This window comes from Cryptomeria japonica, chromosome 8 (assembly GCF_030272615.1).
Source record: "Cryptomeria japonica chromosome 8, Sugi_1.0, whole genome shotgun sequence".
NCBI lineage: Eukaryota > Viridiplantae > Streptophyta > Pinopsida > Cupressales > Cupressaceae > Cryptomeria > Cryptomeria japonica.
The window spans coordinates 402,230,254-402,302,342 of NC_081412.1; the positions used below are offsets into that span (position 1 = coordinate 402,230,254).

The 72,089-nt window shown below is 35.8% G+C and overlaps 1 protein-coding gene across 1 annotated transcript; it reads right to left on the minus strand.

Moving 5' to 3' along the window:
• Positions 1 to 15,344: 15,344 nt before the first annotated feature.
• LOC131079455 (26S proteasome non-ATPase regulatory subunit 7 homolog A) lies at positions 15,345 to 31,600 on the minus strand. Its single transcript, XM_058017416.2, has 10 exons — positions 31,182 to 31,600; positions 29,410 to 29,502; positions 29,199 to 29,280; positions 28,964 to 29,060; positions 28,781 to 28,856; positions 24,291 to 24,349; positions 24,075 to 24,197; positions 16,084 to 16,141; positions 15,863 to 15,948; positions 15,345 to 15,777 (listed from the first exon to the last, which is right to left on the minus strand). Exons 1-10 carry the CDS (start codon positions 31,366 to 31,368, stop codon positions 15,706 to 15,708), a joined length of 933 nt encoding a protein of 310 aa, XP_057873399.1. The 5' UTR covers positions 31,369 to 31,600; the 3' UTR covers positions 15,345 to 15,705.
• Positions 31,601 to 72,089: the final 40,489 nt, after the last annotated feature.

Sequence of the window (72,089 nt, forward strand, 5' to 3'; positions counted from 1 at the left end):
TGGTAGTTGATTGTAGTTCCCTTGATTCACCCCTATAGGTAGATTATATCTGATCCCTCCTGGGGTTTGATTCAACTCATGGTTCACACTAATTGCTAGCGCAGAGACTTTTGCCAAAGTGTCCCTTTGATCTTGGGGAACACTCTTCTTAATAAACATAGTAGTCCAAAGGTCGATAGCTCTTGGATATGAGTCGATGGCTACATTAGGCGCTACCTGTTAAGGATCTTGTAGCCTCTTGAATGCCCTTTGGAAGCTAGTATTAAAAGTTGTTAATGGCTCATTTGGCGACTTCTTAAGAGAAGAGAACTGATGGTATAGTGTTCTGGGATCTATGTACACTCAAAATTGATTGATGAAAGCCTTCTCCAAGATGTCCCAGCCTGTGATAGAATTTGCAGGTAAGGTTAGGTACCAATTGTATTTATTCTCCCCAAGTGAATATGGGAAGAGTCTACATAGTACATCTTAGTGTTCAATATGGTTACGAACAACCGCATCTCTGAATGCTTCAATATGTTCATCAGCCGTTTGTCCCCCCAAATAGTAAAATTTGCTGCAAAATTTATTTGGGTTTCTAGGTAGGTCATATATACCCCCTGGTATGGTTCCTAGTGGTGTGGTGTCTTGGTTAAATTAGTCCATTGAAGGTGGTGACGGTGGAGGTTGAGTCACAAAAGGTGCAGGGATAGGCTGAGGACTAGGAATCAGTTGATCTTCTACGTTGAGTATGGATGGTTGTACTGGTGAGGCTGTTGAGGGTTGTTTCTTAACTTTGTTCCTCTTTCTCCTAGTGGCAGTTCCTAACTCTACTAAGTCGGATGGTGAAGAACTAGTCCTAAGGACTCAGTGAAATCTCCCGGGAGAGAAAGATGATATATGATCCATCTTAGTACCTCAATTTTCTGGTTGAGGAGGTGGTTGTGGATTTTCTCGTGGGTACTCTTGAGGATTAATTTGTCTTTGTGCCTCTACTTCTATATGTATAGCCTTTTGTCTCTCATTGTCCAAGACTTGTCATGCTCATAACCAATCGTTATAATCTCTTGTACTGTCCCAAGCAAAATCGTATAGTTGGGTAAGAATGTCATCTTGCTCGTTGTTGAGGTTAGGTTGGGTAAAGGGCATCAATCCGTCTCCTGGAAGTACCATATGTGGTTAACCAGTGAGGGGACTAGTCTGGCCCTCCTTCTAGCACCAGTTTTTGTTGATGAATGTTTTTTGACACACCTGCCAACAGTCAGGTAGCCAATGTGAACACTCACCACCTCTCCTGAAAAGCAATAAATTTGGGAAAACTCACTACCCAAAGGTCTCTTTAGTCGAGTCACGATGGTGATGGGAAGCACAATGGTTGATGTGGTTGTACCTATAAAGGGGCCTGCTGCTTGAAACTAAATCTCGCTGGTCGTCAATGGTTGAACTTCCTTTTTTTGTATTTTATGATTTAAGATTATCTGGAAAATAAACTGTGAAGAGTAAAAGGGAACAAGAAAATAATAATAAAACCAACTTAATAACAAATTAATGAAGTACTCAATTAATTCCCTGCAATCCAAGAAATTATCAAATATTATCCAAGTTAGCATTCAACAACGAACCTCCAGAAAACCTGCAAAATCATCAATTTCACAGACGCGTGGAAATAAAATCATCAGCGATATGGCCTATCACAGTAATTCTCATACACCACTGATGTGTGCAATATGATTCATAAAGTGATAAGAAGAAAAGATCAAACCACGTTGCTAACTCCAAATAATAGACATTACCAGATTACACGAAACAATTTAGTAGAATATAGACGTAGATCAGGCAATCTACAAGCTGCTTCTCATATTAATCTCAATGAATGTGTAACAAAAAAAAAACTTAAATTCTTAACAATCTGCAAAATACTCTAAAAATATTTAAGTGGGCCACAAATCATCAATTTGGGGACCCTTACAAATAAATCCAACTTCTCAATTTATAGAAGTTTTATGCCCTATTGTCTAGGAAATAAATCTAACCTAAATTAAGAACTGAAACTAGGAGTCGCAGTTAACTTGCAAGTTTCTGCCTTGATACTCCAATTAACTACTACAAAATGGGAGCTGCATGAGCACTACGAAGACCATGCTGGATGAGCCACGTTTTCGTAGTCATGCAGAATTTTGCTCAAAATTGGAACCTGAGTTGGAGCTACAGCTTGAAAATACAAAATTGGGGTCATGCAAAAACTCTGCTATTTTGCGTAACTGTATGTTCATCCTTCACTTTTTAATAAAATCTCTATAATTATCCACTATGCATGTGACTGCTTGGACAGGAGGATCAGCTACGTGTTTAATTCTAAATTTATATTTCTTCAAAACTTCATCTGCATGCTTCTTTCCTTTCTCTAGCTCCCCTATTGTCTCTCCCACCTCTTGACACTAAGTGATCAAGTATGTGTACCTGTCCATGAGGGCAACATCAAGCTAGGCCGAAGGTCCTAAGTGTTGAGCCTCGATGCATCCCATTGATTCAAAACTTGTTGTTGCTCCATTATTCGAGTACTAGGTAATCCTAAACTGAAGGCTCCAAGCATATGTTTTACAAAATTCTCATATGACAAAATTTCTCTAAGGAGAGGGACCTGAATCTCTGCCATATCCTTCATATACTGCTAAAACATTTCAATCTTCAGCTCCAAAATGTACACATAGGACTGCAAGTTTTCACAAATTTCCCCTCCTAAAAGGCCTTCCTCCATTATTGTCTCTGCCCCTAACCGCAATACTTTATTCAAAATTCGGAACTGCTTATTAAAAATGCTTAGCTTTCGTTCCCATTGTGTAGCACAAGAAGCTAAAGCTCCACCTACATGTACTGCCCTCCAATATATCTTCATAGTATCCTACAAAAATAATCTAATCTTAGTTGCATTTACTTGGGTCCATGATTTGGCTGCAGCAGCCACTCGTCTCACCTCCACTAGTGCTTTCACTTCTCCCTCTGGCAGTGAGGAGGTCGAAGGCAAGTCATCGGCCCTACAAGAGTCTAGAGGTTTGCTCATTTCAATCAGGAGCTTCTTGTATTGCCCTAGTTGCGCTTTGAGCTCCATGTTTGAAGTATGCTCTTTTTCAACACACCCCCTGACAACACTTGTGGCTAGCTCTAAAGTATCTAGCTCTCCCCACTTGGTTTGTTTACCCAAATTTACCTAGGATATTTGATACTTGGGAGAAGCTTGTCCCTCAACTTGGAGTGGAATTGCCACATCTGCAATCACTTCACCGGAGTCCGTTTTTGATAAATGATAAAAGGTTTTTAGCTTCTTAGCCTTTGGTGGCTCCTCGGTGATTACTTATTGTAAGGTGACCTTGGGAAGCTCCGCTTTTCTCTTTTTCTTCTCAAAAGTGAACTCGAGCCATTGCAGTATATCTTCATCCTTGTCACCTTGATGTGACACTATGTCTGCAATTATAACATGGACCTCCACCTTCTCCTCTGCTTCATCTCTTTCCTTTGCCTCTGTTTGCTCGGGATCTTGAGGTGAGGTAACTTGGCAGGCTAGATTGGTTTGGAGAGCCTGTTGCTTATGTAACTCTCCCAAATTTCCACTGACCTCTTCATTAAATGTCATCTCTTCCTTGCCTGCCTTTGTTTCACCTTGCTCGACTGCTATATCCTTGAGGAGCTCCTCTTGATCTTGTGGGGTTGGAACTAGTCTTTCATTCAATAGGTCCTCTGCCTCATCCCCTTCTTTCTCGCCTTCTAGTGGTTGATGTTGCTCAAGATCCTCTTCTTCTTGATCCGAATCAAATTCAATGTTCCTAACTTTTATTCCTTAAGTGGTAGACCTAAAGCCTTGCACTCCAAGTTGCCCTGCAGGTATATTAAGTGATGGCGGTGCAGAGGCATTGGTACCTGGATCCTGTGTGGCATCTGTTGAAGGTGGTTGAGTAGGTATATCCTTAGTAATTTCTATTTCTTCTTCCTATTCTTGGGTACCCTCTCTTGCAGTCTGCCCTATAGTTGTCCTTGGTGGAAGGACTTTATCTAATGGTAATGTTCCTAATCCATTGGTCACTCCAAGTTCTGCAGCCTTTTTCAACAACTCGGACTCCTTCATCTTTTCTTGGAGTTTCTTCATTAAGAGATCAGTGTTTTCTTGAGGTTTCTCCCCCTCATCAGGATCGGTGGGTGTATTTTATCTCGAGCTTGACCTCATCTTTCGAGCATACTCCTTGTAACCCCTTGACTGGGGTACCCCTGAAGTGGACTCCTTTTGTTTTGCCTTTGAGGCACTGGGCCTTATGCTCTGGCTTAACCATTGTGTGGTCCTATTGATGACCACTTGAGAAACCTTTTCAATATTCACATCCTCATTTGCGGACCACCTTATTGGGGAGAGGGGCTTCTTATCAATTTATAATCCTTTATAAGCCACATCGAGTAGGTCTCCATCATCCCTGAGGTCTTTAAGGAGATTGGTCTCAATTTCAAAATCTCTTACCTGTGGCACAGATAACCTGTTATAGTTCTTCTCTTTGACCTCAAAACTGTCCTGGAGGTTGGCCCAAAAATTTTCCAGTTTCGGCTTGTGTCCCTCATATGCCTTAGGCATAGCTTGTTTGAGCTTCCCATAGGGATCATAAAATTCCCTAGCATAATCATACTCTTTCAAATTCAGATCTTGAAGCTCTGGCTATGCTAGCTTTGCAACCTATATCTTCGAACATGACAAGTATCCAATAGATACTGAAAAATCAATGCCTGTTTTATGTTTTGAAGATAAGAGAGCTTGCAGGCCCAATAGTTGCCTTACATATTCCAACAATATTACTTTGTCATTGTAGTATCTAGGAAGCAACATTGGGTTCCCTGTGAATCCGCTGACCCTAATGTAAGTAGAGCGTGGGTTCTGGATAAACCAACATGCCCACTCTCGGATAATAGCCATGGCCTTCGAGCTAATCCAGTATCTTGTGTCTCCTGTCAATTTAATTATTACTAGAAAAATGAAGGCATCATTAATTCTTTTGAGTCTGGTGGACTTCCTTCATTTATTTGCAGATGTTGTCAGAAAGGATCTGCGTCCAATCAAAATATTGTTTTCCAATTACAATAGTGGTCATAAACTGGAACATCCATGGATGGAAATGCCAACAATCAGGCTTGCCAAAGGCCCTGCTCAACATAATAATCAAGTCTCTTTGGGGCTCCCTGAAGTCGGCCCTTAGGATCTATGTTGCCTTGAGGCCTGTTTTCCTCTCTTCTTCTAGCCAGTTTTCATTCATGTGCCTTTTATTTGTTGCAACTTTGTCATTCCATGCCTTCAAGGCCTCCTCTTCAGTTGAGAGGAATATCTCTTCTCTGGTTGGGATACCAAACACGAATCCCAACATGTCGGGAGACAAGTCTATAACTGTCCTTTCCTGTGCGTCAGTATACTTTCTAGTGTCTGGGTTGTAGAACTAAGCAATTGTCATTATAATTCTAGTGCTTGCACTGATTGTGTAAAAATAGTTGTCTCCACTAAGCCTGATCTTTTGATTCTCCTGTGTAGGGCCTCTAGTTTGGGCTTATTTAACTGGGTTCTAATATCTTCAATTTCAATATGGCCAATCTCCGTGTCGGTAACCCATTTGATTTGATCATCCAACTTTGAAGAGTAGACTTGTCCTTGATAGTGGTACTTCATGGTAGCAAGAAGTTTGTCAATATCTTTGCTTCTTTTGCTAGAAGATGAGTCCATCTAAGTACCTGAACCTATGAGAAGAAAATGAGGATCAGTTCTTAACAAAAAAAACATAAAAGGTTACTTCAGTTCGCGACTTCGGGCTTCCGAAGTAGGGAGTTTTTTCATTTTAAAATAGAGTCTGGAACTCCAGGGTTCCGAGGCTCCGGGGTAGGTACTCATGAATGCAGTTTGGAACTCCAGGATTCCGGGGTTCCGAGTTGGGTAGATAGGCCTTGAATCCGAAACTCCGGAGTTCCGAGATAAGGAGTTTAATCTTATCTTGGGATCCCGTGGTGCCGAGCCGAATAACCAATAGGAGCTTAGCAAAATGATTTATACAAGGTAGACCTTGGAACTCCGAGGTTCTGAGGCAAGGAAATAATCCGAAACTCCGGGACTCCGGGATTCCGGGTTAATGATTAGCAAGTTTCAACAACATCCCCGAACTCTAGGGTTTCGGGGTTCCGAGGTAAGGAAGAGAAAACCACCCGGAACTCCGGGTTCCAGGGTAAGGAAACTATGGCACGCAGGACACGCGAAAAACAAAAAAAAAATGAAAAAGAAGAGAAAACAAAAACAACAAAAAAACGACAAGGAAAGAAAGTCTAACCTATAAACGACCAAAAGGGCAAGAAAATCACCTACCTGGTGGATCAAAATGCCCAAGAATGCGAAAGGAAGCTCACGGTTAGGAGGCAAGGAAGAAGGAGCTCTGAATGCACAAATGAATTTTAAAAGTTCATCTTTCCTATTTATACCCCCTCCCAAAACCTGTCTGTACGAGCGACTTAAATAGGACCTCGGGACTCCGAGGTCCCGAGGTTCCGAGCTCAACAAACAAAACACCAAACAAAACATCCTACCCTGGGACTCTAGGGGTCCGGGGTTCTAGGGTAGGAAGGCAAGCAAACCAAGATTCACTTCGAGACTCCAGGACTCCTGAGTTCTAAGGCGGCTCAAAAACACACATACCTTGGGACTCTGGGACTCTGAAGTTCCGAGATAAAGAACTCACACACATGCCTCGAGACTCCGGGGGTCCGGAGTTCCGAGGTAAAGGAACTAAAACACACACAAGACATACACCTCAAGACTCTGGAACTCCAAAGTACCGAGGTAAAGAACAAGCAAACAAAAGACACACCTCGGGACTCCAGTTCTAGAGTTCTGAGGCAAAGAACTCACACACAAAATACACAAGGAAACTAATGGGGAATGGATATGCAAGGCATAACAATTCTTTTAGGTATTCTTCTTGTATGGGTAAGACCTTCTCCAAAGTTTTTAAGAATTCTAGAAATTTGTTATCTATTTTGATGGTTATGTTTGATGAATCTAGTGTTCTTTAAGGTTTTTGGAAAGTTGAGGCGGCATTGGAGCCTCCTTTCTAATACATTCCTTAACAACAACCTTTGACATCTTCCATAATCATCAATGTTCTTCTCCAGAATGGTTAAAAGTTATCCTATGCCTACTTTATCCCAACATGAAATTGATTTTTCCAAGATCTTCAACTCTTCTTCCATGTTTTATTTCCTTTTCTCCTTGGTAGGACCCACCTTAGTGTGCTAAAAGCACCCTCATTGGCACGCTCAACCGTTATCTTCCCTAGAATTTCCATTTCCCTATAGTGTCTTTCCTCTCTCTCAATCATCTACCTTTGTCTCCTTTCTTCACCATTTGGACTGGTCATTGCCACTTTTCTTGCTAATGCAATTTTCTCCTTAATTTCTCTTGTATTCCTCTTATCTTCTTTCTGCATGGGTGTTTTTATTTTGGGGTCAAATTACTCCTTTATTGTTTCCCATGGTAGTCACATCTCTTCAAGAATCCCTTTCAAAATTCCTCCCCCTTTCCATTCCCAATCCCCTTGGTGCCTAACCCCCTCCCATAGGGTAGACGTCAAGAGGACAATATTGCATATTATCTTATTCTTTTCATCTTATTCTTTTCTCCTTTATCCACTATAATTTTGGATTTTGAAAATTCCCTATTGTCTTTAATAAGACCTAACTAGGGTCTTGGAAACAAAATTAATGTAGGACAAAATATTGGGGACACAAACTAAAGTTTTGAGCCCCAATGACTTTCTTAGTGTTGTAGTTTAAACCCCATACTCAATCCTATTAAGGGAACAAGGAATTAGATCTGGTTAGGAGACTAACTTCTTAATAGATTATAAAGAACACAATCATATATGGAACCAAAAAGAGTTTTTATTATTTACATAAATTTAGTACATCATATAATCCTTATATCACATTATATCTCTTTATACATTTATATCATATATATTCATTTCTATGTATTTATATATCTTGCTTCTAGTAACTACATCTTACAATATATTTATATCTAAGGGATGTTATGTGACCATACATAGTATCCCTAGTCTACACGATATCTTCTTAATCTTATGCTCTACAAGCTCGTGTTAAGGGAAAAGCATGAAGAACAACTGGATGGAAAGGGAATATGGGTAATACTTCCCATGTTAATCTAAAAGGAGAGCGAGTAAAGAAAATTCTACAATTTTAAACAAGAAACAATAAGAGCACATAATGACATAGTGTATGCCTTGAAAATGCTTTAAAAAAGAAACCCAACCTCCAAATCTTGAACAAGGTATTATCTAATAAACTCAATTACAACACAATTAAGCTCAAGCATTCACAAGAGGTCACACCAACATACAATTATGGAGATATTCTAACAACGTAACACTACCCACAATTACATATCACAATACCTCCAGCTTGAAGAGACTATATTTGGCCAACACCAAAACCACAAACCATAAGTGGTTCCCAAAACCATGTCTTGGAAACCATGACCTAAATAGGCATCCAAATAAATGCATGAAATTCAATGCCCAAAACAAGCAAATAGAAATCGTTATTGCCAACTTGAGTGCTCCATTTGTTATTATCTTCCTTTATAGAAATATGCATGACAATTTTCTCTTAGTTCGCACTTAACTCCCTTTTAACATGTTCTTTTTGTAATGGCAACTCTCTTACACACCTTACATGTTTTCATAACTACATTTAGCAATGTCTATGACACTAAGTGAGCCTTACAAATCATCAAATTCGAATGAAAAGTGATGCAGAGTGCAACTCCAAGTCAAACATCCCAATTATGTCAATATAAATGAATACAAAGTTAATTAAATAAATTTGAACATTATGAGTACAAGCAAGCCTTGAATTTGATGGTATAAAAGACATTTTTTTCAATTTTCGAATTTGAAATATTACAACCTTAAAATTCATTAGATTGTATAGATTACATGTTATGTTTTTATAAAATCATACCTACGACACTTTAAATTATTACTAAACCTTATTATAATTTAATTTACCGTATTCTAATTTATAATATTAATATATATATATATATATATATCAATTTATAATTTTTATTATATAAATACAAATTTAGAATATTTTTAAAGAGAATAAAATTGTTTCTAATTTTTCAAATAGTTTCTAATATGAATTTAGAAAGCTTAGTTAATTTAATTTTTTAACATTTTAACAAAATTGTTTTAAATATTTTTTAATATCAATTTAGAAACTTGTAGGTAAAATTATATAAAAATTTAAAATAGATGTATCTAAATATATTTTAAAAAAAATTATAACTTAATATTTATTTATTTTTTATTAATAAACGACAGAGCCAAAGAAATTTTTATTAAAATTATAGCAGTTACATATCAAAGACAGAAAATATTTGGAATACTCAAAAAGTGGGAGCAGATTTTTGACAATATATGTTTTTTTAAATGTTCAATGAAAGATATTCAAATAACCAAACCATCGTAAAAAAATTCATATGATAAGTAAAGGTGACCATCAAATTCCAAACCTGAGTACAAGATGTATGACGCCTATCCCAACATAGATGAAATATGACGCCTATCCCAACATAGATGAAATCACTTATGAACTGCACGCTAACAAAGAGAAAGGGTTTGTGATCAAATGAAAAGGTTGATCAATGACTTCTTTCAGAAGCCAAAAAGTTTGCTCCAAATTAATCAATTTTGCAGAAATTCAGTTGTTACATGATTGCTTGCACCATGACAGAATTTGATTACACTTGGGTAAGGAGAAAATCCAAAGACGAGCAGGGTAATTTTGACCCGTGTTATACCCATTTTTTAATCTTGGAATAGGTGAGCAAGAATGCTTTTCACTTTGATTTTCCACGCTACACGAAGATTTATCCAGTGATGAACATAGAGAAACTATGTCTCTTTGAGCATTTCCACACTAGACAAGGAAAGGAGGGTTTTGCTACCCTCAATTGAGGATCTTGTTCCAAACACGAGGAACTAGAAAATGATGTGTCTATTCAAAGGAAGAGAAGGCAAACTCAAAGATAGATTTACGAAAAACTTGGCTAATTAAGTTGAAAGGCCAATTACAAAGCTAACGCAAAGTGGCAACTAATGGAAGGCATGGAAAAGAAATTCTCATTTGTCGATTTCTTAATCTTCGGGGGACTACAAGCCTCCCAAAAACCTCCTATTAGGGAGGTGTCATCCTTAAAAATAGGAGGGGTCGTCCTTCGAAACAAATCTTTAAAAACATGTTCAAAGTGTCATTTACTACCATTAGTAATCAAAAGACTGTTTCAAGGATTCACACGTCCCTGAGATTGCAATTCCCTGGTTTTCAAGCTATAATATTTGCACCTAGGTTGGATGTCGCCTGGTGTGATCCGATCTATCACAAGGAGGTTCAGATAGTGAAATTAAGCAAAATTTTAATGGTGACAAAACCATCAATTTGGTACAAGACATTTTTTTGTCTCTCTCTTAATAATTTTAAAATCTATTATAATTCTTTCAGTTCTCATTATCCTGATGATGGATCACGGAATCTGATCCGAAACATTGATACGAACACCTTGCACACAATTTAATCCAGAAACAGCTATCTATCTATACTATGGATTGTGGAAATCGCTTATCATCAAATTTTGAAACCGTCAAATTTCAAGAGGTTGTGGTTTCATTTTCATAAGAAAATTTTACCAATTACAAAGTCACACCTTGATTTGTACCTAGAATTTTGCATTGTTTTAAAATAGTTTTTCATTCACTTTAGCATTCCAAACATTTAAAGTGCCTTTTGGCCCCCTTAGAAGACATGGAAGAGGTTATTATAAAAACACTAGAAACATTTGTAAATGCCGAGCCTGCTTCAATCCTTCCCATGTCTGGTGAGGAACCGTATGGGTTTATTATGAGTGTTTATCCAAGGCCCACTTTTTGCTTTGGAGCAAACACTCCCATTTCTCTCTCGGCCTCGACACGTCAAGTATCGTTCAGAAGAATAACAGACTTGAGACTGAAGCGACTCCTACTCCACACAGAGCCTTCGGTTATCTTAGCGGTTAAAATGATACTGGGTAGTGGGCATTTGAACAGGGAGGAGTATCCTCCAGATAATACAAGTATTTCATTCAGGTTCGTCGCTTCCTTGATGGACTTAAAACTAGCCAAGCAAGCCGTATGGAGCCTTACCAAGAAGCTATTCCCAAAAGAAATCCTTCAAGAACTCCAAGAAATTCTTAATAAGGCACTTCATGAATCTGGAGCCCCCCGGCCAAGCGAAAGGATTTTGTTCAATGTTCATGGGGAGCTCATAAAGTATTACCCCTTCCTGCTTGACCTGAAAGGTAAGGACCTGGACAAACATAGGGTATTTGCTGGAGTTGGGCTCAGATATCTCAAGTGGCGGTTCATGGGGGAAAATCCGGAAGACCGGGGTAGAGAGGAAGAACTCATTCAATTTGCAAGATTAAACGGAATCCTGCCTCCTAAAGCCGAAGAAGAGGATCTCCAGGCCGAACAGGGTTGTCGAGGAGGTGCCAGAAGGATACGTCGTGGGTCTAGTTGCGGCCGAGGCTGTCCTCCGGGTAGAGATCAAGGAAGAGGGAGAACTTCTTCTTCTCCAGCTAAGCCATTGGCTATATAATCATGGTTAAAATCTCTGTTAATCTGGTAGTTGAGAATCAGCTACTCAAACTTTTTATAGTTTATATGATCTTTGATGTCATAAACCTGGTAGGTTTTGGATTGATAGATGATGATGCATATGGTTTACTGTTTGCCTTGAAACCTTTTTTCTCAAAAGTGCTGCGAATGGTTTCAGTAGCATACAATAAGTTTTTTGATTCTTCATCATTCATGTATGTTTATACTGTAATTAACCATAATCAATATAAAAACTCGGCTGTGTCTTTACTGATAAAAAAAAAAAATTTGTCACGCTTCTCGGGTACCTCAATCGTGTTCATTATGCAAGGAAATTGAATAGGAACTGAGTGTTGTGGAGTTGTAAACAAGTTTGTACGTGTTGGAGCTCATGTGTAAGTGTAAAGACCTTGCTTTTGGTGTATGTCTTGCATCTGCATGCAATTTGATTGGATTCAATGAAACGAAGGGTTGTTTTGCTCAATCTTCCTACAGTTTTCCTCATTTTCCCAGATTGCTTTGTTCACCAAGGTACACTGCCATTTAGTCAATTTTGCTTTTCAGTTCCCTGTTTTCAGTATTATGAGCGTGTTTCCAAGTTTTACCGGTTTAAGCATATGAAATTGACTATCATGCAAGGAAATTGAATAGGAACTACGTGTTGTGGAGTTGTAAACAAGTTTGTACGTGTTGGAGCTCATGTGTAAGTGTAAAGACCTTGCTTTTAGTGTATGTCTTACACCTGCATGCAATTTGATTGGATTCAATGAAACGAAGGGTTGTTTTGCTCAATCTTCCTACAGTTTTCCTCATTTTCCCAGATTGCTTTGTTCACCAAGGTACACTGCCATTTAGTCAATTTTGCTTTTCAGTTCCCTGTTTTCAGTATTATGAATGTGTTTCCAAGTTTTACCGGTTTAAGCATATGAAATTGACTAAATTGTTTTGGTGATTGGAAGTAGTATTCATTTTTTTGTGAGATCGTGGTAAAGTTGGTGAAAAACCGTTGTTGATTAACCGTGGAGTGTCCAGCTTAATTTACAGATCAAGATCCTGCCAAAATAAAAAAGACGTCACCAAACTCTATATTGTTGATTCTAGAAAACACACACGAAACGACACACCACAAAAGTTACTCATATAGTTTTGTCTTGAGATAAATTAAAATAACAGGTTACCTAGATAATGTTTATCTACCCGAGTACCCACTAGGCTATCTAGAAGGCGTAATATACAATAGGATTTAACTAGGCGGATTTAAGGAAGACTTGTATTCAAAGTGAACTTGAACCACAGAAGAGTAACCCGGTAGAAAAACAAATAAACCGCAATCAGCCAAATCACGGTGAGACCTGATAATTAAGCTCAAGTCAATTGCAAATCCATCTTTTTTAATGTCCTTATAAGGTACTATTCAAACATAAAGACCTTTACCTCCACTTCTTTGAAATGTAAATTCCTACAATAAGATCATGTTCCCGACGCATCTCTTTGAAGGCATGATTTCCCAAGTTTAACCCTGAGCCGTCCTACTTAACACTAGGTAACAACAGATGTAATTGATTGTCAGTGCTTTTGAATTCAACTGTATATATACTGATGTTGTGGATCATACTCCGTCCTACTTAAGACTAGGTAACAACAGATGTAATTGATTGTCAGTGCTTTTGAATTCAACTGTATATATACTGATGTTGTGGATCATACTCAGTGATCATTCAGAGTGAACAGATAATTCTGATTTGGATTGCAGATTTAACACTTGTAAATGAGGAAAGCGCATGAAGACAAAAAAAAATTACGATTTGAATTGCAGATTTCACATTAAAAAAAGAGGAAGAGCCATGGAGGTGACAAGGTAAACAGACAAAGAAAGGCAAGAAAGGAGGAACAAGGGAAAAAATAAACTACACTTTCGTAAGGACCCTTGGTACTACTCCACATCCTACGACAGGCACGTTCCTACTTTTATTTTTAATCAACGATTATTAACTCTACATCAAGTTCCAATTACCAGCAAAATCAAAGCACTTACCATGATGTTGATTCATAATCGACCCGAACTATCACAATACTTATAAACTTGAGATAATGACGATCCATGATCAAACTTACCTATCATAATAATTATCATGACCTGATCAGTGTAAAAATTGACGATGCTGGCACACAATGTGTTAAAATTATACTGGCAAAGAGGGATGGATTTTCCAACCAGTAGAAACAAATAGCGACATCAACCCTCAAAATATATATTAAGACCTAAAGACTTTTAGCTTGAACATCGGCTAAACTTTTTTAACCCGAATTTAAAGAAACTTACCATGGTAGATAAATAATTGTCAAGATCGATAATGGCTGGTTGTTCATGCTTTAAATAAATATAATACATTAAGAAATCACCATTCATCGCCACTAAAAGCACTCTTGTGGTCTGTCTTAAAACCTCTAAGGTTAAGTGAGATCTCAAGTAATGTGCTCAATGAAACTATTAGCAGAAACCAATGTGCAAGTACAAAATATTTTCGCAAGGATAAGAGAATCTATCAACAAGATACATGGCAAATAAAAATGCAAGGCATGGGTCAGTCAAATTGTCAAATTTCTTCAACATGAATCTAAAGTAAGCAAGATTTAATCTTTTCAGGGTAATTTGAAACAGCGAAAAACTATTTACTGCTTTTAACCATCCAGCAACAGATGGGCTCCAACTGTCTTGTTTTTAAGAGTTGAGCAACTAATTGCAATTTTAGTTTTTACTAACAGTTTTGATTATTTGAGTTTATTATTCTGTTTATAGGCTACTAAAACTGGTCTAAGATAGATAATAAGGCTTATAAAGAAAATGTATACCAAAAAATCAATGCTAAATGTTTCAAATTTTTCTTAAGATAAGCCAAGGTAAAATTGCATTAACTTCTTCAACATACATTATACTACAAAACTATTTAGGGTTTAAAATGGACAGAGTCAGCACATTATAATCCCCACAAAAGCATAGTGGAGAGCAAAATTAGGGGTTTTTTTCACTGTACTTGGAATAGTCACCAACCAGCAACATTGTCTAAGATAAGGCTTATAAAGAAAATGTATTCCAAAAAAACAATGCTAAATGTTTCAAATTTTTCTTAAGATAAGCCAATGTAAAATTGCATTAACTTCTTCAGTATACATTATTCTACAAATAAAATAGGGGTTTAAAATGGACACAGTCAGCACCTTATAATCCCCACAAAAGCATAGTGGAGAGAAAAATTAGGGTTTTTTTTTCACAAAACTATTTACTACTTTTAACCATCCAGCAACAGATGGGCTCCAACTGTCTTCTTTTTAAGAGTTGAGCAACTAATTGCAATTTTAGTTTTTATTAACAGTTTTGATTATTTGATTTTATTATTCTGTTTATAGGCTACTAAAACTGGTCTAAGATAAGGCTTATAAAAAAAATGTATACCAAAAAAACAATGCTAAATGTTTCAAATTTTTCTTAAGATAAGCCAAGGTAAAATTGCATTAACTTCTTCAACATACATTATACTACAAATAAAATAGGGGTTTAAAATGGACACAGTCAGCACCTTATAATCCCCACAAAAGCATAGTGGAGAGCAAAATTAGGGGTTTTTTTCACTGTACTTGGAATTGTCACCAACGAAATACTTGTTTCATTAAACTCGCTTTACTTGACATGTCAAATACAAACGTTACAGCAGATTTAGAATGAACTAAGAATTTTTTAATTGTTATATTGCAAACTGGAAGGAATGGTTGCCCATCAATAGATCCAAACAAGAGCAATGTTTAATAACTCCGAACTGCAGCTGGACTAAAACACCGTAAGCTTAAAAATTGTTAGACATACACCTAGTTTAAGCATATAAGATGTGAGTACACAAAACTTCCGTACAGGCTCATTCATTTTGAGCTGCAACAGGCAAGCTCCGGAAAGAATCCAGCTACAATCTACATTCCTAATAAGATGCAAGCACTTATAACCATGAATTTAGCTCCCTGCTGCAGCTGTTATTGCTGAAGATGATGCGTCTGCAAGTTTCTCATGTTCCTTGTTCAGTATCTGAAAGAAAACCACATATTAGCATAGCTTAAAGAGATGTGTCCCACCACACACCAAGGATACCAGGCATTGTACTTAATATTACCTTGTTGTTTATGAGATTATGCATAGCAATGACACTCCGAATAAGAGATGACAGATAAATAACCAGCATCATGTCATTTGTTTTCACTGCAAAAGAATAGACTACAGCTTAGCACATACTAAAATTCAAATTCATTATATATCTCTTCATGTTCCAGCTTGAAGCATTGCACTCACACTTACTTGATTTATTACAATTAGAAACGAGCAAAACTAAAGTACCTGCAAAAGCCTTTACTAACTCATTAACGTTCAAGTTCGGCAGCAGATTGAATACATCCTGCATGAAAGATAATATTGAGAATCATTCTTAAAACAAAACTGTGAAAAGAAAAGCATGTTGACATTTCAAACAAGATGTTGATAAGACCCGCATCTGATTAAGGATTCTATTATTGGAATAGTATTAAATGTTGGACAAGAAAGCAAGATTGACTGTTTGTTATTTATTCACATTGATTTTTTTTTAACTCATTTACATCCAAGTTCGGTAATAGATTGAATGCATCATGTCTTGTGAGTCAGAGACTTGTGATTACAACCAAACTGTGAAAAGAAAAAAATCTTTAACTAACAAAAATGTTGTTATACACATTGATTATCTGTTATGTATTCACATGAGTATTTATTTAACTCATTTATATTCAAGTTTGGCAACAGATAGAATGCATCCTGCATGAAAGATAATCTTGAGAATCTGAGACTCGTGATTACAACGGAACTGTGAAAAGAAAAAAATCTTTAACTAAAAAAATGATATACTGTTGCCTCAGGTACCAATGTTACCAGGCTCACTAAGAGCCCAGCCTATACTAACACTAGTTTGAAGACGGTACAAAATCCTGGTCCTGGTACCAGTCCATGTTCACTTTTGCTCCAGATATGTATACTGATTTTGTTATTATTCATATTGATATTTAGTATTTACTATTTTCTAAGTCATTAACATTCAAATTCAACAACAAGTTCTAATTGCACACATCCTGCACTAAATATAGGAGAATCATGATCACAACGAAACTGTGAAAGGAATAAAATCTTTAATTGATAAAAAATGTGAAAAAGTAATATTGTTGCCTAGAGTAAACTCCTGTCTCATCCGGTTCACTCGCAAGCCACCCAGCACCTAGACCATTTTAAAATGGGTACAGATCCCAGTTCAGGTAAAGGTCCCACCATCCAAAGAATGCACAAACATTAAAAAAAAAAGTCAACTTATGAAAATAAATAATAAAAACCTTGAACCCAACTAGCCGTAAAAGTGACTTCTAAGTTACTAACCAGTTTCATTTATATTTAACATTTAAAAGTTGACACTTGGTTATCAAATACAAATGTGTTCAGTATTTAATTCTGTATGCCTCTGCCAATTATTGATTTTATTTTTTTAAAATTATTGTGTGTTTGGGGAAGGGGGCTTTTTGTCATCAGATTCACTCAAAACCCGGTCGATATCCCTACCACTTTGAACTGGGTGCAGAACCCAGCCCGGGTAGAGGATTGCCCAGGGTTCTAACATTTGTTACCGAATTCTGCAAAAAGGTTGTATTAATACTAAGTGGCTGGTAAGTTTAAGTTAAGTTGGCCCAATGCCAAAGAAACAGTTCAAAATTGATGTAGAGTCGCCTCTTTTACAACATACGTGCATAATTGAGGAACTTCCTAGAGGTGGAAGTTTTCATTGGTGTTGCGACCAATGTGAGAATGAGTATAAAAGATTATATAGTCAAATGAAATCCCACCTATGCATTGTTACCAGCTTAGGAAAAAGGGTTTGTTTAAAGGGTCAAATAAAAAAAGGTTGGCAAAGGAACAAATTATGACACATATCAAAGAACAAGAGGATACTGACATTGAAAGGAGAGATCAAATCCTCTATCCTAAAGGCTTAAAAGTACTTTCCGGCCTATTTATTTCATCATTGCTCATTGCATTTATGGCAATAGGATTCCTTTTAACCTTGTCAAGTCACCATATTGGTAGAAAATGGTGACAATAATTGTTAAAGCATCTGCTGCTTACACTAGTCCTAGATATGAAAAGGTGTGTACCACCTTATTGTCCAAGGAAAAAGCTTTCATAGAGGCATTATTGAGGGTAATCAAGAATAGATGGCCTAAAACAGGAGTTACCTGCAGCCTCTTACAATAAAAATTATATCTCAAATTTGCATATTTTTTTTTATTTTTTAACTTCTTTTTTTTTCTTTGGCTGATATACTAAGTTACCAATTGGGGCTCAGTTCACCAATTTCAGTAAAAGTAAAAAATTGGGATCGGTTCATTTTGGGTTCTACTGAACAAACAACATATAAAAATTATATATAATTCTGTTATATTCTAGAAGTCCATATTATAATATTAAATCTCTTTCCTTTAAATAATATATATATATATATATATATATATATATATATATATATATATATATATATATATATATATATATATATATATATATATACTTTTAAATAAACTTAATTTAATAAATTAACTATTTTTTTAAATTACAAAAATATATTTCAAATTAACCTTGTTTACTAAAAATCATGTCTTTAATCGAACATTCTTTGCTAAAAATCTTTTAATATATTGAAGAATTTTGCCTTGTATGTGAAAGGTCGATGTGGAGTGATACTGATAAATCATGTTGTATATTCATTTGGCCAAGCAAAAGAAATGAATCATGTCATTCACATTTTTAGATTCAAACTGGAATGCCTGTGCTCATTCTGCATGAATATTTCTGTGAGCGAATTCTTCTTGGATTTGTTTGTATTTAGTTAGGTTATTCTCAAAGTTTGCCCGGTTTGTCCAAGATGAAGCTGCAGTGATTTTGGCACCCATGGACAATTCCCTAGCCACACACTGCTGTAAATCCCAAGTTGGGTTTAAATCATACTCAACTCTGGAACCTCTACCTAACAAACTAGTAACTTAGTTGCTATAATTTATAATTCTTGTTTTATAATTACAAATGTTGTTTGAATTTGTATGCAATTTCAGCAGATTGTGATTTTTTATTCAATTAGTGGAATCAAATTACATAGTCCTTTATCCACTTGATTAAATGCAATATATCGGCTGCCAAAAAAATCCTACAAATTTGCCTTATGGCCACTTTACCTTGTGTCTTTTGTCACATAAGACGCTTACAATGAAGGAATAACATGGAATTGGAATCCAACTCCAAGTGTGCTTACTTAGATGCTTCTATTCAATAGCTTCCAATAATCTATTTAGATGAGGCAGATTCTATATATGACATGGCTAATGGGAGTGGCAGTACAACTGATTGAGTTTCAAACACACCAAACGTTGATCATGATGCTCTCAATAAAGAGCAATTTGAAATCTATAGATTGAAATTTTCATTTTCTATTGACATTTTGATTTGATAAATCAATGAATTATGAATTTATGAGTACTTCCTTCTATACAAATTATAAAGTGTTTTGTTATTTTGGCAGTTATAAATATAGTTTACCGAAACCTAAAATGGCAACTTTAGGTTCTTCCCAAGCAATGTTGAACAAAATGAACAAATAATATTAAGGCTATCATTCTTGATGCTGATTGGTGGGCTCAAGAAGACTATTTGCTATTTCACAAAGTCAATATGCAATCATTTGTCATTGTGACAAGGATAAACCAAAGTATTACGTAACATCTATTATTGCATAGGTACACACTAGTAAAACAAATCACAGACACCATCATAAAAAAAGAGCTAGCTCCCTACAAAAAATATTACCAAAATATTACGTAACATCTATTACTGCATAGGTACACTAGTAAAACAAATCAGAGACGACATCATACAAAAGAACTAGCAAACTAAAAAAAATTACAAACAGATATATATGAGATAGTCAAGTAAAACAAATCAGAGACAACATCGTAAAAAAGAACTAGCAAACTAAAAAAAATTACAAACAGATATATATGAGATAGTCAAGAAGAAGTGGGATAAAAATACATACCCCTTTGAAAATTTTGGCATATGACAAAGAAATTGAGGATTGTGAAGGCTGTTTTGATATGAGAGGGATTCTGGAACGTAGGTATGTTGCATTCATGAGCCATGATAATGCAAGAATTTGGAGATAATTTGAAGGACATGGTAAAGAATAGTCTCTCAATATGTCTCAATAATATCTTCCAAATTTGTTACTATCTATTGCAAGAGAGGGTATTGGGCCAATTGATCCCTATGGTGTGCAGAAAAGGGGCAATAGCCAAAGTGATGCTAATACATTTTCTTTCCTAAATTCATTCTTCAACTCACTAGTTGTGCCATGTCCTTCAAAAAATTTCCTTATTTTTTACTTATTTTAGATGTATCTCCTATATAAATCGATGGAGTATGAATATAATTTTAAATTTTAAATTTTAAATATAATACTAAATTTTTGTGAATGAACATTAAAGTTGAGCTCTATTTAAATTGGAATATAAGAGTTTTTAGAACTCAATGAATATTTAATCAAATAATTTAATGCTTTTCTGAGTGTCAATATTCTTTCTTTCCTTTGAGAGGGTTTCCTTATCATTTTGATTAGGAATCCCCAAGAAAAGCAATTTAAATTCTGAAATGGAAAGATGCAGATTAATACTTTATTCCAAGGCTTGAAGTTGAAGTATAGTTCGAAAAATGGCAAGAGTAGCATTTTTATAGTTAATTAATTCTTGCTAGTTTTTAATAATGAATCCAGTGATCTATTTATATTTATGAATGTTAAATATGTTGCAAAATTGATATCTCTAGGCGTAGATTACATAAATTTTAATAAAAAATAGGTATGCTTATAAATATTGTTTACCGAAACCTAAAATGGCAACTTTAGGTTCTTCCCAAGCAATGTCGAACAACATGAACAAATAATATCAAGGCTATCATTCTTGATGCTGATTGGTGGGCTCAAGAAGGCTATTTGCTCTTTCACAGAGTCAATATGGCATCACTTGTCATTGTAACAAGGATAAACCAAAGTATTACGTAACATCTATTATTGCATAGGTGCACTAGTAAAACAAATCAGAGACATCATAATATAAAAGAACTAGCTCCCTGCAAAAAAATTACCAAAATATTACATAACATCTATTATTGCTCAGGTACACTAGTAAAACAAATCAGAGACATCATCATAAAAAAGAACTAGCAAACTGAAGGAAAAATTACAAACAGATATATATGAGATAGTCGAGAAGAAGTGGGATAAAAATACAAACCCCTTTGAAAATTTTGGCATATGAATTGAATCTCAAGTGCTATCATTGTGAGATATTAGCGATGCCAAATAGAGCAGCACCAAATATGGATACAGAGGTACTTGTTGGACATAAAAAAGCCTTTACGAAAATGCATAAAGAGTTGCAGCAAATATGTAATGTCCCCTTCTCCACAGTGATTAGTTCAGTGGTCCATTGGCCTATTTCGGAGACCCGTAGGCTATTTGGAAAGGAGAATTAGGGTTTCCAACTTTTGTGGAGTTCTGCTCGAGCTTTTTAGGATTTACCAGGAGGAAATCCTTCAGTTCTGTCTATGGTTTCCTTCTGGGTTTTTCATGAACTCTAGGGTGGCATAACATGCATTTGATTCTTTGGTGAAGTGAGAACTTACCATTTTTAGTAAGTTAGGGCTTGGCTGTTTGGATGAGGCTGTCAAACTGAGCTTTCCAAGCTCTTTCTCCGAGTGCGAAGATCATGTTTTTTGGAGGAGTATTTCATGACTTACCATTTTTAGTAAGTGGCAGTATTGAGCAATTCTATTTTTAGCAGTTTGGACAGGGTCCTGATCCTGCAGCAGTTTAGTTGTCTTTATTGCTTAACTTCATCCTGGATTTTGTTGATAATAAGTACTGGAGTCATAAGTGATTTAATTAAATATTATTTCCTTATCCTCAGGTTTAATATTTAATTATTTTATTACTGATTAATGATATATTGGGCGACTTGGGAAAAGACATATTTATATCTAATATCAGTGTTATATTTTCCTAAGTTAGGCATTGAAATTTGAAGAATGCATTAAGTTACTATTGAAGACTTGGGCAAGTTGGAACTTGTTTAATTATTGGTTAAAATGCAACTTGGGCGCCCACCTTGGGAAATGAAATGAAATGTCATTTGGACGCCATGTGATAGTGAAATGAAATGCAAATTGGAGAGGTGAATTTGGGAGCATTTACATTTGAATTTCAGAGGAAAAAACTATAAATACAGGTGCTTGGCCGACCATTTGGATATCAAATGAATTTGCATCGTTATGCTGCCGAATTGGCGATTGAAAATTCTGAGCTTCGAAGTGTGGCTTCCTAGCTAAGTCTCAGTTTCGTACTTGCAAGATAGTACCTAGCTGTGTCCATGTATTCCCAGTGTTGTTGGTGAGTGAGTTGCAAATTGTGGGGTGTTCTTTTTGGGATTGGAGTGTTTTCTAGTTGCTGGTTGCGAGACTGTTGAAAGTGTATTTTGCTCACACCTCTTGACCAGGCGATTCCATCATTCTGGGTACCGGCTCATCCTTCCTTCCTACCACTGGCAATGCATATTGTAAGTTTTTAGCATCTTATTTTGAGTGTGGATTTTTATATTGCAAATCGAACTTCCCAAGTTAGGCGTTGGGTTTTGTGAATGCATTGGGAAGCATGCAAAATAAATATGGGTGTTTCGATGGCTTTCCTTGGGTTTGTTTTCATTGTGGCAAGCATAGCAATTGTTTAGAACTGATTTTGGGTGTTTTGGATAAGTATTGAGAGAGTTGTGAGCATTTTAGTGAATCCATAGGCTGCTGGTTTTGCAATTCCAGCTTGCAGATTTGATGTTAGCAGAAATTTCATGTTCTTATTTGGATATTCAGCATTACTCTCTTCTCACATTATCTTGATTATTGTAAGGTTAAGTAGTAACCAATTCTGGTTTGTAACTCTCACCCCACTGAAAAGTGGAAGAGGCTGGCTTGCCGCCTATTTTCAAGTAAATTGTAATTCAGTCCTCCCACTACATAAGTGGTCGAGTGATGTCTGAGTGTAATGGTCCTCCTGCTGCATAAGCAGTTGAGTTGAGATTGTTTTGTAATTTCAGTCCTCCCGCTGAAATATCGCGGTTGAGTTGAGATTGTTTTGTAATTTCAGTCCTCCCGCTGAAATATCGCGGTTGAGTGATTTGTGCCTTTGTATGTTTCTCTTGGCTGGTTCACCGCCAAGTTTCTTGCATTCCCACTGGATAAGCGGAAGGGGCTGGCTTGCCGCCCAAGCATTGTATTATTTCCAGTTATTCGAAGCTAACGATCCCCTCAACACCGTATGCTCAGAAAGTGGAAGCGTTGCATTTTCCAGCAAGTTTTTCAGTTTATGCTTTCTAACCTTAACGGGTTATCTGTTTGTGGATGATTACTATTGGCCTAAAAAACAAAAAAAAAATACTGGGATATTACAAAATATTATAAACAAGTTTGGAAGCTTTGCATCCTCTGATGGAACTTATGCCAATATTGATGAAACTTATTAAAATGTTAATGGCATACAATGGCAGGTAAAAAATAAATGACCCCAATGAGATGGAACTTTCACCATGCCATGACTAAACATTTGCAAAAAATGGCAATCAGCCTTCTACCACGAGATTGACATTTTACTGATCATATTCTAATTTAAATTATTCCTTGATTTGTTTTTATTTGATTTTTTGGCTCTTTGTACTTTGTAATATTAATTAGTTTAAAGGTTTTTGAGTTCTTCAATTGAAAAATTGAAAGGAATATGAGCACATATGGCTTCCTCCAATATTCTAATTTAAATTATTCCTTGATTTGTTTTTTTAGTTTTTATTTGATTTTTTGGCTCTTTGTACTTTGTGATATTAATTATTTTAAAGGTTTTTGAGTTCTTCAATTGAAAAATTGAACAGAATATGAGCACATATGGCTTCGTCCACTCTGGGAAATATAATCAATTGACAGCCTTAAAAGAAAGAAAGAATTTTCAATCTTTATCTATTGTCAATATCAAGCAACAAAGAATTTTAAGATAATGAATAAATAGAACATCACATAGCAAATGATTGTCAATGATGATTGTTTTACTTTTAACTTACACAGCCCTTTTCACTCTCAGTTATTTAAACTATGCATAACCTGAACATACTAAAAAAACTATAGCCCACATTAACATTACATGCTACATTAATGTAACTAGGGAATTTATTGCATACCTGCAGATGGTACAGAATTTCATGGTTAAGTGGAAGCCTCCCATCAACAACAAGATCCAAATATCCATGTATCTCTCTCAATCGAGCCTCTAAACCCTTCAGGGCTGTCAATTTTCCACTAACCTGTTATGCACAGAAGTCAAATTGAGTTATGTCGCCACTAAAAACAAAAGAAACAAGAATAAAAAGTAAGTCTAGTCAAGAACATAACAAGACCTCTGTTGCAAGTGTGCTGATAGTAGTGTCCTTGACATCCCTTAACAAATGCTCTACACCTGCAACAGAACAGGTAACGAAATCTGTTAAAACATAATAATATATAGATATGACAAGAAGTTAATGATATTCTCACTGTGGATCTCCTTAGAAAAAAACATCCCTGTTAGGAACACCATAAAAAAGATTATTATAATTGTGCATAAGGAGGTTGACACTAAGAAATAGGAAAAAAAAGAGTGTTAGATATATTATCATTTGTATGTTTTGTGAAATAAATAATCTGTTGCATAGACAGTTAGATATATCATCCTTTGTGCTAAAAGAAATCATTCAGTTGATTAACAGCCCTCCCAAGAGTAAATGCAGGTCATCAGAATAGCTTCAAGTTATTAGTTATAGAGAAAAATAAGGCAATAATCTAAACATCTGCAACATCTGGAATCAAACTCTTAACAGCCCTGCAAAGTTCAAATGTGTTTTAGGCAGAGGACAATGGGTGAATAATTTGAATTGACTCACATATAACAACTCAACAAGTAAATTAGTGATATTGAATCATGAAACAGGGGCAGCTTCTATTGAAGCAATTGCTACGGTGTGTCTCATAAGATGTTTAAAAAGAATTGAACAAATGGAAGTAGGTAGATTGCCTAAGGTTGCTTCCAATGACACCATGAGCCAAAGAAAGAAGACATGGATGAAGCAAAACAGCAAATAAATGAGCAAATAGAATATTTACTTGAATGCATTTTGTCATGGATAAGTTCTGCAAGAGTGTTTGCAGTACAATGCTAGGGAGGAAAAAGAGAAGTTCAACCCCACTTGTGATCATCAACAAAAAGCGTACATAGAGATTAGTATTCCATGGAGAGCCAAGATTCTAAATGCTCAACTAATAATTCCCATCATGTCCAATGTGAAATGGAGTGGTGGAAAAGACCAAAAGAATCATGAAAAGAAAGGGTATGTGTTTTTGCTCTTCTGGGGCAGTGGAATCAGAAAAACATTTTATGGAGCGTGATGCCTTCAAAACATGTCAATATCATGATGGCTGCCTCTTGGTATAATTTATTCAGCAAGGTCGGTGTTGAGAAGTAGGAGGTTCTCATCATCTCCTTAAATAGAAAAAGGATTAAAATGAGGAAGACAAAAGTGGCAAAGGCTGATCATCCCATAGACTATTTTGAGCCTCTTGGACATTAAAACTTTTTCATTTACTCACTGAAACCCTGAAACACTTTACAAATGATTGATTAAACCTTTATAATGGTTAATATTTTGTAGTGTTAATCCAGTGCAAAACATGCTTAATAAAACAACGCTAACAATTTTTTTACTTTAGTTTTAATAAAGCTTTGAAATCAAATCCACACAAAGCACGATGTGGTTATCAAACAAAGCCATGCAAACAAACTTAAATTGGAACATTGGATTGGAGACAACTTCAAATTAGTGACCTGATTTCAAATTGAACTTGGCTATTAATCTAGCCCTTGCACTACGTATTGCTGGGATCACTGAAAGATGGAAAATTCACAATTTGAAGAGGGGAGACCTCAAAGACATAATGTGATAATTATACAAAGCCATGCAAACAAACTAAACTTGGAACTTTGGATTGGACGCAACTTCAAATTATATTCACAAAGGAATATTCTCATTACTTTCTTGGAATATCCTTTATAGCTTTTCACATTTTTTCACATGAAATATTTTTCTTTTAGCTTTATGAGGCTCATGCCTCTATTTTTCTTTTAGCTTTATGAGGCTCATGCCTCCCTTTAAATACTTTTGACTTAGCTTTGGCGTATATTTTATGCTCCTTCAAAATAGACATACCACCTCTCAATGCTTACATAAGAAAGCACTAACTAAACATTGCAATAGCGCATGGCAAGATAACTAGCTTTCAATTCAACGTGTCATAATGTAAAATTAAATAATTTCCCACTTGGGAAAGTTGATGGTGGAAACAACCTGGAATTGGAAAAATCAAACATTAATTTCAAGGTGGTGAAATTTCCCTGCAAGTATTGATAGGGAAAATAAGGAGACATTTGTTATCTAATTCAATTTCAAGTTCAAGTGTATAAGCTTTCTAAATTTGTTAAAAATAGTTATTCTCCCTGCATGACTCTCTATTTTGCCTCAGAAAATATGTAATCCATTTCCAAAAAATTGAACTGGTGTTCCCAAAATACCTATTTCAAAAAACTTCCCATTTCCTCATTTCAAGGTAGCAAACTCATACATTCTTTTCAAACAAAGGTGCTTTGTTGTGAAGGACAGAACAAAATTCTTGAATGTAATATTGACATTATAGGCAAGGATTAGTTCAATCAACTAGGAAAAGAATCTAACAACCCATCCAATGAAATAGCACACTGTTATTAATGAGACTAATGGCATCCATTTTATCTAATTTGAAATACAAAAACACCAATTACAGCCATACAAGTCTCCTCAACGTGGTGGCACTAATTAGTAATTGCTTACTAGATAGCATAAAGACCATTCAAATCATTCATTGAACTAAGGAACATAGTTTTCGTAAGATTTTGTCATGCAAGTTCTTACATGATATTTTAGAAGTAAATTTAAAAAAGATGTCATAAATAAACAACATCCCTTGTCCATGAAGAGTCCTATCAAGTCAAGATGGAACTAGCAAATGGAATACAGAGCAATAAGCTATAAATCTCTGAAGGAATATGTCTGTTTGGAAAAAATAAAAAGTAATGTTTCACCTCCAAGCAAAAGCACAAAAGACAAGAAATCCTTAGGGTAACACAGGATCACAAAGCATATATTCTCAAAGACTACGAAGACGAATTCATGCTACACTTTAACTTGAGAGGATGTCAATGTCCTACTAAGAAAAATGAGATAAATGACTCAACATGCCATTCTATGTCCACCAGTCACATACTTTTACCTTGATCAAAGCTCCAATTGATGAGAAGACCCCCACGCAACCAAGGATGGACATATTGAGACAATAGTGCACTATGTGGATGGACATATTGAGACGATAGTGCACTATGTAATCAATTCCACCATTTTGACCATGACGCATTCAGCTATCCTAAACAAGTTCAGCAGTATACCAAACTCTTGAAAGTGGTTTTGCATCAATAACAGTGCTGAAACTTGGTTTTGAGTACAAGGTGGAATGGCATGCTTACATGAAAAAGACTTTGGTTTATTTTGTGTCATAAAAGTTTCTTTGTTATGCCTCTTGCATAGTTAAAACCTTACCACCCAGCAGAATGATGATATTTCAACTATAGCTGCTGCCATTTGATTAGGAGTCAGGACCTAAGCTAGAAACCCTAATTTCAGAACAGAACACCTAGATCAGTCTATTTCTTCTGAAAAAAAATCAACTGAAAATCCTACATAACACACTTAAGATCTGAATCTATAATTTTCCAAAACCACTGTGAAATGCTGAAATCAGGAAGACGTGTAATTTGAAAAATCCATGACCAGAAAACCTGGAACCTTGCAAATTACTCAAAGAAATATGAATTCGCCCAAAACAACTGAATGGATTTTATTTCCTTTTTAACTGAAAGGAAAAACACAACTATAACAAGGCTGCAAATATGTCAAGCATATTAATCTACCCACGAGGGTACAGGGCGGTGTGGATGTTGCCTTCACCTTCGTCTTCAGACTAGTGCACTTTATACTTGTAGGATAATTTTTCTTATACACCTACTATATCCCACCAAGCAGATACATAAAAAGATAGATTGGAACCACTACCTAACACTCAATGTTGACATTAAAAAAATTCATAACCAATCTTGAATATGAATACCCAATTTATAGTTTTATTGGCATATAGAAAACTGTTACTGGTATTGATGAAAATAAGTGTAGAATGATGATAGAAGAAGTACAAGGGTTATAGCCATCAAAGGGGTGATCAATTGTTTTCTACCCACGGCCCTCTTTCTAAACTAAGTGAATTGAAATTAAACAGCAAGTCATATCCCACAAGATGCAACCAATAAAAAAAAACCTGCAAAGGAAAGCATTGGAGTTATCATCATCAAGCCTCTCATAAAATGAAACACAATGTATCACTGGAGTTATAAATTGAAGGGAAATCTAGTCGGGAAGATTTTATGTAATTTCATTAGATCTTAACTCATCAATTCTTTTGCAAAAAATAATCAAGCTAAATAATGGCTCTTTTGTAAAAGCCTACTGTGAACCTTGTTTTCCTTTTAAATTTGATAAACTATTTTTAATTCATTTATTTAAGGTTTTAATAAGAAGAAACTCATCATCATCTACATGTCTCATAATGCTTTTATGTTATTAGCACTATTATATATAGTTAACAGTCTTCAGAGAAAAAATATAACTTGTAAGAGCTAGAAACAGGTTAGCAGGAAGTGTTTCCAATTTCACAGTTTTTATTAGGATTATGTATCATTTGAAGAAAAAAATGGGGTTATATAGAATACAGATACCTATTTCCTCAACTTCATGAGCAGCAATCTCTGATTGCACATGTACAAACACCTTTTGGCTTTTCTGTGTCGCATTCTGCAAGCAAAGACAATCACGAATTGTGTGAGTCAAACCCAGCTGGAGGAAAAAAATGATTTCTCTCTTTTTGCAACTATAATGCCAGATTAAAAAAATTCCAAAACCTCTTTGACTTCCTCAACGGCATAATAGGCTTTAGTGGGGATCCCTAACTCCTTTGGCTGGACATCGATAATCACCAGCACTGGATTCGGCACATAACTGCATAAAGTTAAACCGAAAGGTTGTAAAATCTCACAAAGTTCACCACTTAAAATAAAACTTCCGAGAGAATTTAAAACTCTGAAAACACAAAATACTTCTGATAGCAAGTTAAAAGTGAGATTAACGTAAACATACTCATGGAACAACTCATGCACATCCAAGTCATTCTCCCGAAGCTTAGGACCAGTGCTATACCATCCTACCACATGTTCCTTTGCTGTAAAGTACATAAGCTTTAATTTAATGAATAAACATCAAAAATTTCCAACATAAAATTTCATACAACCATACAAAAACTTCTTTTTATAGAGAATAGGGCATATCTTAAGGAATATTGTAGCCCTACCATTAATCCTCTTGAACATTTCAAACATAGATTCATGATAATTATGGTCCAGAAACCAAATGCTTGGATCCTTATCATCCTCTTCAAAAGGCACTGCACATAATCCACAGAAGTGTCATCATATGGATCAAGACCATGCTTTTATATATCAATGAACTAAAAGCCTTAATGGCAAGATTGGATTTTAGAACCAAGAAAACAAAGTATGCACTCATTGCACAAGGTAATGTTAAAAGTAAATAACTTGATATATAACCAGCTCATTTTCTCTTCATTGTGAAACTTCGTCACATTCAAAATGGTCAATTGATTTCTAATTTTCAAAATCTCAACATACAAGAAAATATGGTGTAATAGATGATGGTACTCTTCCTCGGAAATGAAAGAAAAATAAATGGCATAAGAACAGTACAATTGCAATTGTCCCATTCTTCCTCATTAGCAGTGCTCAATATAGACCTATAAGATATCAGCAGCAAAAAGCAGAATGATACCAAAATCAAAAAAATTGGGACTCACATGAATTATCAAGATATTCACAGGCCTTTGATTTTCTTAAATCTCTAGTATCAAAAATAATATGAAGAAATTGCTATAATAATAGAAGTTATTTTGCATGGCCTAGTAAATTAAAATCCATTTAGCTCCAATAATATGGTGCACAACTCTGCAGGCATTTGATGAGCTTGCAGTGTAACAAATAAGTGTACATATGGAAGACACTTGTTAAATTGTGAACCAGTTTTATTTTATTTTTTGGGGATGAAATAGAACATATGTATTACTGTATAAAAAATAACATCAGTCTGTCCTCAAAAAGTGGCAGATGGAAAGGGATCACGTCCCAAATACAGACACATAGAAGTAAAGAATCAGCATGATACCAAAAAGAGAACAGCCGCACAGAAAAAAATCGGCCCCAAACAGAAAATAGCCAAGCACAACATCATAATCTCAAATTTCAATCTCTCCGCCAGCAACAATGTGGCAAATAAACCAGAAAACACGAGGCAAGGTTGTGAACCTGTGATGTGCACGTGTGGAACATAAAGTGACCAAGATAGTCCTGGCGTAGGCGGATTGACAAGGCTTAAATCCAAACCCACGGGGTAGAAAATTTAAACCTTACTTATAATAAGGCAAACTGCCAAGCCCTAAATCAACCCAATGGAATCCAGCTGACTAAAACAGGAATCTCTTGAAATACTTGGAAGGCTTTTGTCTACTCCGGCGAGGGGGTATAAGTCACAGGTGCTGAGACAGAGACTTGAAAGTCTCTAAGGCACTCACTGCCCCCCTGCCTCATTCCAACATTACAGTTTCTCATTTAAGTGATGTTTACATAGTGTATCAAAATATGATGGTTTTTTGGATTCTACCATATACATCCGAGTCAATTTTTCGGATTCCTTCACAAGAGTAATCATCACGTAATTTGATATTTGATACCCAGGATTTCTGTTTTGACCTCGTGAACAAGCTCAGTGCAAAACTCGAACGTAATAATCCACTAACACACGGCGTACAAACTCCAGAGGTTCCTTAAACTTCTCTAATTAAGCCCTAACACGACTTTTACCGAAACCCTAGAATTGATTTCCAATTTAGATCTTTAATACAGAAGTTAGGAAGCTTCGGGCTAATGGGTAGAGCTAAATAGATAGACTGATGTTATTAGAGTGCAGGAGACGACCGTTTTAATTTAGCTATCAAAATTTGTGAGATTTACAAGCACTAGGACATAAAACATTCACTGGAATAGAACAGAATACCTGCATAGCTGTTAGTGACATCTACTGTTCCACGGAATGTTGTTCCGAGAAGCACACCGATGACTCTTTTGCGAGTGTCCCTTGCCACTCTGTTATAATTATCCACGATGCTCAATAATACCAGGGGGTGCACTACCACTTTCTCAATTGGTCTTGCAGAGATCTGCTGTGTCTTTATTACATCCATTTTCCTCTGTTTCTACCAAGCTGCTCCTCTTCTTCTTCCCTTAGATGTTTCTTTTGAGAACACCCCCCTCTGCTCTGTGTAATGCTTTCACTGGGATAAATGAGAGCCTTTTCAACCTTCTTATATTCTTCACTTTGAGACTGTTCAACCAACTTTATATATTTTTCTTTACTTCCCCACTATATCTTTACAAAGTTTGTAACGTTGGCTTCCTCGACACGAAAGGATGAGGAGCATAACTACTTTTCCAAGCAATTTCATCCTTTCAAGAGGCGCACCTACAAAATCTACATCCTTTCATACCATGTGTGTTTTTATATTTACGGTCATTTGGATTACAGTGTTTATAGTGGAAAATAAAATTTACGAGCAGTATATTCTTTTTTTTTTAAAATTAATTTACATTATTTTTTAGTATATTTTTATGATCATTCATTTTGAAGAATTTGTTTTCAATATGAGATTTCTTATTTGTCATTTTGGATCAAGTCTACAAATGTAAAACTAACCAAGATTATTTTTACAAGAATATATTTTAAATTTTGAAATTCAATTTGAATCTTATTGATTGCTTCTTAGTAGTAATTATGAGTTGACTAAAACAGTTTTGTGTTAAATTGTGTGATTTTTTTGTATTTGAAGGCATTCCTTAATCATTTGAAATCATGTTGGAATATGTAAAATCATTAGGGCTAAGGCGTTGTTGTTTTTATCTTGGTTCATTGCCTATAAACTAATCCACCCAAGGGCTCGATCAAAAAGGAGAATAAATAGTTATCTAGCAATTCCCCAAATAATGTTTTTAGAAACTACCTCACTTCAAACACAAGTTTAGTAAATTGAGGCATATTTGTTGCAATTGTCAATTCTCCACTAGTTCACTTTTATGAGTCCAAGTTCAATTTTGTGCACCAAATCAGTTATACAAGCATGGTGATTAGTTCTACATGCAAATCTAAACTAGAATAATGTGCAACGAAGTTCCATGTTGTGAAGCTTTCATCTAGACAAGGCTCTATTTTTTAGCATTTTTGTGAAACGATTCCTAACTTCTTCGATAGTATATTCCTACATACAAAATCTAGCTAAGTATCGCATATAATTTATTTATATTATGTAAACTCAATTCTACATTAGTATTGTAATCCTAACTCCTTGTCCTATGGTTCTATTATTGTTCAATTATTTTCTCAAGATATTATGTAAGAAGGTGTTTAATTCCTTTACATTTTATGGTGAACTTAGCATTCCTACATGATCTAGGATTTTGCCCTTAATGTATATCCCTTCTTCATTAAGGCTTTAGATCTACCTTATATAATGGTGTGTCTTGTTTTTAAGATATCATTAGGCTTTGAATTACCCTTTTCTATATTGCTCCATTGGTGTCCCTTCTTTAGTGTTTTCTTTTGCATTATGTTATGGGGTTTGCATCACCCACTTCTCATCTTTATTCTAGACTCTAGGTTTTTATTTATCTATTTATTAACATATTTGATTGCTTGCTAAATTTATGATTTTATATTAAAATTACATCCTTTTTATATTATTTATCATGTATTATTTTGTGATTTATGTCAAGATTGTATCCACATATTTTATTTCCCTTAAGAAGAACCCCTTATTTGAATCCACAAATGGTTCAATATAATGATGTTACTTTTATGGTCTTAAAATAGCTATTTATTTTGACATGTTTTCCTCCAATTGTACATATTGATCATATACTCTTTAGAACGTGTGACCTTTGCTACATGGTTTCATATAACACACATAACCTCTATGACAAATGGATCAAAATAATGATAATGTTACTTTTATGGTCTTAAAATAGCTATTTATTTTGACATGTTTTCCTCCAATTGAACATATTGATCATCTACTCTTTAGAACGTGTGACCTTTGCTACATGGTTTCATATAACACACATAACCTCTACGACGTGGTTTTGAACACCTACAACAAGGTTTTATATAATAGATATAGGAGAGGACTAATGGGTAGGGTTTTTTAATAGTAAAGGCTCAAATTGTCTATCATCATTGGGCTTCTTATTAGAAGTAAGAGACTTATGAGCAATAGATCTTATTTATAGAAAATCAATATATATTTCTTCTCTTCAATCTATTATAAAATCTCTTTTCAAATATTTAGGTCAAACATCTTTACCTCTTTTTTAATTTTTGGTCATAGGTTAGAAATATAGATCTTTAATACTATATTTTGGGGAGATCAACATTAGGCTCCAATTTTTTTTATATCCTTCACCACAAAAAAAGTCATTTAGGAAGTAATGTACCATTTGAGTATCATATGGCTTGTCCCAGTTAAGATATATTGTTTTATTAGTGCATTTATGAGATCTCCAAGGTCCTTTATAGGATTTGAAAAAAACAATCTTTCTCTCCATGCATGAGCAACCCCATCCAAATTTGGTAGATATATATTCAAATTATCCATCTGAAGTTGGATCTTTTACACTCAAAAAGCCAATCGAAGTTTCTCAACCATGTATGAACCTTTATTATGTCCTCGAACTCATATGTTGGAACCTTCTTTTGTAATTTAAGAGATGGATAATTTGGTACATTCCTTATTTTTAATATTTCATTCATCATAATAGATTCCTCGAGGATCGTGGGCTAGTATGGAGTACAACATTATTTTCCTACAATGTCTGGAAGGGATGACAGAATGTACAGAGGATGGTTGGATAGCTTAGTATATGTGGGAGGAAGGCAAAGCAAATGGGGAAAATGATGGAGAGGAGGTGCAAATGGACGTTGGCCTCTCGGACTGTGGTGAAGAGTGGTGATAAAATGACTACAAAGATATTGAGGAAATTGCCATGGGCCCAACCCACCATGCATGTAGGTTGGAATGCTCAGTGGTTGCCAAAGCCATGGCAATCTAAAAGGCCAGGTTGGATGAGAAAGAGTAGTCAAGGTTCTTTCTCCTAATTTCTATGTTTCTATGTTTTTTTGCTTTTGTCAGCCATGGATAGTCTTGATAGATAGATAAGATTGTAAATGTTGTGTAATAAATGATAGTCAATCCACTTTGTTGCTACTGTGGTAGACAATATAAATATGTTGATGTATAGGAAGGAGTCTGTTCTCTAGTTTGTAGCTGGATACAAACCAAACCTCGCACTTTCGTGCTAGATACTATTATTATTCTTACTTTCAATATTGAGCTACCTACATTTATCAATTCTTCCTCTTATCATATATTAGCTCACCTAGTCTCCATGATATCCTTAATGGTATCACAACTATCTATGCTCCTAGGATTCTCTCTACCACTTCCACTCCCTCCACTAATGTTGTGTCTTCATCCTCTTTTTATTTTTATGCCAATATTAATTCCTTCCATATATCATTATATACCTTATCGTGTCTCTCATTCAATACCACATTTTATTCCTTCCACCATGGTTATGCTTGTGCCTTATGACCATTTCTTCTAGATCAACCTACTTACACCCCCATTGTTTGTGTCTCATTTTACTAAATATTGATACCATACTTACTTCTACGTTGGATTCATTTATTCAAAATCTAGATAGAATTGAATTTATGGTCAAATTTTGTAACTAGTGTTTAATATAGAGATGAATACGTTGATGCACAAAATACATAATTTATATTCAAGATTATTGCTTATTCTTTACCTAGTGGCTTTGCAACACTTCATTTTGAAATGTATGGTCGAAAAGTTGATCCTAACACACATTTAAGATCCTTGACTAGTTCATGTTTAGAATATGATTATGAAGATAAGGTTTTGGCTAGGGTACTACCATGTACCTTAAAAATATTGTGCTACAAAGTGGTCTATCCATTCTTTTGGGGAGTTAGCTAAAGCATTTTAAAGTTAAATAGATAAATAAATATTATTATAGATTTATTTATTTTTTTAATCGGAGGACCTTATGAGTTCTTGCATGAATATGATATTAGACTCATGTCCTTGTGTTCTAACTTATATTGTATCAGCTTCATGATGAGGAAATACAAAATATCTTTATCAGAGTATATTTTCACCTTATTAGATAATGTATTTTTCAATAATTTTTCTTCTCTTATGTACATTTTTTCTCATATGAAGAATTTTGAAAAAAAAAAATTGCCTTTAATGCTAGCCTATGGCCTATCTTCTCACAATTATTATATATATTATTACACTTCTAAGTTAAATATGTCTAATACATTTTCACGGGGTAAAGAATTTGATGTTATCTTTGGGAATGAAATGTTTGTAGGATATGCACAAAATGGATTCGTTGAATGGGGTTTACAAAATTTCATGAAAATATGAGTGGCAAGTCCTAAATCTATGTTAAGCATTTGGCTATTACCCTGACTACCTATGATGACAAAGAAAATCTACACTAAAATTTAAATAGGTTTTAATTGCCTTAACTGGCATACATGGAAAAGGAGGAACCATAGTCAAAGCATGCAAAATGGAATAACACAACACCTTAAATATTATGGTATCAATGAAGACGGTGATAGCAGGTTATGCATAAAATGGATCTGTTTGAAAAGGCTCTACAACTATTCAAGCAAATGATATCAACAAGTGAAATCCAAACCCTCACCCTTTGCCATTATCCATGCAACCCATAACACTTGTAATATTTGGAATCATGTATGGAAATCCATCAAAATATTATGAAACCTTATAATATTTTGCCTTTGTAGACATGATTGCATAATGTGGAAGCATATAGGAAAGATACAAAAATGTTTTTGACAGAATAAATCAAGGGATGGTCATTACGGTAACCCAAAATCCTTGAAAAAGCAATAAAAAATGAGCATAGCATAAATCTACATTTAGAGGGTTGAGCTACTAGAAAAGAACAAGTATACTATTAGAATTAAAAAACTAAATCACTATATTCACAAAATACACAATTTATATTCAAGATTATCGCTTATTCTTTACCTAGTGGCTTTGCAACACTTCATTTTGAAATGTATGGTGGAAAAGTTGATCCCAACACACAATTAAGATCCTTGACTAGTTCATGTTTAGACTATGATTATGAAGATAAGGTTTTGGCTAAGGTAGTACCATGTACCTTAAAAATATTGTGCTACAAAGTGGTTTTTCTCTTCACCTCATAGATCTATCCATTCTTTTGGGGAGTTAGCTAAAGCATTTTAAAGTTAAATAGGCTAATTATAGAATTTTTTTGAAATTTTTTTCTAACTTATACCGTATCAACTTCATGATGAGGAAATACAAAATATCTTTATCAAGGTATTTTTTCCACCTTTATTAGATAATGTATTTTTCAATATTTGTTCTTCTCGTAAGTACATGTTTTCTCATATAAAGAATTGTGAGAAAAAAAAATCCTTTAATGTTAGCCTATGGCCTATCTTCTCACAATTAGTATATATATTATTACACTTCTAATTTTCACATGTCTAATATATTTTCACAGGGTAAAGATATTGATGTTATCTTTGGGAATGAAATGTTTGTGGGATCTGCACAAAATGGATTTGTTGAATGGGGTTTACAAAATTTTGTGCCAATGTGAGTGGCAAGTCCTAAATCTATGTTAAATATTTGGCTATTACCCTTACTACCTATGTTGACAAAGAAACTCTAGACTAAAATTTAAATAGATTTTAATTGCCTTGACTGACATACATGCAAAAGGAGGAATCATAGTTAAAGCATGCAAAATGGAATAACACAACACCTTAAATACTATGGCATCAATGAAGATGATGATAGAAAGTTATGCATAAAATGGATTTGTTTGAAAAGGCTAAAAATATTGAAGCAAACAATATCAACAAGTGAAATCCAAACCCTCACCCTTTGCCATTATCCATGCAACCCATAACACTTGTAATATTTGGAATCATGTACATGGAAATCCATCAAAATATTATGAAACCTTATAATATATATGCCTTTGTGGACATGATTGCATAATGTGGAAGCATATAGGAAAGACACAAAAATGTTTTTGATAGAATAAGTCAAAGGATAGTCATTATGGTCAACCCAAAATCCTTGAATAAAGCAATAAAAAATGAACATAGCATAAATATACATTTAGAGCGTTGAGCTACTAAAAAAGAACAAGTATACTATTAGAATTAACAAACTAAATGATTATAATATTTGCAAATTTTCTTTAGCTTCATATGCACCTATTTTTAGTGTGCCAACAATTGTAGGTATTGACTATAGCTACATCATCGAATAATGAATTGGACGTAACAAAGAAAGGAATTGAGAAAGAGAGAGAGAGAGTTCAATTCATAAAAACAAGCTTGATCATGGATAAAGAAGAAGACATCCATATTAGAATGAAAGTATAAAATATTATTAGGCTTTAAACCAAATTTTGTAAATTCATGCAATTATTTGATACATACAAATTAAAAAAACCTAATATGCAACCCATCCAAGTCACCGCAGACAAGAAAGACACATAAATAGAAATAATAAATATTATACTTGATATAATCAACTTCAAAACCATCTTGTACAATTTTAGATCACCACCCAGTTTTCCAATCATAAAACTTGTTATGATTATTGAAAATCCACAAAATAAAATACAAGAAGAATGCACATACCCGCTTCCATCTCCTCTATGTTGCCCACCTCACTCACCATTACTATTTTGGGTTTTTGACTTGCCTTCCTCTACTAGGCATTATTAGCTCTTCCTTCTGTAATGATCAAGCATGCAAAAATTAAACTCCCCTTCTTCCCCACTATTGGCATTATGTGAACCGGTATGAGGACATGATGACATTGTATGTTCTCATTGATGTCAATATGCTGAAGAAGAGAGAACCGGTATGTTACCAAGAACCGATATATGTGAGAACCGGTATAACATTGTGAACTAGTATATGTGCCAAAGTGAAGCGGTGTGTTTGTTCAAGGTGAACCGGCATGTGGTTATGGGAGCCGGTACATAGAAGCTTTGTATGACTACCGGTTGGTAGTCTCAACTTCAGGGTTTCCGATTGAAGTACTTCAAGCCTGTGTGACTCAACCGGTGACTTTGTGTGATGAGTTAGCATTGTAACGAAGAACAGATCATGCTGTCACGTCAGCCTTGTGTGCATGAAGGATCTTGCATGAAGGAGATTGTTCCTATCTACCTCGAGAATGTGTGAAGTCTATAAACGGTGATAACGCGTGATGGGTTATCAGCCGCCATGAAATCGGTGGAAAACAAATGATGGAGAACGTCTTGAGATTGGTTCAAGACTGTTGCATTTAATGCAATGTGCTCAACGGTCAAGATTGAACCGTTTGAATTGCTTAACCTAACAGGTTTAGGGTTTAGGGTTTATGCTACCGACCTATCTGTTTCCTATAAGGTCGATGTTGTGTTTCTTTCTGAGGTTGTTGGAAAAAGTTGTGTGTGTATCTAAGAGAAGAGATACGTGATTCTTGCCAGACCAGAGAAGAGAAGTGATACCTACAGAGTGTAAGTGTAAAAGGTGAAGAGGAGCTAAAGCGGATCTGCATTGGCATTGAGTGCTATTACCAGATCATTGTAATACCTGTTGATCTCTAACCACTTCAACAATTAGGAAATCCCTTAACAGGGTAGCTTTAACCAGCTTACTGTAAATCCTTTAACAGGGTGACTCAAAACCATTGAGTTCTTGAAATCCTCTAACAAGGTAACCTTTAACAGGGTTTAACCCTTAACCGGGTATTCTAGCCATCCCTTAACCGAGTGATCCCTAACAGGATCGGTTCCTAACAGAACCTATTGTATTAGTCTTTAACTGGACAAGGCTCCTAACAGAGCAGACGTCTAAAGAGTTCAAAAATAGCTTGTGGGTATTCATCCTCACCGTGGTTTTTCCCAGTTGGGTTTCCACGTGAAAAATTTGTGTGTCATGTGTGGTGTTATTCATGTGATGGTTTAAGTGATTTGTGTCTGAAGGTAAATCATGTTGATCTAGTTGTTTATATATCTTTGATGATAGATTACATGTTCATGCACTAGGGTGAAATGGAAATGAAGTATTAGATTGTATGAAAAGATAAGTGTCAACCGGTTTATGCTTGTCTCGGTTATTCTGGGTTTTGTCGGTTTTACTCTATTTAAGACCAGTGTTACTATTTGTCTGCCAAAGCACAATGTCTGCTGACAAACTAGTTTAGGATTGTGCTTTTGTCTGTACTGATTCACCCCCCCCCTCCCAGTACTAGTTTGGTACTATCTGTTCATCATTGAGTTATCAATTGGTATCAGAGTGTCCTCCAGGTCCTCTGTGTTATAAGCTTAACAACTTGAGGAAAAGATCTCAGTTTAATGATGAAGAGGGAAGGTCCAAAGTTCAATAGAGATAATTTCAATATAGGGAAAGACAGAATGAAGATATACATCAGAAGCATGGGTGCTCAACATTGGAGCTATGTTGAGAATGCTTATGTTTCCCCTACCGGTACTCTCACCGATGACCAAAAGTGAGAGATGCAGGAGAATGGGCAAGTCATGGAAGCCCTAATTAGCAGTTTATCTGATATTGAGTTTATTGATGTCCAAGATAACGTAAATCCCAAAGAAGTATGGGATACTCTTGAAAATATCTATGGCGGTGATGAGCATGTAAAACAAGCTAAGGAAGAAAGCCTTAGAGGGAAATTTGAAGACATGTAGATGGTTGAAAGTGAGACCATTCAACAGTATGGAATAAGAATCAAAACTATTGTCGGAGATACCAAGCGTGCAGGTGGTAAAATGGAAGATTCCATTGTGGTAAGCAAAGTCCTAAGATCCTTATTACCGGTCTATGCAATAAGGGTTGTTGCTATTTAGGAGTTGAGATCAATAGATAAGACTAAGGTATCCCTAGACTCCATCATTGCAAAGTTGACAGCTTGTGAGCTAAATAGTTTTGATGACAGTGTTCAAAAGACTGAATCAGCTTTTAAAGCTTCTGCTATACCATCCAGAAAAGGAAAAGAAGCTAGCACTAGTGGTGAACCAAGACAAAGCAGAGAAATGGATGATGAGGAGATTATGATGGCATTTGAAGCTCTTCTTGCCAGGAAACTTCCTAAAGGAATTGGTAAATACAAAGGTAAGCTCCCTTTGAAATGCTTTTCTTGTAACCAGATAGGACATATTGTTGTAAACTGTCCTAATGGTGACAACAAGGACAAATCGGAAAGGTTCAAGAAATTCAAAGGAGGAAATCGGAGAAACTGTTTTGTGGCAGTTGATGAAGGTGGCATAGATGAGGAGTCAGAAGATGAAGAAAATGAAGATATTGTGTTTGTTGCTGTCAAGGAAGATGTGTCAGACAAGAAGGCTCTTATCTCTCGCTTTGATAGTTCCAATGAGTGGATTATTGATAGTGGTTGTTCTCACCATATGACTGGTGACTAGAGCAAGTTTCTATCCTTGGAAGAGTATGATGGTGGTGTGGTTCGCTTTGGTAATGATGCACCATGTATGGTCAAAGGCAGAGGGTTCATCTCTCTGAATGGAAAGAGTAGTGTTGACAATGTGTATTGGGTTGATGGTCTAAGACACAACCTTCTGAGTGTTGCCCAGTTGAATGATAGTGGTCTCACTCTAGAATTCAAGAATGGAGTTTGTAGAATCAAAGGAAAGAGTGGTGAATTGGTGGCCACCGGTATGTAGACCAAAGGTAATCTATTTCAGCTGAACGCAAATATAAGTACATGTCTTGTGGCTAAATTTGATGATAGTTGGATATGGCATAGGAGACTCTGCCATGTAAACTTTGATAACATTGTGAAGGCCAGTCAGATCAAGGCAGTTAGAGGGTTGCCGGTGCTGAGCAAATCAGAAAATACCTTGTGTAGAGAGTGTCAACTGGGGAAAATGTCTTCCTCGACCTTTAAAGGTAAACCTTTCACTGCTGACAATTTGTTAGATCTTGTGCATACTGATTTGTGTGGTCCTATGAAAACTAGGAGTGTGCAGGGTGATAGGTACTTCATGATTCTCACTGATGACCGCTCAAGAATGATGTGGGTCACATTCTTGAAAGATAATTCTGAATCTTTTGTAAAGTTCAAAGCTTTCAGAGCATTAGTGGAGAAGGAAAGCGGTAAAAGGATCAAGTGCCCGAGAACTGATAAAGGAGGGGAATTCACTTCCGGTGAATGCAACAAGTACTGTGAAGAACATGGCATCAAGAGGCAACTGCCTACCCCCCGGACTTCACAGCAGAATGGCCTAGCAGAGAGGAATAACCGGACTGTGGTTGAAGCAGCTAGAACTATGTTGATTCGAGGAAAGGTAGCTCACACCTTTTGGAGAGAAGCGGTAGGCACTGCAGTCTACACAATGAACCAGGTACTCATCAAGAAAGGTAAGGATAAAACTCCTTATGAGTATTGGACCGGTAAGACACCTGTGGTTAGCTACTTTAGAGTGTTTGGTAGCAAATGTTACATCAAGAGGAGTGAACACCAGAGCAAATTTGATGCGAAATGTGATGAGGGAATATTCCTAGGGTATTCCACCAAGAGCAAAGCTCTCAAGTGTTTCAATAATAGGACTCAGAGAATTATGTAAAGCATTAATGTAAGAGTTGATGAAACCTCTGAGAAAACTGAGGAAACCGATAGTGAGCAAGCGGTAAATGAACCGGTTGTAACCTTCTGGGAACCGGTTGCCAGTCAACCAAGTACCAGTAACAGTGTTCCTACACCGGTAGATGTAGATGCTGATACTGATGGAGATGAGGATGAAGAAGAAAAACAAGAGGAATCTATCAAGACCATTCCTCGATATGTCAAGCTGAATCATGATCCTAAGCAGACCATAGGAGATAAGGATGCAGGAATCCTTACAAGAAGAAAGGTCAGAGAAAACTCATGTATGATCTCTGAATTCGAGCCTAAATCATTCAAAGAGGCACATAAAGTCGAAGACTAGTTCAAGGCAATGGAAGAGGAACTTGACCAGATAGAGAGAAATGGTACATGGTCTTTGGTACCCAGACCAGAGCATAAAAATGTCATTGGTACCAAATGGATTTTCAGAAATAAGTTGAATGAGGATGGCATAGTGATTAGAAACAAAGCCAAATTGGTGTGTAAAGGATATGCCCAAGAAGAAGGAGAAGACTATGGAGAAACCTTTGCTCCTGTAGCCAGATTGGAAGGAGTTCGTATGCTTCTTGCATATGCAGCTTTTAAAGGATTCAAAGTATATCAAATGGATGTAAAATCTGCATTCCTAAATGGTGTACTTGAAGAGGAGGTGTATATAGAGCAACCAGATGGGTTTGCCCTATCTGAAGACAATGACATGGTGTGTAGGCTACATAAAGCCTTATATGGTCTAAAGCAAGCACCTAGAGCATGGTATGAACGCCTGCACTCCCATCTTGTGAAGATTGGATTTGAGAGAACAAGCGAAGATAGCAATAACTACTTGAAGTTTGAAGGAGATCAGATCCTGATCTATGAAGTATTTGTTGATGACATTATCTTTGGTGGAGATGACAAGATGAGTCATGAGTTTGTAGATGAGATGAAGAAAGAGTTTGAGATATCACTCATAGGGGAGATTAAGTTCTTCATTGGATTGTTGATTCAGCAGATGAAAGATGGAATCTTTATCACTCAGTCCAAGTATGTCAAAGAGGTGTTGAAGACCTTTGGCATGGAAGATAGCAAACCGGTTGGTACACCAATGGTGACCGGATGTAAACTATCCAAAGAGGATGACTCGGCATTGGTTGATGAGAAGGAATACCAATCAATGATTGGTAAGTTGGATTATGTAGTGCATAGCACACCAGATATTGCACATGCAGTTGGCACTACTACAAGGTTCCAGAAAAGTCCAAGAGGATCCCACTTGGTTGCAGTCAAGCGGATTCTTAGGTATCTGAAGGGAACTATTGATTATGGATTGTGGTATCCATATAGCAAGGATTTCAACTTGAAAGTATTCACAGATGCTGATTGGGCAGGTAATGTGGACGACCAGAAGAGCACAACCGGTGGTGCATTCTTTCTCGGTGGTAGACCGGTCTCATGGATGAGTAAGAAGCAGAGTTGTATCTCTCAGTCTACAGCGGAAGCAGGGTATGTTGCAGCTTTCATGAACTGCACTTAGACAATTTGGATGAAGCATGTATTAAATGGCTTCAAAGTTCATGTATCTGAATCGGTAAGTATATTTTGTGACAATACTAGTGCAATTAACATCTCCAAGAATCCGGTTTTACATTCTAGAACCAAGCACTTTGAGCTTAAGTATCATTTCTTGAGGGAAAAGGTTCAGAACAAAGAGATTGCACTGGAACATGTTTCCAGTAAGGAGCAGTTAGCAGACATATTCACCAAGCCTCTCCCAAAGGCTACATTTATGTACTTAAGAGGTGAATTAGGGGTGTTGCCCCTTCAGGAGGTAAACTAAAGGTATATGCTCCACATCAGTCAAGTATTGCATAGTCAATTTTTTCTTCAGGATTGATGTGTTGAAGGATGCTACTCCTCGGGGGGAGCAACATAATGGAACAGGGAAGCTTGTGCCTCCACTTTGGCATTGTTGTCAAAGGGGAAGAAGAAAGAAGTGAAGCGGAGAAGATATCTGCAGGAATTGGAGGAGAAGATGTGAAGCGGAGAGATATCTTTGTATATTGCCATCAATGCCAGAGGGGGAGATTGTTGGCATTATGTGAACCGGTATGAGGACATGATGACATTGTATGTTGTCACTGATGTCAATATGTTGAAGAAGAGAGAACTGGTATGTTACCAAGAATCGATATATGTGAAAACCAGTATAACATTGTGAACTGGTATATGTGCCAAAGTGAAGCGGTGTGTTTGTTCAAGGTGAACTGGCATGTGGTTATGGGAATCGGTACATGGAAGCTTTGTATGACTACCGGTTGGTAGTCTCAACTTAAGAGTTTCCGGTTGAAGTACTTCAAGCCTGTGTGACTCAACCGGTGACTTTGTGTGATGAGTTAGCATTGTAACGAAGAACAGATCATGTTGCCATGTCAGCCTTGTGCGCGTGGAGGATCTTGCATGAAGGAGATTGTTCCTATCTACCTCGAGAATGTGCAAAGTCTGTAAACGGTGATAACGCGTGATGGGTTATTAGCCACCATGAAATGAGTTCTTGAAATCCTCTAACAAGGTAACTTTTAACAGGGTTTAACCCTTAACCGGGTATTCTAACCATCCCTTAACCGGGTGATCCCTAACAGGATCGGTTCCTAATAGAACCTATTGTATTAGTCTTTAACTGGACAAGGCTCCTAACAGAGCAGACGTCTAAAGAGTTCAAAAACAGCTTGTGGGTATTCATCCTCACCGTGGTTTTTCCCAGTTGGGTTTCCACGTGAAAAATCCGTGTGTCTTGTGTGGTGTTATTCATGTGATGGTTTAAGTGATTTGTGTCTGAAGGTAAATCATGTTGATCTAGCTGTTTATATATCTTTGATGATAGATTACCTGTTCATGCACTAGGGTGAAATGGAAATGAAGTATTAGATTGTATGAAAAGATAAGTGTCAACCGGTTTATGCTTGTCTCAGTTATTCTGGGTTTTGCCGGTTGTACTCTATTTAGGACTGGTGTTACTATTTGTTTGCCAAAGCACAGTGTCTACTGACAAACCGGTTTAGGATTGTGTTTTTGTCTGTACTGATTCACCCCCCCCCTCTCAGTACCGGTTTGGTACTATTTGTTCATCGTTGAGTTATCACCCACCTCTTCATCCTTAAATACACTAAAAAATAATCTCCTAAAACTATAGTTTAAAAGAAAAAGATTTATTCGCCCCACTAAGAATTACACTAATAAATACATTGCAATGACTTGTGTGTAACTTCTAATGGTTACTAAATGCATACCTTACATATTAAATGCTATTAAAAATGTCAAAATTTAAAATATATTTAAAATTAAAATAACAACTTATATTGAAATGATATTTGAAAATTAATCAATAAATTGATTTTAAATGTCAACTATTGTGATATCCAAATAATTAAATAATCATTTAGTAATTCTTAGGTGATTGTGTGTTTATTCCATCACAACTATTCATTTTCAAGATGTTAGGCCCCTTCTTTCTAATGATGTTCTCTTTATGTGATGATGTTGGTTTTGAATTGCCCATCGAACTCATGAAAACAACACTAAAACTTTATTCCACATTAATATCCATAAAATCAAAATCAAATTCAAATATTCATCATAATATTTTTCATTGTTCATGATAAGGCTCAACTTTAGTTGTTTTAATCAATATATATATATATATATATATATATATATATATATATATATATATATATATATATATATATATATATATATATATATATATATATATATATATATATATATAACGTATTTAGTCTAATCAAAATGGGTTGTTACAAGGTGTAAAGATAAATTTGTGTCTCACTTGTAGAACACATAATTATTCTATCATTATTTTTTTTGATGGGTAATATAGTATTTTTATTAATATTTGAATTTCAATTTTTCTAAAGTATTCATAAGTCCATAACTATAAAATTCAAAGGATTGTGAACCCTAACTACCCCTCCATACACTAAACCACCACATCAGTATCTAACACATTGCAACATTCCCCATATCAACTAGCTTCCTTGTTCATAAATACATGAAATATACCCCAAGGCCATTACTACAGTTGGCCATTCGTACAAAATTACAAAATATCAACAAAATTGGAGACACATATATATACAAACTATAAAAAGCATACAAAGTATCTACAAAAAATTGCCCATTTCTCTTACAAACTATTTTTTGGCTGCCCTGATGGGTTCATTGACCTAGTAATCTTCAAGTTTGAACTCTGTATTAGCTTTCCCTTTTTGCTCCTTCATCATGCCAACATTATCTCATTCCAGTCTCCATTCACAAAGATAATCTTTCAAAGCCTCCAACTAATATGGGCTTCAACTTTCCTTTCATCCATATCACTCAACTGACTCCACCGAATGAAAGGTTGAAGCGATGGATTTTGATCTCCAATTTTTAACCAGACACCCCCTAGTGCCATGAGACCTTCACCCAGATGTGCCCACTCCAAAATCAACCTCAAACCAAAAGTCCACTCCTCATCCACACATTCCTTTAGGACCACTGAACATCCTCTTTGCTTCCTAGCTCCAACCCCCATGCTACAAGGAGTGATATTCATGCTTTATTTTCATAAATTCTTCCCCAAACAGGATGTCCAAAATCTACACAAATAGAGGATCGTCATGCTTGGAAGTGCTCCATAGTCTCTTCTTTGATATTCAACCCAAAAATGTCAACTATTGCTTAGTAGTAAGCAGGGTAAAATTCACCTCCATCCTACAACTCTTCGCCAACAACCATTTGCATGCCACCTTACACCAATTTCAAATAGTTGTACAATAAAAATGGCCAAAATGCCTTTAAAACAAAATGCATGTCCCATCGCATTTAAATTACACAACTTTCCATTATGGTTGTTGCAATTGGAGGCCTACAACCCACCATTATTAATCAAGTTGGATCTCTTAGATATCCTCCCAATAAAATTTTATTTGCTCTTCCATTAATAAAACATCCACTTGAACAACCTGTCTGCCACCATATTTCCATTTCTCAATATATGAGTAATTTTAAAATCCTTAAAAGTTATTAAAAGTTCTCTTATAATTTTAACATATTTATTTAATTTCCATTTTGGAATTTCGCCCCTAATAATGGTTTTAGTGCCCCTCCCTAATTCATCCTTTATGAGAGGATGTGATAAACACTTTTAGATCAGTTCATGTTTATGATGCCTCTTGTTTCATTCTTAATATTGATATTCTTCTTGACAATGGTGTATTCATTATGATGACTATGTTGACTCTATGCTCTAGTTTGATTATTGAAGATAGGTGAATGATTAGCTTCATGGTTATTTTACTAGTTAGGACATGAGGTTTGTGTTTTGATTTATCTTAGACGTTTCATATTGACAGATGATACAATATGATTTATGAGGATTATGGCACATCCTAGATTATTATGAAGGATGGACTTATATTTGGTGATCCATATGCACTTATTATACACGTGTGATTTATATTGCTTATGGTGATGAGGGTATCTTATTATTGCTAAAACCACTTCATAATTATATTGGATGAGATGATGATGTGATTGTCATGATAGTCTTACTACTGTATTCATTATAGAAATGATGTCATATCACTCATTGCGAGCATGATATGATGTTGTGATTCTCTTCACTTGTCTGATTATTTATGATATATGCAATGTATATGTTGTCACGCGGATATTGGTGGATGTAGGTTTGTAGGCACTAGACATCGAATCCACTTGGTCTCATAGGTCTAAGCGTGTCTTTATCCCAATGGCAAATTGATCGAAGGTGACATGAGTTCCCTCTACACACTCTAGGCTTAAGTTGATACCTTATCAGTATAGTGTCTTGGCTTAAGTCATCTTGTAGGTGTCGTGTGGTATGTTGTTCAACCCTATGATGGGTTTCCTTGTGGAAGTTGTGATTATTTATTAATTAATAATTAATTGATTCATATAGTTTATTAAATTTTAAATTAAATTAATAGATGGCATTAATATTTAGATATTATTGTGTAATTTAGTTATTAAGGATTATTATTTACTAGGTTATTTTGTGGATCATAATATTTGGCATTTATAATTATGCATGAAAGATTATTTATTTGTTTATTATATTTTATATGTATGTGGGAGATATTTATAGTATTGAATTCAAATTATATTGGTTGGAGCATTGAAATTTATTCGTACATTTAATAATTTATTTATTGTTTATTTATTGTTTTGGATTAAGGCAAAAATAGGGTTTGAAGGGGCCCTGAAACCCTTTACATAGAAGATTCTAAGAGGCTTATAATCAAAGCATTAGAAGATCCAAAACAAAACAAGCTACAAAAGATAGGACAATACAAAGAGAAGCCAAGAAATCAACAAATGCCCAAACGGGCAGACAAAAAACCAGCAAAGAACTAGAACACAAAACATAGAAAAGACAACACAATTACATGAGGCTCTTAAGGATCTTAGCGACCTCAGCCTCCAGCAGGCTCATATTGTCAACAACCATCCTCATCTCTTTGTAATCCATGCTTTGAGTAGCAACTTTTTTCTTCTTGTTGCCCTAGGTCCACTTACAAGGGCCTTGATCAGCCTGAGTCTTCTCATTATCATCACCAATATTGATGAGAACTTTTTCCTATTGCATATTGTCAAGATTATTCACCATGGCTTTCATGGAATCCATAGTCTATTTGACAATCTTGTGACTGCTAGTCATAATTGTAATGAGAGTGGCTTGAATTCTCTTATAGTTCTCTTCCACATGGGTGAGCCTATCCTAAAATATTTTTTGCATCTGATCAATGCCCTCAAATACTCTGTTGATGCAGTCCACCACAGATTTCTTTTCATCTTTCGTCCATTGCTCATTACCTTTTTGATATTCCTGAGCAGTGACCACAGGAATAGCTTCCATCTTGCTACCCAAGGCCCTTTGATTGAGTCAGACCTCTTTAAACTCATGAAAGAGCCACTTAAACATGTTGAAAGTATCAATGGTATGGTACCTGGCCATTCCCAGAACATTGTCATAGTCATCCCTCTTATCACTCAGCTCTGCACTCTTCACATGAAGGTCCTTGGTGGTAATCTATGGAGGCAGCGAAGGGGGCGATGAAGAGGGCTTCTAAAGTTTCTGGCTGTTAGGCTTCATGCAAGCCCTATTACCACCCACAAAGCCCTCAGAATTAGCCTTATTACCACTAGACATAGGGGAATCCTTGCCAGCCAAGGTGGACGAAGAAGAAACAACCAATTGCTTCTGCACATTCTTACCCTTACCCAAAGAAGATTAGCCTTCAGGGAAATCTCATATTTGGATTTTTTATGAGGGGGAGGAGAATCCACCTCAGAGTCCGAGTTGGACCCCTCACCTCCTGACTCCCTAGCGCTAGTGTCATCCTTAGAAGATGTAGGGATATAATCAGACAGGGCAGGGAGGGCACGAAAATGGGAATCAATAAGAACCAGAAGCCCTTCATGGAGGATAGGGAGATTAATAGGATTATTTTTATGGTCCCTAAAATTATCCCTCAAGGTAGACATCAGATAAAAAGGAAGGGACACCTTGACACCATGATGAAAGTGATTCAGAAGCACAAAGTGATGTCCATAAACCCCAGTGAAATGACCATCAAGAGTGAAATATTCCATTATTACCTTGAGAAGTTTTGCCTAGAATTCCTTGATGACAGAGATGTCATAGTAGCTTGTCATTTTCTTCACCATCTTGGTCCTCTCCTCTTCATTTTTAGGGAAGCTTTGCACCGCCATATTTGTGTAGTTTTTGTCCCTGTAATATTTCATCCCTTCAACTGAAAGATCAGTGACCTGTGTAATCAAACTCTCATCAATTAGCACCTTGCGCCCATGCAGAGTGATAGTGCCATCTTTCCAATGCTTCTCAAAAAAGGTTGTCACATCCTTATTTATCCCCTTTAACCTCTTAATATATGGGACCACACCCCTTTTCTCCAGGAGCCTCCAAATTTTCTTATCCTTCTTGAGTTGCACACAACTTGGAGGTTCAATTCTCTTCCTAGCCCCACCCATTCTTCTCTTCACTCTATGACTGAAGAAACTTTTGGCTTTCAAACTGAGAAAGAAAGCCCAAATGAAGCCAATATTGACCCACAAAGCATGCAAATTAATTCTGCAATAATGACACCAACCACTATAACACATATGACTTATGCGGGAAGGGGTCGATCTTTCTAGATACATATCTAGTTATGATGGCAAGAGTACTCATAAATTTAGTTACCTCGACTTCTATCATCAAGAGCAAGCATATAGAGTTTAGTGTCCAATTTATCCTCATTGGTCCAACTCATTTGACTAGTACTTCTCACTCCCTTATTAGCTAAGTAGTCGGCCACATAGTTGGACTCCCTAAAAACATGGGATATGAAGCATTGATCAAAAGAGTTAATGATTGACCCAACCTTATTAATCCAGACTTCGACATTCCAAGCTTTGATATACCTCTAAGATAGTTAATAATATTTTTGGAATCACCCTCCACCCACACAAGCTTGTAGTTATGTTTTATAGCTAAATTGAGTCATTGGTATGCTCCCATGGCTTCAACAAGGTGGTTAGTCTTAATTCCCAAGGGGAGCACCACCGCTGAAACAAGATTGTCATTATGATCTCGCAATACTCCCCCACATCATGTCGGCCTTGGGTTACCTTTGGTCGCCCCATATTTATTTATTTATTACTGGCTTATTTATTTATTGGTTATTTATTTGTTATCATTTATTTACTTACCCCTTGTTATGATTGGCCTTTTTGGGAGTTATGTTGTGAGATAATATTATTTATTTGTTTATTTATTTATTTTTTGGATTTAATTGGGTGTTTATATTTTCTTGTGCTTATGATTTATTTATTTGTTCATTTATTGGTATTTGGTTTATTTTTACTATTTACCCCTTTTTATTTGTTTATTTAATTATTTTTCCTACCTACCCTCTTTTATTATTGGGTTGTTCATATTATTTAATCTCTTTTTACCCATTTGGATTATTAAATTATTATTAATCCTACCTACCCTATTTTATTATTGGTTGAGAGATTTGGGTAAGTTAAATAATATTATTTTATATTTTCTTACCTCGAATTTGGGTGTGGTTGGTAAAAAATATTATATTATCATTTTGATTGGTGGAGATTTTTCTATAGTTTTAAATGAAATATTTGTTGCAAGGTGTGCACCCTTGGTCTCCTTGTGTTGTGCAACACAGCTCTCGGGTTTGTGACATGGCTTAACCGCCTCATGTGGATTCTATAAGTCTAGTGGTTGTATTGGGCATTAACAGGTCAATCTTTTGGTGCAACGACAACCACACTTGTAACAAGTGGTATCAGAGCTTGGTCATAGGTTCAAACCCCTCACTTGCATTGGGGGGGATTGTTGCAATGTCTGTGCCCTTGGTCTCCTTGTGTTGTGCAGCGCAACGCTCGGGTTTGTGACATGGCTCAACCGCCTCCTATGGATTCTACAAGTCTAGTGGTTATATCAAGCATTAACAGGTTGATCTTTTGGTGCAGCGACAACCACACTTGTAACAATATTATTTATGGGGCTTTTTTAGCATTGCGGTTGGTTGGCCTTTTGGATAATTTTCTACGTTGTTTGAAGATTTTGATTGCTAGCGAGCTTGGTTTAATTTGGCTGGATATTGGATTGGATTGCTCTACTTCAGATTTCATTGCCATTACTTTGATTTCCAGGTTGGAGGAATTCTTCCTTCTATTGATTTTAATTTTGAAAAGATTGTATTCTCTGCGCCTGTGAAAAGATTGTTTGTGGGAAGTTTTTGGGTTGCAATAAGAATACTTACATAGTCTAAGAAATATTATTTGGGACTATTGTATTTTATGTATTTCATAATTGGAGTATTGTCACGAGTTCTGTATGTTGGTGTTTGATGCTCTAAGTTTTTTCCAAGTCTCCGTCTTGGCAGTGACACTCTATGTGTGTTTGGGTTTATGTGTGTATTTAATTGTTGAGGAATCCTATAGTTTTGGTTGTTGTGAGAGTCCTTTGTGTCAAAGTGGTTTTTTGCATTTTGCTAGATGCTTGCGTTATGCTTTGTATTTTATTTCTTTTCTAAGGTTTTGTTCTTGGCCTTTATTATTTGGATTGCTCGTTTTGGTGGGTCTGGGCATCGTCTTGATATACATATTATATTCTAGAGTTGTCGTATATAATTTTTCATTTCTATCTTTTTGAGTCTGTTAGTATTTGCGCTAGACCTTTTATCAAATGCGCTAGATAAATGTATGCACTACTCTTTTATATGTATGTGTTATTCTCCTATGTGTAAGCACTAGTATGAGTTCCTTATGTGCTACCATGTTTGGTAAATGTGTTGTCGAGTTGATTATACGTGCTTCAGAATCTGGTATTTGCACCATTGTTCCCGTCATAAGCGCTGCAGAGTTTGATATATGCGCTAAATTGTTGATTTTATGCATTGCAGACTATTTTATATGTGTTGTTTTACCTTTCTTATGCACTAAAGCATTTGGTGAATGCACTGCACTAATTTACAAAGGTGCTCATCTGTTTTTTTTTCGGTGTTTTGGTCATTTGACCTTCTGTGTCGATTTTTCTTGGTCTGTTCTTTGTACTAGAGGCTATTTTTGATATCCTTGTGATTTTTCAGAGTTTGTACATTGTTCAGTTTTTTATATTTGTTTATGTTTTATCTTCGATAAGATGAATTGTGCCTTGTTGTTCAGGATTGCATTGATATGGCTCTAACAAGATGAATTATTCCTTGTTGTGGAGGGATTTCTCTACCAAGATGATGTGTGCCTCGCTATAGAGGAATATTTTGATTTGGTTGAGCGAGAGGGTTATACCTTTCTCTTGTTCATCTATTATCTGATTATTGAGGCTCTTGGTTTATATTATATTGGCATTATGACATTGGGCTATTGTTTCATATTTGCATGTCTATGTGTATTTTATGTAAACGATATTTGTGAATTATATGTTGGTATGAGCCTCCTTGTTGTTGCTATTGTTATGTGGTTACCTTAAGGTCTTGGAACATGGTTAGGGGGAGTGGGCTTCCATGTGATGGTCGAGGTCATGAGAGAATAGGTTGTTAAGAGGTTCTTTGTAAGGATGTTTGAATTCTAGACCACCAGGAACACATTGGAAGGTTTTCTTGATTTAAATAAGTGATAACCATAATAATTAATTAGTCGGGTTGGGTAATTACGACTCACCTAAACAAGATAATAAAATGGATTTTGGTGCCCCAAATCACAGCCCTTGAGTGAAGACTCACGATGAGCTTGGGAAGACTATGGAGATAGTAAGCTAAAATCCCTTGATTCTCTCATAGGTTGAGACAGTTCCACATGTCTATCAAGGAAATGGGTGGGGATCTCGTAGTGTCGGGTGGAGATCCTGATGTTTATATGTATATTTCCTTTCTATGTGAGGATAGCATGTGATGACACTCTTCCCTACATGTGTCCTTGTTCCATATGTCATGGTTGTTGATATGCCTATAGGAGTTTTATGCTTTCGATTTAGCCATGTGGTGTGATTTGGATTACTTGTTTATGTGGTGGTTTTCAATAGTGGTTGTTGTCTTGTAAGGTCTCTTTGGTTGTTAGGTATCAACCTAGGTCTAGAGTGTGTGTGGGACCTTGTGTCATCTCCTAGCACGGGAGGTGGTTCCTTATGATTCCACATGGTTAGGTAGTTTGATGCCTTCTTACATTGGAATGTTCTTCATTGGATGCTTTTGTGTGAGGACATGGAATCTTTATCTCTTCAACTTATTGATGGATTTTTGTAGCAGATTGTTGTATACATTTATGTAATGTAAACCAATGTTGTAATAGCGATTCATTTGGCATTTGAATATTAGTAGAATAGGAAATTATGTATCATGAGGAAGTTGTATATATAAATGGAGACTATCTATCTTGATGTTAAAGGATATTGTATTCTTATGTGATGAAAATTGATGTAGTAGTTTTTGCGTGATGTTCTTGTAGTATAATATGTTGTTGTGTAATCCTTGTTTGATTCTATGTCGTATCTTGGATATTCATTATTCATGTAATTAGGGTTTAGATTCATGGTTAAATTAAACGGTTGCTATTGGCTTGGTGATATGGATGCTTTATGATGCAACGGGGATATTGAATTAGACTTGAGTGATTTAGAATATATGTCCTTGGTTGTAAATGAAGTTACTCCTTAACGCCCTTGTCTCTTGAAGGTGGTTATGTATGAGTATTGTGTTGGATATATACGATTATTATTAATGATGGAAATGAACTAGACATGTTGTAGGAGATGGTTTAGTAATAGGTAAGGATGGTGTAATGAATGATTAAGATAACAGAATAAGAGATGTTATCGGTTCTAAGGATTATATCCTAGTCATGTACAATGCATTAAGATATGGAGAGAATAATGATTATGTCTAAAAAAGGATATTTAGTATGCATCATGTTATGGAAGTAGAAGGGAATAGGAACATATGGAATTGGTGCTTTAAAATGAACCTAAAGGAAATAAAATGGTAATTGGATTTAATGGAATGTAATTACGATGACTTAATTAAATGGATGGTCTCTTATGTCACTGTAAGAAGTAAATGTTAGAATTTGGACATAGATTCAAATGAAGATGTTATAATGTGATGAAATTCTACGATGTTAGTTATGTTCTTGTACTTAGTGTTATATTTGGTAATGGCATTGAGATGCCCTAGGGAATGTTATTTGATGAGTTGATATTTATTCCGCTTGCATATAGTGCTAATATGATTATTGTTAGAGTTATCATGTTGTGACTAATAATTATGTATTTAATTATTAGTCTATTATACTCTACGCTTAAGCTAAACTTAGGCATCTTATAATTCTTTAGGGCTTTCTCCTTTAGGGTTTCTAGTATCCTTTTATAAGGATTCTCTCTTTGTAATTTAAGTAATTGTATTGCCTATTCTTGCACAATCAATATGACTCCTCTTTTCTGGATCATTGAATTCTGGCCTCCATAGCTTTGTTTTTTTCTTCTCTCCTTCTATGACAGGTTTGCATGCAGGTGATCCTTGGGAGCTGTAGAGTTGATTTTTCCTCAACACCTACATGGTATCAAAGCTCAGATATGCTGCTACCTATTCTTGGTTTTTGAAGATTTTTTGGAGCTTTGAGGGTTTCAAGTTTTTTTAGAGCTTTTTATTTGCATATGGGGTGATTCTTTGTTTTTGGGCATTTTTGGGCTCAAATGAACCTCACCGTTGAGCTTAAAACACCCAAACCCCCCCATTTTCATATAAACTTTGTCCAATTTTGGACAACTTTGGCCTCTGGAATTTTTTTTTTGTTTTTGCCCATATTTGTTAAAAAAAATAAAATTATTTTTTGGGCAGTTTAACGTCGTGCCTAGGCCGAAGTGGTTACAACAACCGTTGCGGTGACCATTGGCCACCGTCGAGCTTGTTGTCATTGGTGGTTTAATAGTCTCCATGGTCAACAACCCTTCAATGGTTTGTCAACCGTTGTGGTCAGTAGCTTCCTCCACTACCGCTGGCGATTAGGGTAGTCATCAGCGGCTTTAGCTATCGCCTAGCAGTCAACCCCACCGCCGCCCGCCAGCCGACCACCATCATTGGTGCACCACCCCGTTCTGCCGCCTCCGCTTAGCCTGTGCCACCTCCACTGATAGCTCCGTCCAGTCACCACTCAAACCCCTCTTGCAAACCTTTTGGATAGGGAGGTGATTTTTTCACCATAACTTGGGCAAACTAAGTCATTTTTTGGAAAAAATTATATCGTTGACAAGCTCTTTTCGAGCTCTCTTCAGATTTGGAGGTTTGATCTTTTATTTTTGTTGTTTTGATGTATTTTTTTATGTCAAAGTCATAAGTTCTTTTTTGCACTCTGGGAGGCATATCTTGAGCATCTGAACTCCATTTTTGGCACATGAGATATCGTTGTAAAGCTGGTTCTGTGCACTTTCTAGTGGTATGGGTCTTCTTTCCAGATTCTTCTCTGGGTATATTTTATTCACTATTTTGTATTTATGCACTCTGGTGAATATCTTGGATGTTTCAACTCCTGGGATCTTTTTCTTTGTATGGGATGACTCATCTTTGGCTATTATTTTTGTATTTCCAGCTTTTTGTCTTCTTTGAGCATTGTATACATCATTTTGAAAGCATTTCCTTTTTGCAAACGCACTGAGATAAAGTGCCACTATGCTTTGCATGCTTGGGATCTTGCACATCTTGTGCCTTATTCTACTTGCACTCCATTATAAAGTGCCATGTGGGTTTGATGTTTGTCTTTGTTTACCATCTACCTTTGTCACATGAGTGTTCCTTCCATTACATTAGCCTCATGATGTGTGTCAAGTGAGTGTTCCTTCCATTACATTAGCCTCATGATGTGTGTCAAGTGAGTGTTCCTTCCACGACACTAGCCTTTATATGTGTTTGTACTTTCTGCTGCACTCTTGATGTTCCTGGTTCTTCATCATGCAATTTTTCTTGGCATTCAGTTTCAGTGTACCTGTCACCTCTCCCTTGTCAGCATTATGGGGGAGTTTCTCCCGTTGGTTGTTGGTTCTAATGCTTCCTTGGTTTGTTGGAGTGAGCTATGTATTCAGTCTTTGTTCCTATGTACTAGGCGAATGCAGTGGCTGGTTACTTATGCATTTCGGTGAGATGGATCATTTACCATATGGACACTCTTTCATTCCTATTTTTGGAGGCAACTTTCCATCTTCGACTGATCAACTCTTCACACTTTGGTGTTTTTGCCATCTGTATCTTCGAGTTCAGTTGTTTGCCTTTGTTTTCCATCTGATTTGAGTAGTGTTATTTGAGGGCACTCATGCAGATTACAATCTTCTCTACCTGATCATCTTCTATTTCAGTGGAGGTTCTTCAGATTGATAGTTATTCTTTGATAGTGTTTGTAGCTTCATGCTTCAGTGGTGTTATTCATATTCATCCTTTGTTCCTTTTTTCTGGGACATTCTTTTATTTGGAGGCTTCTTCAGTTTGATGAACTTATAAGGAACTGAGAGGGAGGGGGTGAATCAGTGCAAGTAAAAATAATACAAATCTGATTATCAATTTCACCAACTTAAAACTCAACAGGCATATAAGAAATAACACCAAGTAAGCAATCGCCACATAAAATATAAACCACATGACACAAGAGGTTATACATGGAAAACCCAAATGGGAAAAACCATAGTGGGAGTTAGTACCCACAAAGATCCACTATCTACAGTATAGAGATCTGATCAGTTAAGGTCTACAACACCCGGTTAGAGGCACATCCTGTTAGGAGTGTCTAAGCCCGATTAAGAGCTATACAATAAGGTCTGTGAGGACCAACCCAATTAGGAGCTACCCATGTTATTGGGATTTGCAAACACAAGTTAATATGTCACCTGGTTAAAGGATTTAATGATCAGACCTGTTAGGATCCGACTGCACCTTGTTAGGAGTGACCTTGTGAGAGGATTTTCTTACTGCAACTGTTAGGGAGACAACAAGTTCAAATGATCTCAATATAACACCATCAGTGTTTGATAAGATCAGCTTTAGAATATTACAACATCACATATACTTCATCTCAAAACTCCTCTGATCACCACACTATCAGAAAGATGAAATTCACTAATGATTTCTTACACATTCAAGCTCATACTCATATACCCTTCATACCTCATCACACATCTTAAAAACATCATTAGGTCAGCTAGAACCTTGGAACAATTCCCTAGGTTCAATGAATCTAGACAAACTTGCATTGCACGGCTTACTTATGTGGACCACCGACATAACAAATCAAGTTCTGTGTCGTTCTACCGATATTTTCATCACTATCGGTTAAGTCTCTATCAAAATACTTGCTCTGTCAATCTCATCCGATTTAATATGCACATACGGTCATGAACATAACTTCATTTGCTAGTCTTCTTTGCTACTGCAAAACCGCATCATCCCATTCTTCATAAATTTCCTGTACCGGATGTCAAAATATTATTCAGTCTGTCTTTTACTAGTTAAAGTCCAAATTACTGGTTCTGATAAAAATTGTCTCTACTTACCGGTTGAATTGTAGGACTTAGATGAATAAAAAAACATAGCTGCCATTAATGACAACATACAACATAGTCATCATATGACAATCTAATTTCTTTACAAATCAAACATGTATCGGTTGCATCAAGCAAACAAACAATTACTTGTTCAGATCAAATGAGCAAATGCCAACATTCTCCCCCTTTGGCATTGATGGCAACACTTAGGAAAAAAAAAATTGTCAACTAAGTGTGCAATACAAAAATTGGCTACATGACATGTACTCCATCTTATCAATTTCATGTTGTTATACAAAAATGAAAGAGACTCCTATTACTCCCCCTTTACATTACATACAAAATTTTGACTGACTCTTTAACTATTACTCCCCCTTTGACAACAATTCCAAATAAAGAAGTAAAATACATGAAAGATATTTACATTGTACATCAAATTTTGCATTAGAGCATATATATAGATATAAGAGTCATAAAGTCTTTACAAAGCAATTTTAGAAAAAACATCATTGAAATGAAACTTCATTTGTTTTAGATCATTATCTCATGTCTCTAACAATATTTTGGTAATCTCAATATGTGTCTTGAGCCATACTGCTAACTCCTCCATGGCATCTACTGTACTTCATCTCAGGTGTAGCCAAAATAGCCTCCAACTCCTTGTACGCTTGTTGTAAAATTTCCACTTTAGGAATCAGATGAGTCTGAAGCTCCTTCAATGATCTTACATGTTTGACCTGCTCATGTTCATACACCTCAAGTTTATGATGAAGTTCTACAACTGATCTACCAAAACGAATAACTGAGTCATTCAGTGGTCTAAATGTTTCACTCAAGATTTCAAGTTCTTTCTCAGCATCTTCCCTTTTCTCTTTCAAATTAGCACAAAATAGTGCAAATTTTGAAACAGTAGCCAAAATCTTTCCTTTGGTTTCTAGTCCATTCTTCAACAAGTCCTTATTAACAGTAAGAGCTACCTTACATTTATCTATCTCAAACATAAGTTGCTCTGTCTTTTTCTTCTTGTAGTCCTTTTCATTGATATGTATGTTGCATCTTCAAGAGTCGAGTCAATCTCCAACATCGCTAATCAACTGTCCAAGTTTATCAATGGGAGTAAAAAAACTTTCAGTATTAGTCTCTGATAGGAGACTAGACAAATTATCAATTGTTGTCCTTATTGTTTCTGCCTCTCTCTGTTGTTCCTTCATTCTCTTCTTTTGAGCTCTAGATTACATTGTTGTTGTAATCTCCATCAATTGAGAGGAACTCGTATTGTCCATATCAATAGGCCCTTTAATACTAACCAAGTCATTGTCATCATCATCAATTATTTTCTTCTCCTTTGTCTCCTTTTTCTCTACCTTTTCTTTATCTGTTTTCTCCTTCTCTGTCTTATCTTTTTCCATCTTCTCTTCTTAGTGATGTCCTTGACCAGTGGTGGTTGAGTTTCCACATTTTGTTCATTCATCGGTGCTTCCCCATCCTTCTTTTCATCAATCTTTTCCTTTTGACTGTCATCAATATTTACATTTACACTTACCGATGGAGTTTGAGTATCAGTAGGTTGTGCGTTCACTGGTGGCTCATCAGAGCTCTTTTCTTCAGATTTCTTCTCCACTTGTTCCTCTTGTTGCTCATGTTGTTCAAACATCTGAACATCAACATCAAATACATCTATATTATTAATAGTATTATCAACATTGTCTCCGATGTTATCATTAGCAATGATTGTCGATTCAGTATCAATAGGATCATCTTGCATATACTTGTTATCTAGTTCAAAATCTATGATCTTAACACCTTTAGGAATTTCTTCTTCCTTTAGCCTTTCAGAACTATCTTCCTCAACTTGTTCATCTTTTTCCTCTTCTTCATCCAGGATGAGACCTAAAGCCTTCTTGATCAAAATCTTAGTCTCCTTCTGGATTGATTCGGTCTCTCCTATTAACATTCCTATTAATCTCTTTTTGGATTTGAATGATGCTTTAGCATTGATCTTTATTTGTTCAATTTCTTCTTCAGTTTCTTCCGATTGTAAGTGCTTAAAGATATAAATCAATGAACTCTTTGTCTTGGCTAATGGCAGCTTGCCACCTTGCATCAATTAAGTTATACAAAGAATTTGGAATCTTCCCTTGTAGCTTAATGAGGGCTCTGCTAAATTTATTCATACTGAAGATGACTGCATCTTCAATCTCCCTTTGTTGATTTTTAGATAAATGAATAAACATTGTGTTCAAACCTTTTTATATCCCATAATCCTTAATTATTTTGACCATCCTATTGAAAGATTCTTCTAATGTAAATGGTTTATTAGGTGGTTTTCCCTTACCACTTGTCTTAGGCTTCTTAACACTTTCTCTAAGTGCTCTTTTATCCTCATCTGATTCAATAGTCTCTTCATCATTTCTCGGTTTGTGAGCTTGTTGCTTCTTCCACTTTCTGGTTTGTACTGGTGTAGCAGGCTGATCAACAGTTTTCTACTTTCTTTGGAACTAAATTTTAGATGGTTTACCTCTTTGTCATTCGTTCAGTTTCTTTGTGATTTCTTCTTCCATCTTCTTTTCTGTTGCTTTGGCTTTTGCAGCTCTAGTCTTATCGGTAGGTACACTAGATGCTTCACCTTGCTCTGTTGTGTGCTTTGCCCTAGTTGCTGCTATCTATTCTTTTGTAAATCCTACCTGCTCAACAAATGCGTCTACCTCCTTTCTTATCTTCTTTGCAATCACTAGTCTCTGCAACTTACTTGTAGTGATTTTTCTTTGTATGTCCCAAATCTCTTTGTAGTGGTATCCATCGGTTGCTCTAATAGATGATCAACATAAGCAATGAGTAGATCCTTGTCTACCTCATATCCCATAGGTAATACCCATGTGGTTCTAGGGATAATTGCTTCCATTTTACAAGTATCTGAATCCACCATGAAACAAATTCTTTTCTCATACCGATTAACTACTTCTGTTGGTATACGCTCTCTAGCATGCATTTTCTTTTGAAACTCATTGAATTAACCCCATGAAATATTATCAAACTTTTCCTTTAGCATCCTGATATTGTTCTTCATCTGTAGTAGTGTAGGGGTACCTTCAATCCATTGAACATCTCCAATGCCGGGGAAATAGTTTTGAAAATAAAAGAATAAACCTAAAATCAATTGACCAAATTTGAATCTCAACGTCTTGTCTTTTTTCATAGCTTCTAGATTCACCATCAATTGGCTTCTTAGTTCCTCCACCAAATCATAATCAACATTCTCTTTTACCATCCGGTAGGCAGTATGAATAGCTATTGTCGGTATGTTGTTCATTCCGCTTGAATAATAAATCCTATACCCAATCACCATAGAGGCATATTTCATAGCTGGATAATTGATGTTGTTTACTGTCATGGCTCTACCATCCCATTTTGATCTGGTCAACTTCTCCACATCATTCTTGGGTACTGATCTAAGTAAGGGTACTTCATCAGTTGAGCAAAATCCGGTTACTGCATGGATGACTTCCTTGGTTATTATATGCGGTCGATCCAACCACATAAATTAATCATGAATCTGACTCAAAACAAATTTGACTCTCATTATCAAAATCATTAATGGAGTCGATTGCATGATGGAACCCTTTCTCGGTGACATTCTTAAATTGTTCTTTCAGTATGCTCTGATCATCACACAATGATTTATACTGGTCATGAATTACTGATACACCCATTTCCTCCAGTTTGCAATGATAAAATGATTAGACATCTTCAACCTGCAAAACTCCATATGGTACATTGGATAGAGCACCGACATGGTCTGTTTCTTCTGATTTGAAAGGATGATGTTTGAACTCTGATCGTGGCCTCTCGTTCACATCAACAAGATGTGGAGTATCCATACTAAAATATGCAAAATATCGAAGCAAAGAGTCAGATTTACTGATAAATACCTTTCCTGCTTCAGCACAAGGGTTTCACACCGTCAAAACCTTCAACACTGTACACTGATACAAAATGTTCTTCAAATCACTTCAAATCTCTGCTAAACACGCTGAATGGTGCAATCACAAGCTTTTATTTGCTCTGCTCGCTTGCCAAATACTCTCAAGATCGCAATATGAGAAATGAAATTCAAAATGTTCTTTTTATTTGCTTTCTATCTACCACATTAAATGCTTTAACCGACAAAACCCTAAAATGCCTTAAAACACTCTTAAGCATATTACCGGTTGCTAAAACTATATGTTATTTACCAATTATAATTCAAAAAGACTTATAAACATCAAAATGCATCAGAATATGTAGATTTAACTTACATTACTTTATCTAGGGGTTCATCTCAAGATTTGACAATATGCTCACCCCAAGTTGTAGAAACAACTTAGTTTTCTAGTGATGGATTCTCCACACTAGGTGAAGAATTTGATTCCTCAAGTGGTTTGTCATCACTCTTCTTCTTCCAACTTCTATTCATCTCAGCTCTGGTTTCTTCAATATCAACTTTCTTCTTTCCTTTTAGGTCTGCAAAATAATTCACCGATTGGTTCTTTCATGTTTTGCAAAACTTAGCAATGTGTCCCAATTTGTTACAATATTAACATGCCATTCTAGATGCTCTCCACGGTCTTGCATTGCCTCTACCTGTCCTTCTTCTATAGTTCATTTCCACATGTCCATAATTTTTGCAGATTGAACAAATCACATTAACTCTTCTCTCCATCTCATTGGGACTAGATCGGTTAACATAGGGTCTTTGCCAATTAGTGCTTCTCCGGTCATTGGAATTCCTTCTCAAATCACCAACAGATCTTGGATTCATATGAGGTGTTGGATTATTAGCTCCATAACTGCATTTGATAGATCTATGCCCATACATGTTGCATGTATAACAATAACCTTTAAATTTTCTAGGCACATATCTAGTATTAGGTCTATAACCAGTATTAGCATAAGATCTGCTTCTACAAACATTAGCAGTATATCTTGGTTTATGACAATTAAAACAAACAGGTTTGTAAGCTTTCTTACCGGTAGGTTCCTGAGCCTTAGGAGTTGTTTTACCTTCATGCATGTTGCTCTTGGTACCAGAGGGTTCTCCTTTCTCAAATGTATTGTATCCTAACCCAGATGTATCACCATTCATCCTCTGAGATTGGATCTATTCATCTAGCATGGTAGAACTCTTGTTGAATTTTGCAAGCTTCTGCAAGCTCTTTAGTAAGATCTTCATTTTGCTTCATAAGACTCTCTCTAAGAGACATTGCCATATCAATATCTGCTTTGATTTCTTCTTTCTCTTCTTTCTCCTCATGCTAGTGTGTATATAGAGTGCCATTTTCCTAATTTATATTAAAGATCTCATGATCTTTCTCGTTGATCTTATCTTCAGCTGCCCTCCTAGCTTCAAGTTCTTGACTCATCCAGATTGTAAGGGATTCAAGTTCTTGACTCATCTAGATTGTAAGGGCTTCAAGATCTCCTCGGGTTAATTTTCTCGCCATTTAGTTTCTCTACTTCCTCAACCAATGCATCTATATTTGTTTCATCAGAAGAGTTGCTTTCATTGATCTCCAATAATTGTTTAGTCAGTTATTTCCTTTTAGCTAGTGATGCCTTATACTTGCCTCTTAGGGTTTCTAGATCTTCCTTGGTTTCTGCAAGTTCCCTAGCCATCTTTCTGTAACTCATTCCTTCCCCCATATTTTCCTTAGGATTAGAGATCCCTTCCAAGTGGTTAAGCCTTAAGGAAGTTTGGTTTTGATACCAATTGATGAACTTATAAGGCACTAAGAGGGGGGGGTGAATCAGTACAAGTAAGTTCATTAATACAAATCTGATTATCAATTTCACCAACTTAAAACTCAATAGGCATATAAGAAATAACACCAAGTAAGCAACACCACATAAAACATAAACCACATGACACAAGAGGTTATACGTGGAAAACCCAAATGGGAAAACCATGGTGGGAGTTAGTAACCACAAAGATCCACTATCTGCAGTATAGAGATTTGACCGGTTAAGGTCTATAACACCTAGTCAGGGGCACATCCTGTTAGGAGTGTCTAAGCCTGGTTGAGAGCTGTACAATAAGGCCTATGAGGATTAGCCCCATTAGGAGCTACCCACATTATTGGGATTTTCAAACACAAGTTAATGTGTCACTTGGTTAGAGGATTTAATGTTCAGACCTTTTAGGATCTGACTGCACCCTGTTAGCAGTGACCTTGTGAGAGGATTTTCTTGCTGCAACTATTAGGGAGACAACAAGTTCAAATGATCTCAATATAAAACTATCAGTGTCTGATAAGATTTGCTTCAAAACATTACAACATCACATATACTTCATCTCAGAACTCCTGTAATTACCGCACTATCAGAAAGACGAAATTCGCTAATGATTTTTTACACATTCAAGCTCATACTCATATACCCTTCATACCTCATCACACATCTTAAAAACATCATTAGGTCGGCTAGAACCTTGGAACAATTCCCTAGGCTCAATGAGTCTAGACAAACTTGCTTTGCGCGCCTTACTTATGTCAACCACCAACATAACAAATCAAGTTTTGTGGCGTTTTACCGATTTGAGTGATTTTCATCACTACCGGTTAAGTCTCTATCAGAATACCTGCTCTGGCAATCAAATCTTGTTTATGTTGGCAATATTGCATTATAACAGACAATGAAAGATTGTTGGCATTTCTTAAGGATATTGAGAAGGTTGTTGATGATTATGGATATAGCTGATTAAAGATGTTTTACTGTCTTGATATTATTATTTTGTCATTGATGTCATCTAATTCAGTATGATGTTGCCATATCTTGAGAAGTATAGATTATAAAGATGTCGGTAAAAGACATAGGAAAGAATATGATGAATAAGGGGATGAATAAGGTATTCAATGGGCAACTACTACCGAGTCAGATAATGATGAGATCATGATGTTTTAGATTGTTTTAACATCATACATATGTTGTAAATTGTAAAGGTTAATACTATACTATGTTATCAAGCAAAGAACCTAGTAGGTAAACCCTAAGGAACCTAGTTGGTAAACCCTAAGGTTATCGCTATCGGTTAATGAAGGCAAAATGTCTACCGAGTGGAGTTTAGTATTCACCGAGTTGTTACCGAGTTGTAACCGAGCTATAATAGAATGCATTAAATGTTTACATGCGGTATTTAATGAAGGAAGTTGATGAGCTGGAGAGGATTAAATGATTGGTGAGCCGTGGAAGAAGTTTGTTAACGAATCTAAGGCAATGGAAAGTTGGCATGAAGATCTACAACTCAGATTGAACTGCAATACCCTGGCACAAGTTCCAAGACTATTATGCAAGTTCCAAGGCGGGGTAAAACGTTTTCAGATCGAAAGATGCATTGAACCTGGACAAGATTAAAGATCTGATGGCTATGATTGAACATGGGAAATGTGATCAAGGAGATTAAGCGGTTACCTAATTGTTTATAAATAGGAAACTGTTGATAAACAATGCATGTGGGCAAGTGTATGCACAAGGATGCTACATAGTGATTACCGAGCACAAAAGCTTGAAGACTTGTTAGAACAATAGAGTATAGAAGCCCAGTAGATAGACAAGATTAGTTCTATGTCTAGATTGTATTGAACAAATAGGAATCTGCTTTAGCATTTTAGATGTGAAGTTGCAGATAGATTTTTATTACTGTTATTTTGTGAAAGTGACAGAAAATCTCTTAACCGAGTGGACTTAACAGTCTTATATGTAAAACCCTCTAGCAAGGTGACATTCTGATTGAGTGTTTGAAATCCTTTAACAAGGTCACTTCTAACAAAGTGAAGATCCTAACAGATTTGAGGGAAATCCCTTAACCGTGTCACATCTAGCAATGTGTTTGTAATCTTTAACAGGATTTGCTTTTAACCGAGCATACTCTAGAAGAGTATATTTCTTAGTGGGTCCGAAATCCCACAATGGTTTTTCCCTATTTGGGTTTCCACGTTAAATCTGGCGTTATGAGGTTTATATTGTTCATATGCTTTTGAGTTTGCATGTTTAACAATTTTGGTTATATTACTGATATATATGTTACCGAGGTTGAATATGATGTTTTTATGGATGATTAAGTTTGTATGATTCACTCCCTCTCTCATCTTGTTGGCTATTGGATCTATACTTATATTAAGTATCAGAACTATCAGTTTATCTAATTGAATCTGTACATACGATCACGAACATAACTTCATGTACCAGTCTTCTTTGCTACTGCAAAACCACACCATCCCATTCTTCATAAATTTCATCAACCGGTTGTTAGAATATTATTCAGTCTATCTTTTACAGATTAAAGTCCAAATTACTGGTTCTGATAAAAATTTGTCTCTGCTTACCGGTTGAACTATAGCACTCAGATGATTGTAAAAACATAGTTTTCATCATTGACAACATACAACATAGTCATCATATGACAATCTAATCTCTTTACAAATCAAACATGTACTAGTTGCATCAAGCAAACAAACAATTACCGAATTAGATCAAATGATCAAATGCCAACACAGTCCTTCACTTGTATCTCTCTCTTTACGAGAGGAGTTCTTCCCATGAGGTTTTCTCCTTTTCTCCAGTTGTGAGAGATCTTTTGTACTTGGGTACCTCATCAAACCTAGTTGTCGAGACCCATTGTTACTTTTATGCATTTTGTTTACATGCAATTTTTAGTCTTTAGTTGTTTTTACCTACTCCCTAAGTTCATCTTAAGGGGGGGTGTTAGAGTTATCATGTTGTGGCTAATAATTATTTATTTAATTATTAATCTATTATACTCTACGCTTAAGTTAAACTTATGCATCTTATAATTCTTTAGGGTTTCTAGTATCCTTTTATAAGGATTCTCTCTTTGTACTTTAAGTAATTGTATTGCATTATTCTTGCACAATCAATATGACTCCTCTTTTCTGGATCATTGATTTCTGGCCTCCATAGCTTTGTTTTTTGCTTCTCTCCTTCTGTGACAGGTTTGCATGCAGGTGATCCTTGGGAGTTGTAGAGTTGATTTTTACTCAACACCTACAATTATGTTAAAGTTGATCATGTGTATGTTTAGTAGATGTTTGATCAATTGCATATGTGTATTTGAATTATAAGTGTTGCATTAGTTAACTATTTAATTTTTATTTTTTTTATCTCTATTTGGTTAGATAGTTGGTTAATTTTTCTAAGGTATTTTGGTGGGCATTACAATGACATTAATAAAAATTAGATAATTGTCCTCGAAATGCATTTGCAACACTGATAATTTTTTGGCCATCTTGATTGCTAATAAAGTCGCTTGCATTTTGACTTCATTATTTGTACTTTCCTTCAATCTTTTAGTTCCAATTGCCGAAATGCATTTGTTCCAATCTCTTGCCACAAATCCTACATCTAAAGGGCCCAAATTCTCTCTTGATGCTCTGTCAAAGTTTACTGCCTCCCATCCTACATTTGGTTTCATCCAATCAACAACTTCCTTCCCTTTGGAATCCAGATGAACCTTAAGAGGCCCATTAATAGGCCAATGTTTATATTACATTATAATCATTATTATTTTATTGAAGTGAGAGTTATAGTTATAGTAAAAATAATAATTTAAAAAAATTATAATAAATAAAAAATATTTTAAATTAAAAAATAAATCTTTTTTTTTAATTTATTAAAACTAAAATATTAATAAAACATGTACCTAAAAATTATAATTAATAAATTACAAACAACATTATCATTAATTGACTCACAATACAAATCCCAACCTTAAGAGTTATCATATCTCAAATGATGCATTATGTAGTTAGTTAGGGTATGTTCTCGCATTATTTAGATCAAATCATTGGATATATTATTGCATCTAACTTAACTATAATTGTGGTTTTTTATTTTAGAATTTATTTTTTGTGCACCTTGGGCTAAAATTAAACCATAATTAAGTATTATAAGGGTTATGGTTAGGATTATTATAAATTTGGCATTAGTAATAAATATTTTAACTACAGCTAAACAAAAAATTAGTCCAGGCAATACAAAAAAGGATGGCTTTGCGCATATACTCGCAAAAATTTCCAGATATCGAGCGACATAAATGGTTTTTTGGGCAGATGAAATATGCATTATATGCTTTTATTGTGGGGAACTAGGCTCCCCTCCCTCGACCGAAATTGGGTTTTGAATGGCAAACGGTGAAATCTAAGAGATTTTAGAAGGCAGAGAGAAAGGGCTTACCGATTAAATCTAGGGCAGGAGGAGGTTTCAGTGGTAAACAAAATACCCTTTGTTTGGAAGGCTCCTGTAGGCCTGCCATCTCCAACATATTCACCCATCTGCAGAATCTTGAGGGAGGTTGTTCAAAACTAGTTCCCCGGAACAAGCCCAAAAAAGAGTTGGAAATCTGGTGTTAATAATGCTAGACCTCAGATATTTGAGGATGGATGTCAGATACCCAATTCTTTGCATCCTTACAAACCCATGGAGTCTAAGCCAAATCTGGAAATAAACCCTAAATTAGGAAATAAGAATGCACTAGAAATCAATGACATTTTGGTGGAAAGGCTTCAACAAACATGCAAGACTTTCGGGCTTTTTGCTAGACGGTGTGACTCGAGGTCCCGATAGAGGTCATCACAGATTGGTTCAAATCTTCTTTCAACTAGATAGCAAGTATTGCTATCTTGTCTGAAGGCTTTCTTTATATTGATTTCAAAAATGCCAAGCATAAGAATGAATTCTTAACAGGTAAATCTCCAACTTTTAAAGGATATGATTTTAAATTTTTAGATTGGCAACCTGCTTTCAATCCATGTAAATTAGAATCATTTAAAGTTATTAGACCGGTTTTGATCCCTAACTTACTAGTAGAATTAATGGATAGAGAAATTATAAGGAAAATAGGTAATCCTATAGGAAAATTCGTAGAGATTATTGATAAAGGACGAATGTATTTAGACTATGTATTGATAGTTAATATGGATATTAACGTTAACTCATTTAGCCCTATCGAAATTAGAACTAGGGAGTCCTCTTTCTTAATTTACCCTGAAATTTATAAAGGGGCTTTAGATTTAGATTTAGCAGATAAACTGGTCTTGGTGGTTATGCCCTCGCATAAGAACCCTATGGGAGACCCAAAGTTGGATATATGTTTCAATGCGAAAAAAGGTGGGTTTGTAATTAAGGATAGTTTCCCTCCGGCAAGGCATTCTGATGAGGTAGAGGTTGGAGAAATTGTGGGATATCAGAGCACTACTGAGGGGGTGAATTATTCTCCCTTGCTATCCCATGTTGAGGAAAGGACCATTTTGACGGATGGTGAGGGAAGGGACACTAACACAAAGGAGGAGAAGGGCATTTGTGCTCTAGTGGAAGAAGGGAAAGAAAGGTTCAAGAATTTATCTATAGATAATAAAGATGAACATTGTCTTGACAGTGCGTGTCAAGATTTTGTTGTGGTGGGGGATTTCAATCCTATTCTTGATCAGGAATTTGGTGTGAAAGCCTTGGGAAATCGGGAAGCAAACAATTCCCCCAACTGACGGTGGCTCCTGACAAATTGGAAGAGGATGAACAAGTGGAGGATTTGGATTGTAAAGAATTGGAGGTGAATTTCACTGTGACTCAGTTATTGAGGATATCCTGGAGAATTTATTGGATGAAATAGTTGATATGGAAGAGGTAGGTTTACAAAAAAAGGCTTTTAATGAAAGGAATTACAAATTCTATCAAGCCTCCAAAGGTCACGGAAATGGAAGGCCCTTATAGTGGAATTAAATGACAAAGAAAATGGTGATACCTTTGATTCCTTAGGTATTGAACAATGGGATGGGGAAAAGGATACACCTAATTGTGTAAAACATTGTAAGAAGAGAGGCAGGAAGTCCCTATCTGAGTTAAGTGCTAATGATGGAGTAGTAGAGGTTCAGATTAAACTTACAAATATGTTCCATGTTGGGAAGGGGAAGGTCCTTCCCACAACACCATGAAAGTTTTATCATGGAATGTTAGGGGTTTAAATGCCCCTAACAAGCAGCAGATTGTTAAACGTTGTCTTTCTACCTCTAGTTCTGGTTTAGTTATGTTACAGGAAACCAAACTATAGAAAGATGACTTATCCTCCTTTGGGAAATGATTAGGCTTTAGACATATTATAGGAGTACCAGCCATCAAAGCCTCTAGGGGTCTAGCTATGATTTGGGATCCTCGCAATATTGGTTTCTCATTATTAGAATCTCATAACAATTGGATTAGTGGCAGAGTCACTAGTTTTAAACATAAACTTGATTTTCTTATTATTAATGTTTATGGACCAACACAAAATGAGGACAAAGGGAGGGTTTGGAAGGAAATTGAGGAATTCATAAGTAGTACCCATGAACAAACTTGTATCATAGGAGGCAACTTCAATTCTATTATTAATCAATCTGAGAAATGAGGAGGCAAAGGCAAAACCTCTAGAGCTACTTTAGATTTTGTATATTGGATTCACCGTAGTGGCTTGGTAGAGATTAACATGGTTAAGGATGCCTTTACCTAGAATAACAGAAGGTTAGGTTTTAGTAATATTGCAGAAAAAATAGATAGATTATTTTTATCAAGCAGTCTCATTAATTTCCCTTATACCTTAGAAGCATCAATCTTACCTTTTTCCAACTCGGATCATTTCCCGATTCAACTTAACATTCTTTTGGACTCAGGACCGAGAAGATGTCCTTTCAAATTTCAACAAATGTGGTTGAAAGATGATAATATTCTTAGGATTTTAGAGGTGTGGTGTAAGGAAGCAGAGGTTTCCGGGTCCAGGATATTTAAGGTAGTCAATAAGCTTAAGATAATTAAGCAGAAGCTCATAATATGGAATAGGGAACACTTCGAGAATATAGTTGACAAGAAGTCACAGGTGGAAGCAAAGTTAGTGGAAGCAAACGAAGCTGTTATGTTGAAAGGGATGGATGAAGCTCTGTTTCTTAGAGAAAAGGAACTACTTCTTGAACAAGAAAACATTCTATCAAAAGAGGAGGTCTTTTGGAAACAAAAATCTAGGGAAACTTGGCTGGATGAGGGAGATAAGAACGCTAAATTCTTTCGCAATAGTGTTAAACTTAGGAGAGTCATTAACATAATCTCTAAGATTAAGATCAACAATGGCTCAGAGGTGGAATACCCTTGTTGGCATTACATTAAGTTTGTTGGTATGATGATATTGAGAAGGTTGTTGGAGATTGTTGATATAATTGATAAAGGATGATTACTGTCTTAATAATATTATTTTGTCATTGATGTCAAGCAATTGATTTTCTGATTCAGTATGATGTTGCCATATCTTAAATAGTATGTTTTGATGAGTATAAAGATGTCGGTAAGTGACACAGAAAAAATGTGAAAATGAAGGGGAGTAATAAGTTATTCAATGGGCAACTATTACCGAGTTAGACAGTGATGAGATTATGTTATTTTGATTGTTTTGATATCCTATATATGTGTTTTCAAAGACTGAATAAGAAGGAAAAGATTTCATGTAATAGAATGAGTAAAGGTTTGATACTGTTCTATTTTACCGAGAAAGGAGATAGGCAGTAAACACCAAGGTTATCGGTGTCGGTTAAAGAAGGAAGAAGTTACCGAGTAAAGTTTTGTATTTATTGAGTATCAACCGAGCAATAATAGAATGCATTGGATGAATAAATACATTATTAAATGAAGGATGCCAATGAGCTAGAGATTTATAGGAGATTGGAATATCGTGTAAGAAGCTTGTTAAGGATCAACAACAATGAAAATTCAAGAGTTAGATCTACAACACAGATTGAACGGTCATAACCGAGCACAAGTACCAAGGAAGGTATACAAGTTCCAAGGCAAGATAAAATGTTTTTCAGTTCGAAGGATTCAATGAACCTAGTCAAGTTTGAAGATCTGATGGCTAATATTAATCATGGGAAATGTGATTAAGGAGATTAAGTGGTTTGGAATTGCTTATAAATAAGGAAAAGTTGAT

Bases quoted from the DNA above. Each gene is read 5' to 3' on its own strand.
- LOC131079455 (XM_058017416.2), bottom strand. From the start codon at position 31,368: ATGGATGTAATAAAGACACAGCAGATCTCTGCAAGACCAATTGAGAAA. The intron at 29,281-29,409 runs GTAGGGCTACAA...TGTACTTTACAG, and splicing joins AATGTTCAAGAGGATTAATG to CAAAGGAACATGTGGTAGGA. The intron at 16,142-24,074 runs GTATGCAATAAA...TCTTTCATGCAG, and splicing joins AAATTCTGTACCATCTGCAG to GATGTATTCAATCTGCTGCC.